At 46.3% G+C, this 72089-nt stretch overlaps 1 protein-coding gene across 1 annotated transcript; it reads right to left on the bottom strand.

Moving 5' to 3' along the window:
- Positions 1 to 24628: 24628 nt before the first annotated feature.
- ppargc1a (peroxisome proliferator-activated receptor gamma, coactivator 1 alpha) lies at positions 24629 to 61871 on the bottom strand. Its single transcript, XM_071515965.1, has 13 exons — positions 61824 to 61871; positions 58411 to 58590; positions 43318 to 43512; positions 42085 to 42210; positions 39436 to 40771; positions 38475 to 38520; positions 38180 to 38253; positions 33172 to 34432; positions 31144 to 31236; positions 29940 to 30060; positions 27918 to 28039; positions 27346 to 27497; positions 24629 to 24793 (listed from the first exon to the last, which is right to left on the bottom strand). Exons 1-13 carry the CDS (start codon positions 61869 to 61871, stop codon positions 24690 to 24692), a joined length of 3858 nt encoding a protein of 1285 aa, XP_071372066.1. The 3' UTR covers positions 24629 to 24689.
- Positions 61872 to 72089: the final 10218 nt, after the last annotated feature.

Raw genomic sequence — 72089 nt, 5'->3', positions numbered from 1 at the left:
GCTGCGCTACTTGGCGGCAGGCACACAAACAGGCGGCTCCCATTCATTAGGCCTTTTTATATCAGAGACACTCTCTCCTTCTGGGGGCCCGAAGCATCTGCCTCCACATCAGTAAGAGTGAGAGGAGGGAGGAAGAGATAGAGACAGACTGAGTGGAAAAAGAGAGGGAGTACGCTGGGAAACGGAGAAAAGAGGGAAGATTGACAAATCTGGGAGGGAGATAAGAGGCGCAGAGGAGTAAGGAGAAGCAGAAGAAACTCAAATATAGAAGAACAGCAAACTGGGAGAGTGAGTGAAAGAGCGTTGGAGAGAGGGGCTACTCTGATGCAGTGATCCTGATTATTTGGCTGTCCCCCCTCTTCATCTGTCCCTCCTCATCCTCCCATCACAGAAACATCTGGCTCTAAAGATGGCTAATAAAAGTGTTCTTGGCTGGGCATTCACCGATCTGACAGACACACACACACACACACACACACACACACACCTCAACGAGTCAGCCTGGAACACCCATGGGAGACCAGTGCACACAGCGATGCACAGCTGTAACGCTTATTGTTGTGTCCATAACTGTTTTTACTGATTTTGTATCAGTACTACTGTGTTTTACAGATGAACACATGAACACATTAAAACATTTGTAAGTATCTTCCAGTTCAGTACTCCTTACCAATCACTGTTTGAGTCTGGTCCAAATCTGATCAGATATGGAATTCTGGGAACGATGCAACTGGCTCAGTCAAACTAAACATGATGAAAAGTTGCATGCCGTGAATTGTGGTAGCACTGACAGATACCGTAGCCTTTGGTTCTTTATCTTACAGTGATGAATGAGACACGCCACATCCCAAAACCAAGATATCCCACAGGCCCCACCACTGCTATAATGAAGCACTTCAAAATAATGTGCCCAACCCCAATAGAGGTTGTGCTAAATTTCATCTCATTGAATTTCATTAAACTATATGCCGGCAGGTGCAAGGACAATGGCTGTCATCTTTTTTTTTTTTTTTTACGTCGAAATCATGGCACACAGAGGGTCCCTGCGGGTTTTCCCAGAGGGCATAAATAAATAAAACATCACCTAGATCTTCACACAAATCCAATTTGATGAGAAGTGACAGGGAAATGTGTGGTAGAAACGGCTGAACGTGTCAGCTAACATTGTGTTGGTCCCCCTCAGCACTTGCAATTATGACAGGACGTGGCAAGGTGGGAGTTTGATCTATGGTTTGTCTAGGCAGCGAAAAAGAAAAAAAGGAAGAGGATATTTAAAATGCATGATTGCCAATTGGAGGAATGCTAGACAGCCCATTGACCTGCTATAATGACCTAAATAGCTATTTTCGCTCAATTTTCTCAATCACAAGGTTGCCAGTTAAAACAATATACAGACTTGACTGTATCCATTTTGTGCAACAGTATGCACTCTGAGCATTGGAGAATTCATCAGGCTGCCAATGTGCGTGCCAACCACTGTCAACAGTGTTTTGAAGGAAAGATAGTGGGACATTATGGAACCTGGATGGCAAATCAGCTTCATTATATCCGCAATCTGTGTAAATTAACATCCACAATTAACCTTTATTTATTGCGGACAATGCACCTCTGGCCGGGTCAGACAACCCATTTGCATGACATTTAAGACAAAGCATCCCTGAATGCAGAGCGGGGACCTGTTATATGTTATAAACACCGCCTCAAATCTAAATGGAAATCCTGCAGGCTATGGGCCCAAGAGGAGGAAAATAACCTTGCTTTGTTGAACCGGGCCCAAAGAATACAGATACATGAAAGAGAAGGGAGGCTGTGGATACAGCAAACAAAATGATTACACATTTTAGAGCAATTTCTGGGTCCTGCGGTCGTAATCACTTTGTCGATAGCCTTCCAGTGTGCAGGTGCGCTGATACAGATGGTTTTATGAAGATCCATTAAAAATAATTTCACTCGTCGCCAGGCCCAGGAGGGGCCCAACCCGGCAACTGGGAGACAAGCCCAGATGCCTACTTAAGCTACAGCTCTCCCCCACCCCACACTCCTGATGTGGGCCACCCTGTCACCATGGGAACGCACTGCTCGAATAAAACCTGTGGAGGTAAGAAGCGTGAGTGTGTTTGTCGACACATGCACACGTATGCACACACACACACACACACACACACGCACACACACACACACACACACACTCACAAAAATGTAAACACACATCTTTGAGAGAGAGGATACTGGAGAGGGCAAAAAGCAGTAGTTTGTAGCAACTTATGTCACATTTCTCTTGGTTGAGGTTGAGCGCTACATCAACAGAATGGCAGTAATAAGAAAAGCATTTGTAGAAATGCAAATGCTAAAAAAATAGAGGTACACACTACTGTGTTGCAACACAAGACCGCTGCTCGTGTGTTGCACTGAAGCGCTGCTGCAAAACAAGGCAGGCTGTGAGAGAGGAATTTCTTTTGACGTGGGCGTCCTCGGTGGCGAACATTTGATGTGTTTTGATTAGACTCCGGTGGGGGGGATTATCAAAAGCTAAGAGAAATCAATGTTCTTTTAATAAAGAGGACTTGGGTGGGAGGGAGACAGACAGTTCTGTTCATGACAGGGCCTGTCTCTGCCTTATCTCCTGCTTCTCAGATCCCCCAGACAGGCAAATATTTTAACTGTAAACACCCGTGGCTCGACAGCCTGCGTGGGCCTCCTGTCAGGCTTTTCCACTCGCTACTTACTCACCTACTCTCTCATATGACCAAATCGTGTTTGTGTTGATACAGAAACACACACACAAAACCCACAGGCTCACACACACGCACGCACACGCACACACTGCACTGCATGTATAGCACCTGCTACAATTATCGCACAAATGAACACGCACACGCAATCTAGGAGCGGATGTGTTCAGAACGGTGCTGCGTATACTAAGTGATACCTGCATCCTCCAGCCGGCATCCAAATCCACTGTCATCCAGATTAGCCTGGACAACACCAGATGCCTTGGAGACGCCAGGAGAGGAGAGGCACGGCGCGGTGCACTGAATTCCAGTAATTAATCCCAGATTACATCCTGCGCCTCTCCATCATGCCAGTTAGCTCTGCAGAGTGCCTTGCTAGGTTGTGAGGAACACAGCGATACAAGGGAAATATAGGCATGCTTGAGTGCTCTTGGGATGAAGGCAGAGTTTGAAATGCAGAGGTGTATTGTGCATCGCTATAAATTATTTGCTAGAGCTGTGCTGCCGTCCAGCAAAAAATAAAGTTTTTTAAGCCATACTGGAGTAGCTGCAATGGAAGGAAAGTTATACACTTAACTTAATCACTTAAGTTTTTTCAAGTCAACTTTTTGAAGGCACGTGCATGACCTGGACCCCTTTTTTGTGAGCCAACGAATCACCGCAAAGAACAGGTGGAGTTTCTGGGTACATGGGCAGCTGACAGTTTACACCAACAAGCAGAATGAAAGCAGAGAAAGCAGCGATAGAAAAGTTGGCAGTGGTTGTTACTTTGATGGAGCACATTGGCTGTTTTGCCAGAGTTTCTGCAAAGTGTTTGTGAGCTTGACATAAGTACTGTTTGCAGATATAGTGGCAGCCGGTTGTTATGGAAACAAAGTGCATGTGGCACGACCTATTTTGTCAAATTATCAACACAAAATGCGGTCGAGGCAGTGCTTTATCTGCAAAAAAACGGAATAGTGTGAGCACACAGGTAGGAGCTGCCCAGTGTTACCATGGTCTTGAACTGCTGACCACTGACCACTTCACTTTGTGCCTTTGTCAGCCGCACTTCAATGGTGAGAGAGGTGAACACACTTCTTGTTCACTCCCTCTAATGGCGAACCGGGATTTACAGTCTTACTTTTTACCCTCAGGCACAGTGAAAATGGAGTAATTATGAAGAATAGAATCAACATGCATCAGATATCATGCAAATTTCACTACATGCAACCTGGCTCTACGTAGCAGGTAAGTGTTGCAGACTGACAGTAAGAGAATGCTTTACATGTGTTGATGGGCTGTGCATGGCACATATAAGGCACATGTAGTGCCTCGGCTGCAAGGAGACAGATAAAAGCATCCCTTTAATAGTATGCTGTATCCCCCGCATACTGAACAGCAACCCCCACCCCCTTATCCTTAAAGTGAGGTTTTTACTCTATCATCAATAAAACTTTGAGGCAATTTGCAGCTGCCCAAAAAGTTCACGCCACATTTTCAAAGTCTGTGAAGGTAGATTTGTTTGAAAAACTAATAGAGCTGGTGTGCTGTGGAATGCTTATATTTCGTCTGACCTTTCCAGCTCAATTCCTCTTCCATGGCTATCGAATCTAAATTAAATAAATGAACTACATTATACATTAAAAGGCATTTCAATTAAAAATGGTGATCCCTTTGATGCTGCGGCTTGGTTGGCTGATGTGCTTGAGAAGCCGCGACGCCCCCCATTTGGCTGTGAGGCCTTGAGAGCCTGTTTACTTCAGATTAGGCCCACAGTCATTTCTCACTGGGGAGGGAAAATGAAGCTCGCTTTCTCTGTCAATCTTTGTAATGCACCGGACTTGTTTTGCAAACTAACTATGAAAGACTCCATCTGACAAAGAAAAATATGTGGCCTTTTCATTTTGCCGGTGGAAAAACGTGTACATGCAACTGTTGCAATAAAGTGGCGTTCAAACTCAAATCTCTCTCTCTCTCTCTCGCTGTCTCTGTTTTCTTCCTCTGATATCTGATATGGAAAGGCATCTGCAAGTCATCTGCAAGCAGAATCCCGTGCCCCCGCCCTCCCCGAAGACAAGCCAAGAGCCCTTGAATTAAGTCAATCATTTAGTCGTAACAAATTAATTAAAAGAATAATTAAATCATTAACACATTAAATACGGCAATTAGAAATCTTGTCCTACATGAGTGAATTTGAGTGAATTTAATGGGGGAAGCAAATGGAGCAATGGGGTGTGCCAAAACATAATTTTTATTTAATACTTTTTTCTCTCTATAACATGCTCTTTAGGGTAACCCTCCACTAAAGAAATGGTTGAGTGGTGCTGTCATCTACAAACAATAATCGAAAAATATATATAAAAAAAGTGAATTTACAACATTAACACTTCAGGAGGAGCAGTGTAGGTATTAGCTATGTAGAACGGACTTGGACTCAAGCGTATTTGTATCATGTCTAAAGCTTCCTTAAGTCTCAATCATGACCATTCTATAATAAGTGGACACCCTACCCCCACATACACACACACACACACCCCTCCTGTTGCCTAGTAACAGCAGCATAGCCTTGGGGAGGCAAAGCGGGGTGGGGGGTGGGGGGTCAGGAGGAGGGTGGGGGGTCAAGGGATAAAAAAGCCCAAACTGCCTGTTGGCTTATACAGCCCCGCGGGATCGATGGCCCGGCCACAGCGTCGCCCCCCCTGATAGCTAGCTAAGTCGTAAGCAATGCTGCAGCGATGGTTAATTCCAGGCTGTAATACCCTCCGTATCCCCTGTCAACAGCCGTGATCTTTCAGTTCCCAACCTGCTGACGAGAGCACATTTAAGTAACATCGCATTGTGCCGGGCAGAGCTCGGCCAAATCCGGTTTGGGGGACACGGGTGATGGGATGGAGTTATTGCTAAATCCACTGTTGTGAAAAGCTAAGACTAAGACTTCTGGGGTCATTAGCCGCAGTACAGTGGGACGACTTGGTTACCGCGTAATTGGAAACAAAGATAAAGCCTTAGACCTAGAAGGGCAAAACCGGCCGCGGCGCTCGCACCTCATCTCAGTGGCGAGGCGACTGAGGAGGCTTAACACCTCACAGCCACTCCTGGTCCAATTTCATAGATCAATAATCAAAAGCATCCTCACATCCTCCGTCATAGTCTGATATAGCTCCACTTCCTCCTGTTTCAAGGACAAGCTCTAATGCTAAACAGGTGATTGGCTGTCAGTTGCCCTCCATTACGGTTTACTGCTCATGGCCACACCTTGCTGGGGTAAAATTGACCAATTAGTTGTCTGTTTATCATCGCGGGAAGATGAACGGAAGCCAATTTGCATGTCAGCACACACATTCACACAGACACACTGCTTTTCATGGTTATTTAATACACCGTTGATAGCATAATGAGTCCTGAGGGAATGCTGGTGTGAGAGTGGATATGTTACACAGGTAGTGACTGTGCACTGGTGTGTGTATGTGTGTGTGTGTGACAAAAAGTGAGAGAGCGAGAGAGCAGACAGCCAGATACAAAGATAGAGATAGAGAGAGCAGGGCTTGCCATCATCTTATTAAGTCCATTAAGCAACACTTAACTTTTCTCAAGGGTTGGAAACAGCAGCAGCAGCAGTGCCAACAGATCCTTCTCTAACGGTATCAGTGGAAATCAGGTCATTCGCTGTGCTGTGCTGCGCTAGCAACAGACAACAGTTGACACTTCCAGACTGCTTTTACATCCCTGTGTGCAGCATTAGTCAGATAGCGATCAAATGGCTTTACAAGAAAGTCTAATGCAAACGACTTGACAACGGCTGGGTTCCAAAACTTTGGCACGAGATCGCAGATAGAAAAGTAGTCCTCTGTTGAAACTTTTGGCATCGGAAAATCTCCCAACATAATCGCATTCCAAAGGCTGGTGTCTCTGACGGGGCACACGCTGCCTCTCACAGGCATTATTCTAAGCCTGAGGTTTTATTCTCTGTGAGACAAGCTCAACCTCGCATTATGAGATGTAAAAAGCTCTGGGTGCACCGGGGGAAGAGGAGCCAGCTATAGTAGGCGTGTGGCCGCGCTCCGACCTCACCTCGACAGCAAGGCAACATAACCATAGACCCCTAAGGGCACTCAATACCATCAATGGGCTATTTGTGTATACATACCGCAGGAGAATGAGGATGATCTCTCACATCGATCCCCCCTGGTCTAAATATTTTTAGAAAGCCATCGATTCTATCGGCCAGTGTGTTCCGGGAAGCATTAACAGACAAATGTTGACTGTGTGTGTGTGTGTGTGTTTGTGTGTGAGTGTGAGTTTGAGAGAGAGAATGTACAGTAAGTGCCAGTGTGTCTACAGTGTGTATTGAGGAGTGCGAGACAGGGGCTTTGATTTCAGACATATGGGTGAATAGATGAGTTCTTGCCCTGTCAAATGCTCCAAACAAAACAAAACAAAATACATCGTGCACCACAGTGACCCTATTTTTATCTGCCCTCTGTGTACGCACTCCATCAAATCGTTCAAAATACACCCCTACCCCTGTGAAGATGTATAGTTTGCAAGGTAATATCTAGTCTCTCCCAAACACACCAGTTCCTTGTGTCGGCAGTGCAGTGGTGCTCAGTGTTATCTCCTAACTGCTGCTTGTTTCGATGGAGGAGGCCCGCTGGCCCTATAGGCAGTGGCACAGCGGCAAGCCAAATCAAAAAGCAAGCACACACTGCGCCCATATTTCTACACACCGCAAGGGCTGTCTAATACTGCGGGCATACACAGACAGAGCAGGTTTGACCAATCTCTCTCTCCCTCTCACATCCGCACACAAAAGCACACACACACGTGTGTATTCACACACACACTGCAGTTTTCACAAGAACAACATTTGTCTTCTCAGACGCCCTCGCCAGTGCTGCTAAATGGTGCAAATGGATGCTTTAAGAAATTGATTTCTCTGCGCGGTTAATCTATGGTTGCCTTTTTAATGAAACTATTGCGAATTAGCACTACCCAACATTAAAATGCATAAATAATTGATTCGCATCCAGAATTTATTTAAGGAGAGGCAATACTTAGATTCTAATTGCACAGAGTTAACTTATAGCATGTGTTGTGTGTAATCTTTCTGGAAAATTGCTGGGTGCCGATTCTGCAGATATCCTGGGAGATATGCATCGACACGGCTAATCGTACTGCAGGCGAGTTTTGTACCTAAAATCAAAGTTATTCAAATTCAATGAGTTTTAAAACATCAAAGTATTTACTTTGAAGGAAAAACACAAGATACTTCTTTTCATCACAGGGCTACTGGAGCTCTTATGTAAAGCTAATGGGCCAACAGTTAATACAAAGCTGAAAACGAACAGCAGATATTTTCATTTTACACTACAGGGTGCATATATCTTACAAATTAAGCACTTAAAACTATAATTAACAGCTACAATTATGCATTTACTATAATCTAGAAACTGTAAAAAAATAGGCATATATAATGCAATGCAGAACAATGGTTCTAACGCATAAATATTACAATGATTTGTCCTGGCTCTAAACTGTTTATGGTGGCACACTGCAATTCATTGTTTGATTATGCTTCAATGACCAGAAGCCATTTGTGTGACAAAATACTATTAATATGCTTATGAAGGGCCAAAAGGGATCAACAAATTTGAATAAGACTCCCTAAAACTAATGTATTCAGCATCTTTGAAGTGCGCTAGCTATACAAAGCAGGGTTAGATAAGGATTTTCAAAAGTCAGGGACAGAGCTTTTCTAATACATCCTTCGTTGCATCTCCAACATTTGAGAAATCTTCCTCTTCTGAGCCTAGTTACTCCATCAATATTCCATTAAGACAAGGCTTTGCTTACACTTTATCTCTGTCCTAACAAAATGTTGGCATTGCTTTTAGCCAGTCTAAATTGGTCCACTCCACAGGGAGGGCAGGCTATTTAGCACCTACAGAATTGTCTTGGTTGAAAGCAAAGCCATAGCTAGCCTGCATGAGCCTATGGTGACAGATGATGCCTACATCCAGAACAGAAGATAGGAAAAAACTTAGACGGACCATGTTGATCATGAATTAAGCAATCATTCAGTCTTTCTGGCTCATCCCAAATGCTGCGTATACCAGACTCTCTTTTCTTGCTGGGTGTTTGTTTAAAAAAAGAGAGCTCTCTGGTTCCACTGGTGGGATTTTTAAATGGGTTCGGATGATGGGTATGGTGAGGGGAAGATGTAACATTTAGTGCCACACATTTATGCTAAAAACCACTCTGAATAGCATGTAAATTAAAAAGGCTAAGAGGCGAGAGTTATTTTCACTTTGTGCAAGAGCAGCTTACCGGCGACCTTAGCCGGTTAGCTTGGTACCAATTCACTGCTGTTGTAAACATTTGAACGCTCTGCTGCACCTATTCCTTGGCCGGGCAGCCCAGAGTGCGCTCTGCACAGTCAAAGAGGGTGTTCTCCAAAAACAGAAATGCAAAATGCTCTGAATTAACAAACAGTTCAGCTATGCCAGAGTGCCAATTTACAAATGCACCCAACATTTTAAGCTTTAATCCAAGGGTGGGGTATGAACAAAAAAGTGTGAAACCAGGCAGCTGAGCGGTATATGCAGACGCTACACAAGATACAGACGGAGCATATGTCTGCAAGTTTGAATTAGCTTCTCCAGCGCTGATTATGGCTGCAGAGCTCATCTTAGATCTGTGTCGGAGAAATGATTTCACCGCCTTTTCTCATGCACTTGCGTCAGTTCTCCCTCTTTGCTTCCGTGACGGACTGCCCCTTCACCATGCCAGGCACGCACACTCGTGCACATACACTTACACACACACACACACACACACACAGCAACCATCATGAAACACTCTGATGTGACATGATTAAGAAAAGGGAAGGTGCATGTCAGCGGGTGTGTTTGTGTGTGTGTGTGTGTGCCTGTGTGTGTCTGTCTATGTGAATGTAACGGAATTTTTTAGTGAGCGGTAATTTTTTCATCGCACCATCATAGCCGCTCATTGGAATGCCTGTCAGATCCCAATCCATTTGCGATGATGAACCCCATAAGCACGCACGCACGCACGCACACAGACACACACACACACACACACACACACACACACAGACACACCTCTTTCCCTATTTATCAAGCAAATCATTTGTGATGAGTATCACGTGAGAGGAAGCCTGGCAGTCTGATTCATGGCCAGATATTCATGTGGATCGTTTTAGTAGACGGCTATGGGCCTGATCCCCCCCCCCCCCACCACCCCCCCACCCAAGAGAGGCACGACGTACATCTCTGAGCAGACCATCAGCGGTTGTAAAACTGTAGAGTCGTAATGTTCCCCAGCCTTGGGGGCTTATTAGGAGGCATAAAAGCTGCATGCTACCTTCATTCATATTCTCCATAAACGCCCCGCCACATCTCGGGTTTTTTGCTGCCTTCCGACTCCGGGCAGTTGGAAAATATAAGCCTCGGCGCCACTATTTTGTGCTGCATGATTGATTTGCAAAATAGGCCTGTACTGGAAATGTATCTGAATAAGGCTAGGATTTGCCTGTGTGTATAAGTGCAAATTGCAGTGTCAGATCTGCGTGTGGATGTTGTTTGTCAGGCGTAAACTCAGCATGGCGGCAATTTTTATTCCTCTCCTTACGCCAACGTCTGTATAATCTGCAAAAATAGGAGTTGTCGTTGATTATAGTTGAGAAAAGAGAGAGAACCGGGCAACTTGACATTTCCAACTCGGAGAAGTCTGGTGAATAAAAAGCACAGTATGCCTGAGATAGTTCTCGGTTATAAGAACAGAATTATTCATTCCCCGGTACTGTGCAAAAGTTCAGTGTGGGAGAAATCCGCCACGGCTCGAGAGCAGACAATTACAGGGGCCAGTGTGCCGTCGTGGGAATCTGATTTTGGGGAGAGTGTATTATCTGGGTTTGAAAACAGGGCCGGGCCGCGGAGATCACACCTCTTATCTCCTGCGTGCGGCGTGGCGGTATATTGAAGACAGCCTGAATTACAGCTCCGGCCTCTTTCCCAATTCAAATCTAACTGTTGGTTCAATTTAGAACTAGGTCGCTCGCGTCACATGACAGGCAGAAGGGTAGGGAGGAGAGGGGGTGGGGGGGTGGGGGGTTGGAAAGTTAGTTTGGGTATGTGTGTGTGAGTGAGATGCCGAGAAAGAGACAGAGGAAAATAAAGCGAGGGAGAAAGAAACTGAGGTAGGCGCAGACACAAGGAGGATGTGAGGGAGACAGAAGTGGAGATGGGAGGGAGGAGAGAGAAAGGAGAGAACAGGGAAGATGGGGAGAGGGAATCTTTATATTGTGTGCCAGGAAATGAGCTACCCCCGATGCTACAAGTCATTTGGTTGCCCCTCCCCCTTCGCCGCTTTCCCACTCTCTCTCTCTCTCTCCCACCTCATCCTCGCATCGCAGGAACATCTGGCTTTAAAGCGGCCCAATAAAAGAGCCATTGGGAGTCGACGGGGGTGGGGGGGGAAGTGAGAGAAAAGGTGTGAGAGAATGTGTGAGGGATAGATAGGCAGCAAGAGATAGTGATACAGAGATGGCAGAAAGACAGTGTGAGCGTGTGTGTGTGTGTGTGTGTGTGTGAGAGAGAGAGTGCTCGGGGGCTGTCATAACTGCAGAACTGGGCGCCTTCAAATGACATCCTTCGCCAAATCATATTTCACACGTGGCTACAAAGGCCACACCACATTTAGAGTACTCTATCTACTCCCCTGCAGGGCTGGCAATGGCGCTCTGGGTCCTAAATCTCCTTTCTACCAAAAATGGAAACTTGCTAAGATTGTGTCTGCATTTATACTGTGTGTACTCGAAGATGCTGACACCACCCACATACAAATGCACTGTAGCTCGACAATAATTCAAAAAGTACTGGATTTGCATGTATATATATATATATATAATGGTAAAAAAGTCAATACAGCCAAGAGCAGGGATACAGTAATAAACCCACCTAAATTCAATTTTTCCACCTTTTTATTTGCAGAATAGAGTTTTTTTTTGGCTGCAAATATTTTTTTCCGATGTAAATTCATGGTATACATCTTAGTAAGTGGCGTCAAACTGAGGATGGCTATTTGAGGAGAAGGCCTTATCAAGAAAAAAATAAGTCAAATCTTTTCTGAAAACTAATTTTTGTTTATATTGGTGGTTTTGATGCCTTATTTTAATCACTGGACTTCACAGTTTACCCATCTTTTTTATTTATCAGTACAGCTCACGAGAATCCACTGCACCCGCAGCACATGTACTGCGAAATGCACTTTGTTGTGGCACTTGCCAATCAAAGTGACAAATCACGCCGAGGCAAACGTTCTCATTGCTGCGGTGCCAGACCAAGATACGACACAATGTGAGACGAGTAAAAATGGTGATGACGGCAGTGGCTAGGCCATGCAGATGACAGAATAATGACAGGTATCCTTGACAGGTACTTGTCAAGCAGATGGCATGTACAACGCTCAACTCGCAGTCTGATCACTGTCATTTGCAATGTTGAACAGGTTTACGTAAGGTGCTGTAGGTAAACCAAGCCTGCTGCTGCATAATCTTTGCATGGAAACAACCGGAGGTGTAGAAAATATCATTGAATGAATATTGAGTCTGGATAAGCTTCATCGCTGTCATTCAACTCATTTTTGATCAAGGTCCATAAAAACTGCACTGCTTGAACATCTAGCCCTGCTTTCACATGCATCATGTGCCTGGAAATCCTTGAAATCCAACAGGCAGGAAGCAACAGATTTCATATGCATTGGTGCTCTGTGCCTCAACAATCCCAGCTCCCAAAGTAGGTCAGCACGAATCGGCGCCTCCGAAAATAATAACAAAAGGTGAGCCCCCTCGCTCTCTCAGGGGTGAACGCTCCGCTTTCGTGCGACTCACATGCTTCCGCTGCAAAATGTGCCGTATCAGCACTCTCCAAATCTGTAGGCATTATACCGGGGCATATTAAGGCACAAATATCACGTTCGGTATGGGAAGGCGCTCGGGCTGCCATTGTAAAAATTTTAACAAGACAATAGCGGATACACACACACATTGTAAATATGCAGAGTTTTGTTAGAAGGCACTGGAGCTGAAATTGTAATGATGTTAGTGTGTGACGGGGCTGCCGCGAGGACCGAGTGTGCCGCTGCAGCCTCATCCTTTTTCATCAGTGTGTTTTCCCAACCCGAAAAGTGAGTTGGAAAACATGGTCTATTCCTTTGGGGGTGTGTGGCTCCGAGCAAAGTGCACTCCGTCTACAAGAGCAAGGCAGGGCGCTGTATATCACCTCAGCACAGACACACTGTCACACACATACACACACAGAGGCAAACACACACACAATTACACTATGTCCTCTCTTTCAGATTCACTCACACACAGTCACACCATGCCCTTCTTCCTCTTTCTTTCTCTCTGATTCTCTCTCTCTCTGTCACACGCACACACACACACACACACACACACACACACACACACACACACACGCATGCCCTCTGTCAGTGTTTGAACAGAGTACAGTACATGCAATGCCCAGAGACTGAGCTTCATGCACAGTTAATGTCTCTGCTGTCCAGATGATTAACGTTACCCGATTCCCATTCCCAAACGTCGCCCAAATTCCACTCTCCTCCCGCTTCACCTTCTGCGCTGCGCACACTCCTGGGCTTCAGGTAAAAATAGCTGCTCCACCCCTGTGCCTTCACTCTGTTCCTCTCTGCCTTCACTAAACCTGCCGTGCATCCATTGGGATATCAGACCGGGGAGAAATTGATTTTATAGAGAAAGAAAAAGTGTTACATGTTTAAAAAAAAATAAAAAATACAATGTACTGGAGAACTTTGAGCTTTAGAATTGGCATGACACTACTTTTCCGCAAAGTTCATAGAGCTACTTATTCACCTAAAGCATCTAGCAGTTTCATACTGCAGCATGGCTTTGTGCTCTTAACTTTGGCTTGTGTGATGCAGGACGCAGTTGTATAAGGGCTCCCAGTCGGGCGGTGACGTACCGGCTGGGCAGAGTATGCACTAATTTTAAAAATGGGCCCTCGCGGCGGCTGGCTTCTGACCCGCCTGCTCTGAATCAGTGGCAAAAAACTGGAGCCAAAACAGAAATCCACATGGTGTAGGACAAACAATCTGATGGCCAAATGTATTTTGAGGGTCTAAGAGAAGGCCAATAAGCTGGCAGTCAATATAAATTATAACTACTATTTCCTGGCATGATTTTGAAAATATAACAACACTGGTTTGTGCAGAGCGGAGGGAAGGAAAAGTCACGAAGGGACACTTATAAAGCAGAGGCATTTCAATTCTAGTTCTAGTTTCAATTCTAATTCTTCAAGTCAACACAGCCCTCAATTAACTACGGTTTTCTCAATTAAACTACATTCAGCAGTATTAATGCTTCTCACATGTTAGCCTACAGACCTATTCACATATACACAGTGATTACTGAATTCTATGCTCTCTGAGTTGATTTATTAAATGATTAAGTGTATCATTATTTTAATCACCTTATTAACAATAACAAACCTCCTTTTGAAGTGTCAGAAAAAAACAGCCGCTCCTCCTCTCACTCACTCTGTCATGTTTCGGCGGAGGTTTGTTTTGCCGCTGCTATTTATGAACTCCATCACCGCAGTACGCGCCCTTGCTGATGTCCGGTGTCACGTGACCGGGGAGGGTAGCGGGCGCCCTCAAACAAGGGTGTGTCCCTTTTGTCTTCACTATGGCTCGGAGGAGGCGAGGAAAGCAAACGAGTGAAGGAGTAGAAGTGAACAGAATCGGGATAAAAATCCAAGTTGATTACAGATGAAGCGGCCTGAACACAAACTTCCAGTCCTATAGCCAATCACAGGGCTTCATCATACCTGGCCTATTAAAAATGCAAGAGCCTACTGTTTTATTACACTATGACAATTTTTTCTGTCAGTAAACCTAGTCTGAATCTGCATCTTATAAGTAGGATTAGGTTTTCCTCCAACAATGCTGCTACTTCAGAGATAATGAAGCAGCTCATTTTTTTCATACAGTATTAGGGGCAAACATAAGTTTCCGGGTCACAAAGGAAAGAAGAAGGTAGTGAATGCAAGGAGGAAGCACTTCTAGGGTATCGGGACTTACTCCAAAAGGTACATGGACGCTGGTTGCTCATGTTAGGGCTCTCATCTTCCTCTCTTAGCTCTCCACTGATGGCACGGCACATTTGCACATTTTGCAAGTTAAATCTGAAAAACATTCACAGCTAACCAAGTTTTCTCAAGTGCTAAGTTTGCCGATAAACTTCTCCCTTGCAGAGCTGGATAGGCAGTCGTATCAGCTGTGTAGCAGGCGGGCAAGCTGCCGCTCTCCAATCAACGTTGATTGAGTCCAGGTGCGAGTTTGTCCTTCCAAGTGCTATGGAGTTGAATCGATACCAATTCACCCACCAAATTTGTTCATGCTCACAACAAAACTCTTGAATTATGTTGCGTTTTACATCCAAGCGGTGTCAGATTCACAATGCAGAGATAGCACACGCTGCTCACATCCACTGTATGTCCTGCAGTGTCCTCTTGCAATGAATGTGAGGTCCTGTTGTCCTTGTATCACGCTTGTCAGCATGTACTTATTCAATATGTTCCTGCAGTGTCACAAAGACAAATTCCTGCACATTTATTGTATTTTGTGGAATAAGTGATTCTGATTCTCTGCTGTTTCATCGTATTAGAACTAACCTACAGCAAACCTCAGTGGGCATGCAGCCGTGCATCAAAATGAAGGAGTATTTTGTTTTGAATTTGGCATGAGATCTTGCCATGGCCAATATCTTTGCACTCATTAATTAAGGCATTTTTTGTAACAAGTGTGAAATAGAATGCTTTCTTTCCAACATACACACAAGAAATATTACTCCAAACAGTATAGTGTCTAACTTCACATATTTGACTAGTCATACAATGTGTCCTTAGGCTATTCCTATATTTCTACTCACTGTACAACAATTGTTTCTCATCTAACATGACCGACCGGCTTGTCACATTTAAAAATAACCATTGATGAAATGTGAAGACTTCCCACAAACTTCCCTTTGTCCTACAACTTATTGCCCTGTCTCTTTTTAACAAGAAGCGGGCGTGCTTGAATGGAAGAACGGTTCTGTCCTTCACACTGTCTGATTTGCTTAGGAAAGGCGCTCACGTCTAATACTAATCTGAACGACAGCAGTGGAAATCTTGGCTGGGTTTCAGAGGCTAGATTGGGGCTGGCCCAATGACCTTCTCTGAGAGAACATGGAAAGTTTGCCGGCTCAATATGTCACAGCCAGCGTGAGCTTAGAAAGAGAACAAGAAAGGAGTGATTAAATGGGTTAGATCCGTGGCCGGCTTTGGTAGATGTCAGGACGAGTGCAGCTCTGGTTGTACTATGAGATTATCGAAAACTGGATCAGGCTGAAACTCTCATCACGGATGTATCCAACTTTTTTTGGAACAGTCATAAACGCAACAGAGAATATTTCTGATTTCAGATGTGATTGATCATTGTACTGCAGCAGTACACCATTTATTTTTATCACTCACCAGTTCAGTTACAGTATCAGTGCAACACGTCTAATGCATTAATGGTGATCAACACAGACAGTGCAGCTCATTAAGAAGTGCCAGTGCTATAATTTTAGAATCCGACTCAAAGAGTTCCCCCTTCAGTTATCCAGTTAGATGGGAATTTCGGTCAGTCTCTTTGATGACATCCACCGCAAACCACTGCTCCACTGACACAAACAGCTGATAGTTCTCAAATTGGACAATTCTTAAAACATAATTATAGCAACTGAAGTAAGTTTTGAGCAAATTAGCCTTGCGCAGGAAGTTGAAACAAAGTGTTAAAACGGGGTTAATTGAATTGTAAGCCTTGTCACAGAAGATTACCAAGCCCAAGAAACACCACTTTAATTGCGTTATTACCATGTGGATTAAGGCATAGGGTATTTTTACCCAGTAATTATAGCTTGACTGTCCATGCATTTTAATGCACTTTAGTCAAGATGATTTGGGTTGAAAAATTTTGACAATCCAAATAGAGGAAAGTTCCATTACAAAATGTACCGGTAATGCTTTAGGATAATGATGGCATTTCAGTTGTAATCTCGCTCACAAAACAGGGATTAAAAGGATATATGGTGTTAATGAGTAATTAATTTGACAAGACAAAGCCTTGATTTGATGCTATTTATGTATTAGAGGAGCAACACAAAAGCAACAGAACTCCCACTTTACTGTGGACATTTCTCCAGTTTCAGGTTGTATTTCAGTTATGGCTCAAAAATACCTCTCCTACATTTAGCCAGTGTCTTCTTTTAAAGCCCCTCCCAATTCATCAACAATACAAAATCTTCACACAATGCTCAGCAGCAAATCATTGCGTGGAATTGTGACTGGTGGAAATAATCATACATTATATTGAAATGGACCGTTTTTAGAGAAGCTTAGAAATGTAAATGGAGTGATGACGTCACTGAAGGTGCACATGAACTGGGGTCAGAGGTCAGCTACAGAACAGAGCCCTGCAGCTGGTAGGGATTCAGCGTCTTGCTCAATTACACTTCAGCAGGGAGGATGCTTGCTGACACGGGGGCTTGAACCCCGGTCCTCCAGTTGAAGAGAGTTCTCCCTACTCACTCCCTTCTCACATTCATGACTTCAATAGTCAGTTAACCCAGGAAGACGGTTTCTGAGGAAGCCATTGTCAGAATTACAGAATAGCATCAGTCTAATGGATGAGGGCACACAATGACAAGAATGAATGACAGCATTGCAGCATCATGATAATGTAAAATCATTTGCTGCAGACTATACATTGACATAAATAGTGCAAACAAACAATGACTGTCCGCATCCCCATTCTGATGTATCCTGATGGCCTGTCATGTGATAATGCCTGGGTTCAAGCCTGGGTCTAAGAGAGAGTGAGAGGGGGGGGGGGGGGGGGGGTATAGCTGGGAACTGGCCTTAGACACAACTCTGAGATCCGCCAGGACCACTCTGCAAAAAGACAAGGAGCAGATAAGGGAGAGAAAGAGAGAGAGAGAGAGAGAGAGAGAGAGAGAGAGATGCACTCAGCTTTTCTCTCCTTCCAAGCCGTCTTGTCAGGAATGCTTGAGTGGAGCCATGCTTTAGCCATTATAAAACCTGGATCCAACCACTATAGGACATTCTGCTGAACGTCAATAATAAAACCTATAGCTAGCTGTACATTATCTTTGGTTATAGAATGACGTCAATGGCATTTTAGAGGTCTGGTGTTTACTTCTGCGTAAAACCTACTTGAGGCTCCCCAAAGTGATCTTGTAATTCAGGCCTTGTGCTGCTTTTTATTTGTAGCGCTTGATGTTCTTCATCCAGTCTGTAACAGACTGTAAATGACCTATTTGTGTGGGGGAAATAAGCATATTTGATTTGTCAGTATTTTGACTCAAGTCATTAAGGACTTAAGTCATGCTAATTGTTATTGATGCTCCTTGATGATTGCCAAATAATTACTGATGATACGGCACTCACATCATCGCATTTACATGTCATTCTCTACGCCGGGTTGTCAGCCTCAGACATTAGCAATGGCGCTGCAATGCCGGGCCTATCCGGATCCTTCCTCACCACCTGCACACACGGAGCCAGGGGAGCGAGGGGGAATAAGGACGGGGGCATCTGCGGGGCGGCGGCGCAGCTTTGGCCCGTAGAGCAGCCCTTGCAGCCTTGTCACGTCGAGTCAATCCCGCTCTCTCTCTCTCCCTCTCCGTCTCTCTTTTTCGGTCAGGTGATGCGCACACAGAAAAAGCCCGGCCGTCTGCGTCCGGAGCCCTAACGCTCTCTGTCAGCTGGCTGTCCCTGCGGTCACGGCGGAGATTCATCTTTCTGCTGACGTCCCCGCTGTGTGGCGGAGAGTTGCCAGCCCCAGCATTCTGAAAGGCCTGCCGTGGCCCCGAGGCACGGGCGGCACAGCAGTTATGGTAAAGGTACAGAACAAGTGCGTCAAGGCAACACCGCTCTGTTAGTAACTGATCAAAGGGGCAAATTACCAAAGGATTGCCTTCTGGATCTAGTGGCTATGCTAATCCACTAGCACAATCTTTATGAACGCACACACACACACACTATTACAGACATGGGAACATTGGAATCATTTAGAAGGTTTCCCTTTTTTGTTGTTCTAATTAATACGCCACGTCTTGGGCACACTCGAGGTAATTAACATTGTTTTTCGCCAGCAACACACAGCAGATGGTGATTGAAAATAGAGGGATGAGTCGCTCAATCAACCACCATTTGTCTGTAGCCATTAATTATCTAGCGAAGAATACATTCAGTCCCCAAAGTTGATAGTTTGGGGGGAAGAAGAATACTGTCCTTCTGTTCCTCATTACTCTTTAAAGCAGAAACTGCTGAAACAAGAACGCCGAATAGGGAGATTGCGATTTTAATAGCACTGTCATTATCTTCTCCCATAAGGTGGCATACGATAGAAGGCTTGTAGGGAAAAAAGGGCGCTAACAAAGTAGTGTTTCAACAAATGGATGCTAAGCAACATCTAGTGGTTCGTTCTGTACTGATTCTTGAAGTACAGCGTTCACAGCTGATGGGGACGAAATGATCAGTTTGATTCAAGATGATGGGACCAGAAACCACGATGGAAAAAACTTGATGGGATCAAATGAGAGCCACTAGACCATTGGCATTATAGTTGTTCGCCTATGTGACCATCACAGCAGAACACTGCAGGCCATACGACTTAAGCAATCATCCCTCATTTCTTTTAAATGGAAACTGATTGGAATAACAACTTCTCGCCTCCAGCTGTGGGAATAATGATATGATGTTTCAAGATTTAGCTACTTCCTCCAGTTCTGGCAAGTCTTGTTGGTTTTCGCTTTGCTGGGGCTCTCCAGGAGCGTCAAGTTCTGCCTGGCAACAGATTAACAGTACACACTCATCTTATATAAAACTCTCTAAAAATAAAAGGAGACAGGAGGGACAGAGAGAGAAGAGTTTGGGGGATTGAGCAGAGGGAAACCTTGAAGGGACACTAGAGGCAAGAACTCAACCATCCAGGACCAAGCCTTGCCACCATTTCTTTGATGTTATTTTGTCATCGCTAACAGTTCCCTAATCCTACGTCTTGGCACGCTATAATCTTGTTTTTATTCCCCCTGTCTGCCCACCTCGTAGTCCTATCTGTGTCAACTCCCTTTAATTATCGTGATAGAATTATAGAGACGGATGATTTTGCTTAAATGCCAGTTGTACCCTATTAAGACAGCGGGGAAAATGACTCTTTCAGCAATGGAATATTTTGTCTCTTGATATATCACGTGCTAGTACAAGAAAAAAAAAAAAGAGTTCTTGATAGTAAATTACCGGTAGGATTGCTCATGTTCCACCCCACAGGCTTTAATTAACTAGTCCCAGGTAGTCTAATCTTATTATCGAAGACGGCTTTTTTTCCACACCCTGACCTGCTTACAAGATACTGAGAGAGGCAAGAGCCTAAAAGAAACATGAGAGAAATGCAGAAGATGGATGCAGTGTTAGTCGATGTCCTCTCTCAGCAAGGCCACCTGAACTGTCAGAATTATGCGCGTCTCTGAAGGCTGTCACTTGCAATTTGCTCTCCGCCTCTCGGCCACCAGATTTCATGAAATACTACCCATTTACATAGATGCTCTTGTCACTCTGCTGAAAACAAAGACGGATTAGTCAGTCCATGCCAGTTAAGTAGTCTCTCTTAACTGGTCCCATTTTCAGGGTTTCAATGGCATCAACAAAGAAGAAAGAGCAACCTCCGCCAAAAAAAAAAAAAAAAAAATTGCTACACAACTCTCAGCAGCAACATCTCAGTGTTTGTCCCAGAGAGAGCCCAACCCCATCAAACCCCATTATCTCCAAGGCTACCACTTACTTCCAACTGGAGTAGAGATAGCTGCTTATCTACTGGTTAATAATAAAAAAGACACATAACAGATAAAAACAGCCATCCTATCGTGCCGGAAAGAGAGAAGTGGGGGGGGGGGGGGAGCCGACGGGGAGCGGAGAGATTTCCAGGGACAGTTTCATTCTGTGGAAAGGGCAAGCAGAGGGAGACCTCCCGCTGGAGCGCTGCGGCCGAGCCGAAATGAAAGCCGGCCGCTCTCTTCTCCGGGGCTAAACAGCGGCCTTAATAAAAAACACAATCAGACCCCCAGCCTTAAAGTTTAATGCACATTCTTCCCATATTTCTCTTTGCGCCAGTGAAAAAAAAAAAAAAAAAGGTTATGGCGGAGGCTCCCAGTGTGAGCCCAGCTCCCAGGCTAAGAGGTGTGGGGGGCTGGGAGGGAGGGGGGGGGGGTGGGGGGGTTTATAGTCATAATGAAGCGCCATTGCATATCAAGCACACCATCGACTCGCTATAAGCTCTCCATCGCGTTAATGAATTTGTTCCCCCCAACTTTTTAATTAACTCGCAGACGCATGGTGTGGAGTCAAGTTGTGGACACAGACAAAGACTACAGTGTTCTCTCCCAGGTGATATGAATATCAAAGAGGGAAGTTGCACTGAATTAAGTTGAGTTTCTTTATTAGGGGGGAAACTTCAGAGAGAGACAGATGTGCTGAGGATGGGCTTGTGTCATTTGCACTGAGCCAGTCAGCTTTCATTCAACTCTTTGTTATGCAAGCATAGGAAGCAGTGATGTTAAATTTATTGTGAATCCACATTTACAGCATGCAGTGTTTTCATCACTCAAAAATACTTCAAATTTTCAAGGATGTCTTCTTAATTGTGATGGTAGACAGCACAGATATGCCATAATCACGGCATAGTGCTGACTGAAAGTGGTGAAACTGTACTGGATGGAGGGAGATTCAACACAACAAAGGGAAGCCAAAGAAAGAAAGGTTCCTGCTACGGTTTCTTTCAAACACATTTCCCTTTATTGGCATGGTGAGGCTGATGAGAATTGCACATAAAAAATAAAATTCACAAGAAAGTCATACAATAGGTAGAACCACAAAGGCATTGGTAAGGACTTGGCAGAAGGCAACGTGGATAGGACACAAACAGGTAACAACCCAAAGCGACCCCCCCCCCCCCCTCCCCACACACACACTTCCAAACACACACTTCCAAACACACACACACATACCTGCCTAAAAACACAAACTCACACACACAGTTGCTCACACTCACACACATATTGTCCTTCCAAAAGAAACATGATTACCCAACAAACGTTTAAGCAGTGGCAAATTCCTCAATAGGTCACATTATTAAAAAGTCCGCCACAGTTGAAATTTGAACCATAAGGTTTTATAATATATTGCTACTCTAGGCGATTTACAAAGCATTTTTTTTTTTTATTACAATGATTAAAGCCACATCTATCAAATGGGACACGACACCATTACCCAAACGCTATACAGACAGCAAAAAGTAAAACAATGTCGTAAAACACAGGTAAAGGGATTTTTTTTTATCTCCCTCAACCAATTTTTGCCTCTTTGCATCATAAAAATTAGCCGCTTTCTCGTCTCCGCAGTCAAACTCCATGAAAGGTAGCCTGTGATCAGCGAAGCTTTCATACAAAAAGGCTTCTCCTTTCCTCTGATGGAAGCTGGTTCTCTCATTACTTGGCGCGGTGCTAGAAAACGGGATATTAATTGAACCAGAAACCGCAAGGTTACCTTTTATGTCATGTCGACGGGCGCTGTGATATCTGGACTGCGAGGCGGTGAGGCGGGCGGGGGGGGGGACAGGGCCGGGTGGTGATGGGAAGTGGTGCGGCATGCGATACATTGTTGAGTAGTTTTCTCTAGGCTTATAGAATGTCATTTAAGATCTGCCATTCAGACAACTGGGAGCCAGATATCCAAAGTGGTATGCGCCGTACCGACTGTCATCCTCTAAGAGCCATGCACTACACAACAAACAGGTTTGGTGCCAAAGTCAACTCTACACATTTTACACACAGAGTGGAGTTAGAGTCCGTTACAGTTGCACACATGTCACAAGGTGATGGGGGAATTACAATTACACATAGTGACTCAAATACATATTAAAGGGAGGCATTAGAGGGTGATGTCACGGTGAGAGATGCCAAGACACTGGAATGGAGTCGTCCTAGCTAGCCAGCGACTGGGTAATGGGTCAAGTCCAAAATCACACAACAGTAGGAGCTAAAATACAACTCTGAAAAATAATTTATTGCTTTTTATATACTTTTTTCTTTCATTTATATTATTATCATTATTATTATTAATCATCTTGTAATTATTGTGAATAATATTAGTAGTATCATCATCGTGTATATATATTTTGTACATCAAATACAAGATCTTTAAAAAATTCAGGAAAGAAAATTGTAAACTTTTGTTTGGCATTCACATAATCAAGCGTGTGTGGAGCGATGACACGGGTGTTTACAGTGGTTCAACAAAAAAATTCCTGCAAAATCATTTTATTGCTTCATGTTCTACTGTGTAGAAAGAAAACCGATGACGTGCTGCAGATCTGATTTATAGCTGTGGACCACTGCTGTGGAGACAGAAATCACTAGAATGATGAGCAGCATATCTCAAGAGGGGCTGACTGCTGGAGTGATTAGCTGAATGTTTTGATTGTTTCTGAAAGGCATAGAAAGTAATATTCCCCACCAAAGCGTTTATTGTACACCCTATCCAGTGATTGTAAGTTAAATAACACAAATCAAAGAACAACATAAATAGCAAGTAAATTTCGTGAGGTACGCCATGTGAAATGGAGCCCATAAATATTTTGATTCAAATATTAAAATAAATAGATAAATACGTGGGTTTATACTGATTGAAAAGATTTGAATGCAGTATTCTTTCTCACTGAGAGGGAAATCAAAACGAGAACCATAAAAAGCAATGAAATCAAACCGAGTTATATATATATATATACTGATTGTTTCAGAAATAATTAATAAAAAAAATGGGGTTCTTTTTTACAATCATGAAAAACACGTTAAAAATGCATTTTACACTGGTTGTATAAGCAAAAAACACTGATTGAGAAACTTTATAAACAGAGAAAACTATACATGGTTGACTGTTTTTTTCCCAACAAAATAACTCTTAAAAAAGGAAGTTTTGTTCACATGCTCCCTCAAAATGAGCAATCTGACACATCTTTTTTTCTTTTTTACAATCATATCATGTCTTCTAAACATCATGTAGGTGTACAATATGTCTTACATTATTGTAATGACTACAGATCGACATTCTGAATTAAGAAATTTTCTTCCTCATTTTTAAAAAAGGCTGCGTTTTACAGTGCATAGCTGTAACAAATAAAGAACTTTGTCCGATATGTACATAAAATAAAAATATTCCTTTTTATAATATCTGTAAATACAGGGCTACATTTCTCCTCAAAATGTAGACAGCAATGTTACCTTGAGAATTTTACCTCCAAGATACAATTCCCTATACTCTTGTTCGTAATGTAACACCACATCCAAACACCAGATTAAAAAAAAAAAAAAAAGAAGAAGAAAGAAAATCAACAGCAAAAGAAAAAAGAATCTGACTGAACAAGCTGCATGTTTTCACCCCCCAAAGAATTGTGGGTGTTGTAGTGCTTGGAGGAAAAAAAAAAAAAAAACCTCATGAATGTTTTTTTTTTTTATATATCTTTCACTGACCGTTGTACAGCAGTAGAAGTGCACCGAATCTGTGCACAGGTTCTGAGGGTTCACTGGCTCTCCCAGTATACAATGTCTCTTCCCAGCTTCTTCAGCAGCTATGTTCATGTAAACTTTATTTTTGATATATTCATATATAGATATAGGTCTATAGACTTATTTTTATATACTCTACGACATAGAGTGTAAAACTTCTGGTAGTCTCGTCGTCAAAGGAGCGAGAAACAACAGTGAGGTATCAGAAGTCCCTCTGTGTGGACAGACCGCAGGTGCCACTGAACTTGTTACCTTCTCAGGCTGCGCTGGGCCTCCCTCAGCAAGCTGTCAAAATCCATGGAGTCGTACTTGCTTTTTGTGGAGGCTGGATCAAAGTCGTCCGAATGGGAGTCTGAAAGGGTAAAGTTTTCTGACGGTCAGTGTCGAGCAAAGCAGGGATTCTTTTTTTTTTTTTTTTTTCACATCAAAGAGGAAGTTCACCTTTAGTAAACTCTTGTCACATAAAATTGTATGTTTGACGGCGGAGATCGGTGGTCACAGAATGTTTCCGCCTTCCCCCCCCCCCCGTTATTGCTCGGTCATCTGTGGTCTCAGTGTTAATCTGACGGTTACTACGCCATTAAGCTTAGGAGTTTTCAGATCTGCATCTACCTGGAAGACGATCAGACAATGAAATTCTATGTTCCCTGTCAAAGTAGATTCCTTGGCTACAGTGTGTGTATTGGTGCCAATTTGCTACTTTATTGGACAGTGCTCAGTCCACAGGGACAGGAAAATGGGAAAAAGAGAGGGGATGATACGCAACCTAAATCCTGGGCCAGACTTGAATACACAACAGTGGAAATAGTTGGCAAGTGTCTTAATCCAAAACTACACGTTTAGACACCAACCTTTTAACTCAACATTCAAATATGAAGGGTAGGATATAATGTGTATTTCACAAAAAAAAGCCAAAGCTGGTAGACACATATTTTTATTGGTGGATCCGATAATAAATAAAGAGTATCTTATCTCTGGCGGCAGACAGCTTCACAAATGGGGCCCCCACAGGGGCCAGCGGCACACTCCAAGAGCTTTGAGAAATGGGAATGACCATGGCAGCCAGGAGACGCCAGTCGTGATCTAATGCTATGGCCAAGGGGTGGATTGTGTCACGCTGCGCACCTTGAGGGATGAAAAATACCCCGGTGCTCTACTTAAAACTAATGGACAGTGTCTCAGAAAACACCAAAAAAGAAGTGAGAGCCCACAAGATTGAGTAGAGGGAGGGGAGGTCTGGATGCCGCGCTATTATAATAGTCTTTCTCTCTCCTCCTCTCGCTCTCTTTATCCTGTGCTATCAGTAGAGGGACGGCCGAAATAGCCTGTTCCTGACAAAGAGGCAGTCGAACGAAGGCCTTTTCATTCCAGGAGACTGATTAGTCAATCTGGGCACAATGTCTATCCTCAAGGCTCTTGGATTAGCAAATGTTTCTGTGTGTGTCAATTTCACATCATGTCCTCTCTGGAAATGCCAATGGTTTCGAGCCTGCACTTTGGAAATGTATAGTAACCTCTTCATTTATTGAAGAAAATGCTCTCTGTCTCTCGAGTGACCTATTGACCCTCTTGTAGCGCTGCATTATACATTCCTGACCTCACATATTGCTGCTAAATAAATGCCAGTGGAAAACTGACTGGCGATAAAAGAGTCAATATCTATCTTATACTCCATCATCAAATGGAGCAGATGATCTTTTGTGGCTGTGCGGCGACTAATGTAATGGAGTGTCTCTCCCTGAAGTTTCAACATGGCTGCTCAAGTGTCTCTTCCAGCCTCAAACAGCGGAGAGGAAAAACACCATTTTCTGTTCACATGTCCAAAGTGGGGCATCACGCCAGAGGGGAAGGCTTTGATTTCATCGATAGCTTGCATTATTTATCAAATGCGTCATTCAACCCTATAGCTGCACCCATCTGAGCCTTGCGTACTGTCTGAGATGCATGTATAGAAGCTACATGTAGGCTGCATGCGCACGTTTACTCACATGAATTGATTAGTTCATATCTCTGCTTTTATGTTAAAGGCATTCAGCTATACTGCAGTCCCCCCACCTCCAAGCCCCCCTAAAAAAGGCATAAGTAGACATAGGTTTGCTCCCTCCCTCTATATAAATGACAAGCTCCTATGTGCCACATCAAGGTCCTGCCTCGTTCCGCGCCGCAACAGCTGGCAACAGATGGAGCCTCACTCTGATGGGGGGTGGGTGGGGGGGGGGGTTGCTGGGACTTAACCTTGCTCCCACCTTCCTCTTCCTTGCCTCATCTCTCTTCTTTCTTCTACCATGTCCTTCTCCTCCTAATTTCATCTCTTCCTCTCCACCCCTCCTCTTCTGTTCTCTCCACGCTCTTACAATGATCCCCCCCCCGCCCACACACACACACACACCCACACACACACATACACAACAACTAGCCCATGAAAACATACCTTGTAATGGATATCCAAACAGCCGCACACATGCTTTTAAGTGCTATCTTTCTCCCTAATGCCTTGCTTCTCATATCAACAAAGTAGAAACACGTAGCCCCTGTCCACATGAGTAATGGAAGGGGCCTCGTATTCTTGGAGATGCAGCAGCGACCTCTCTCACCAGCGGAGGGGAAAAGACGCTCTATTCCTGGCATGTTCACAGAGTGACCCCTGAACTCTATTTGCCCTTTTTGAACCACGAATACCTGCTAGATGCATTCAGAGCTGGAGGGATTGTTCGCAATGTAGAGATGCTCTCTTTTAATCTGAAAGCATCACTCAAGCCTTTTTGCTTTCTCGCCCCCCCTCCCCCTCCCCCTCCCCCTCCCCGCTTTCTCTTCCCTTTTGACGGTCTGCCCGCTGTGTGAGCCACGCAAAATACTGCGTGACTCCAGGGGGCTGATGGGGGCGAACAACAAAGCTGCACTTACCCAAGTCTGTGTAATTTGATTTGCAGAACTGCTTTTGTCCGCCAAAGCACAGCTCGAACTGAGGCTCGTTTGACCTGCGTAAGGTGTGTCCGTTCTCAAGGGCGGCGAAGGCGTCACAAGTGTAGCGGTACGTGATGAAGCCAAAATTGTCCCTGGTCAAGAATAGAAAATGAAACATCAGAGTGGCGCAGTGGGGCAACAACAACAGAACAGGGGGGCCTTGTCTTAGCTGACGTCCACACTATTTATATGCAAAAGAGAAATCAATAAAAGTGTATTTTGGGGCTCCTTAGGCCTAGAAATAGATGGATCGAGAGATGCTCTGAGAATGCAGAAGATCTATCTTACCTTAGACCTTACGTACTTGCCTTTGTTTTGACTCTTAGTTCAACAGTTAAAGCGAAAGATTTATTTCTGTATTACATGTTACCCAGAGGGGAGAAATGAAGCTACTAATAAATAGGCTTCCTATCCCCCTACCCCTGATTCACAACTACCCTACAGATGCACATACTCACACACACACACACACACACACACACACACACACAGAGAGAGTCCTGGGGCCTTACCCATCGTCCCTCAGGTTCACTGCACACTCTTCAATCTCGCCGAAGACTTCAAAGCGGCGCTTCAGCTCTGTCCGGGTGCTGTCGGACCTCAGCCGCCCCACGTACACCACCCGTCTCTCCTCCTGCTCGTTAACAGGAAAGACAGAGCAAGAGAGGGAGATTAAAAAGGGGGAGGGGGGTCTGTTTTTCCTTTTTTCCTCCCTCCTCACCAAGGCCTAATGAATTGGTCTTGATCACCCCTGTGGCTAGACCTGACTTAGGGCCCCCTTTTTGTCCCTCTTCTGTCTGTTTTGTTCCTCTATGGTTGGTTCAACTTTTCTAACTGGCTTTTCTCTTATCTGATGCAGTTGCAGTTTGGAAGTGCCTTCCATCTCCCTTGGCACCGCAATTCCTCTTTCTCCCCACAACTAATCAACCAGAGTCAGAGTGATTTTTATCAAATGATGCCATGTCTTAAGTTGGGACTGCTCCTTCTTTCGTGGAGTCTAAAAATAAAGTTGATTCAGCTTTATGTGTATGTCAGAAAAGCCTGTTTCTGAATCGATTTGAAAATTGAACTTGCAGTGCTGCCTTGAAACACAGCAAACTAGGTGAGGCTGCTAATTGAGGCCTGTTAATATTACAAAGATATTCGTATCCAGCGAGAGGGAGCATTAAGAGCAACAGCACTGAGCCACAGGGCAAAAAAACATGGTGTTCCTTGAACCTCAGAGGACATGGGGGTCATAGCAGAATAATTTAGGAACAAACTGCGCCAGGCTGCAATTATAGCTTTTGAGTAGTTTAATTGCGTCTGCTAATCATATAATACAGCACAAGCCCGGGGCTATGGTGTATCACTAGTATTATTTATTTATTCATTCATTTACTTGCCATTACTGGGGCAAGTCCATTGAGACCCGTTCAAATTTTGAATGCCTGTCTCGGGGGCGCTGGTAACTTATACATGTAAATCAGTTGCCTGGCACTAAACTCAAAGTTCACCTTCGCCCCGTTAGAAATGTGGAGAATAGCAGAGAAAAATACATATTAACTAGAATATACTGTTTTTGTGCTTTCCCCACTCTCTTTAATGCTTACATACTGTTTGAGACAAAAGTGTTTGCTGAATTAGGGGTTTAGTTGCTGACAACTGATAAATAGGCGGTCTTTTCTTGATGGCACCCTGAGGGCTGCCTGTGTGTGGGTGTGTGAGTGAGTGAGAGAGTATGAGAGAGAGAGAGGGAGAGAGAGAGGGAGAGAGAGAGAGAGAGATGCTTTCACATCCCTAGTCTCCCAAACCTCGGTTGACAGCTTGGGCTTTACTGCTCATAATTGTTTCTCTCTCCATGTCTGAAAATGTATGCATGCCAAGCCAAGTGTGCATTATTGCATTATTTGATGTGTGCATTTATCAGCGGGTGGTAGTGGCGTTGCCCTGTTGGAAACCTGAGTAATTTCACACTGAGACAAGGGGACCGGAGATGCGGGAGAAATATGATATTCGCTGCATCAGACTGAATTTTGAAAAAGATAACCAAAATGATCCGCACTCAAGAGAATACACATTTCCCTGGGCGGTCATTTCCTTTTTCCTCCTCCCCTCTTGCTCTCCCAGTTCCTGTTTTCCACTATTTTAACATTTTACCCCCGTGGTGTGATTAATAAGAGTCGACAGTGTTTCCAGACGACAGAGACGTTAAAAATACACAACCCGGAGATAAAGAGGAAGGGCCTGTCGCCTGAATCATTCAGGAACTCACTTTGTATGTATTCTTTCAGTAGAGAGACACTGCGGCACGTGGCACTGGGCTGCGGGCTGTCTCACTCTAAGCAATGCGCCCGTGTGTGTGTCTGTGTGTACATGAGTCTATCTTTGAGTGTGTGTGTGCGTGTGAGCATGCATTTGTATCTGTGAGACAGCCGTGATTGTATGTGGCCCTTCATCAACGTCAGCAGGACGGACGCAGAGTGTAGAGTAGAAAAAAACAACCAAACAGGGCCATAGAGAAAATGAGATGGCAGTTGGGTCAGTTGACTCACTATTGCTTTTTGCCTTTGCCTCTCCCTCTGCTCGGCCCTTTCGAACTCCCGCTTCTCGTAGTCCCGGCGGTACTCCTCCCTCTTCAGCCTCTCGTGCTGGTATTCCTCGTAGCTGTCATACCTGCGGAGGACAAGACACGTGTGACATCACCGTTCTCTCCTGTCGCGTCCTCTAAATTCACCCTTCCCGTTGACGTTGACAAAGAACAACCGGTCAGTATTCACCAAGGAGCAGCCCCCTATTTTCTCGGTGCTGATGGTTGAGGGGCGGGGGTGTGTGTGTGTGTGTGTGTGTGTGTGGGGGGGGGGGCGTTGCACACGGAAAGAAACGGACATGTTAATAAGACGTCTCCTCGCCACCGCCATGATTACGGATCCCGCAGGAGAGGCCCATGGGAGCGCCGGCAAGCGGCGCGGTCGGGGAGCCAGGCAGCTGCCACTGTCAGCACAACTTCACATGTCATTACTTTCTGCTTAGTTAGGGCTTCATCAAGAAGGAAAGTGCAACTTTCTCCCCCCCCTACCCCCAGACTAGCGCGAGACGCGTCCGTTAAGTTTTCGACTGATGAGCGACTCTCGGGCTTGTCGGGTGTCATTAGGCACGTGGGTGCCAAATCAGCTCGGAGCGGCGAGATGGTGTCAGTCTCTCTCTCCCTCTGCACAGTGCCAGTGCTTCTCTGCATAGGAAATGGTCCCTCTGCAGTGGCTGCGAGGGCTCATGGGAAACTACAGAGACACTAAGTTGAATAAGTGTCACCATACAGATGGGGGCATAAACTCATGAGTGAACTATGAATTTGCATCATTATGATTTGGGATTGTTCTGTCACTAGTCCAATAAAACATGATCAATTATATATATTCGCCCTGAATCTTTGTCTGGTTCCCCATGTGGATGGGACAGACTGCAGGAAGATGTCCTTTCTTGATGCGTGAAGGGATTCACAGAGATATCAAACTATTTCTGAGCGGAGACAAGGTAAACTGCCTGTTTCTGCATTGTCCTTTTGTCTTTGTCTATGTTGACTCCTCTTTTTGTTTTTTATTTCAGTCACAATCCCCTGCATACCATCAGGAGGTCTTGTGACTTTTGCCAGACTGTCGCTGTGAATAAGCATTTTGTCCTTAACCGAACCGTGCGGTTAAACAAAGGTTAATAACACATAATAAAGTAGAGGTTAAATAATAGAATTTAAATAATCACCTTGGCCTGCGGCTGAGAGGAGATCGAGACTGAGAGTGGGGGCTCTTGTGAGTCCTGGAGCGAAGAGTGCTCAAATCTGTGTTGTGACGGGACCTGAGGGGAAAACACAATACCAATCATCAATTAGCAAAACATTACTGATGGCATAGTATGAGTTCATTCAAGCGGGAAATTCATATTTTTCATCCCAATACCTAGGAGTGATGTTTTCAGACTATCAGAACAAAATGTAAAAACATTGTACTACATACCGTCGACTTAGACTTACATTGTCGATGGTGCATAGCTCCAGAGCTAAAGTCCTTTTCAGTGCTTTGTGCAAACTTGTGACACCTTGTTTGACTTGTTCTTGATTGGTTTAGTCATGGACTTGGGAACTAAATCCAATTTTACTTAATCCATATTCATAAAAGCCACTTACATGTTAGAAATAATCTTAATTCCAGATTAAAGCATTCTTTATTCTCCTAGCCTAGTCTCACCCATGGCCATTGAACCGGCTCATGATGTTTTACAGAACTTCCTATGTTTCGGCTCCATTTGAGGAAAAATGTCCTCAACTTTTTCCTCACCGGAGCTGGCATATACATGCACCTGCTATCTATGTTGTATGAGGGAGAGGTCAATAGGCCCCAGTGGCCCGACTATAGAGCTTGTACCCCTACACTCCTTTAGCTCCTGATGTTTAATTATTGAAGTGTTGCTGAAGAAGTTGGACTTGAATAATGGAGGGGGAGAAGTTTGGGTAGCTCAGTGAAGCAAAGGAATGGCAGTTAGTTTGGAGAGATGGAGGATCTGAGTTGTGAAACTTGAAACACAGAAGAGGGATTTGGAGAATTATGTTGCCGAAATTCTCCCATTGAAGCCTCTTCAGAAAACTTGCTTGAAAAGATAAGAGGCTGCCTGTCGTCTAGTGTTCTTTCACATTGCAAACACTAAAACCAATATTTTCAGAAATCTTCTGAATGCCTGCGTTAGCTTCTGTATAGATCGCCTTGAGACTATCCGTGTATAATTTGTGAGCAAGTTGGTTTTTTAACTGACTTGGTTATAGCAGAGCAAAGGAAAAGGGCCTGTGATTCTATTGGGTCTGCAGAGTAAACTGACCTTTAAGTAATCAGGCAAACAAACTGAGTCACTTCAGCAGAGTCCTCTACACTGTGCAGCACTCAATAAACAACTACTGACAAACTAAATTGACTTACTTCCCAGTCCTTCTCAGCAACTGAGGGTTTGCCTCTGCTTCCCTACCAAAAACCCAACAGAAACCCCCTTGGCTCTGATCAAAGAGAAGCATGGGAAATGTAGTTCTCACAGAGAGCTACAATGATAAGAGTCTCTTTTGAGAAAAGGGGTTCCGGGACTACATTCCCACAGCCTGGATTTGGCTTTCATCTCTGGGGATGTGAAAGAGGGGGGTTTTGCCGCTCAGTAAAAACAACAGCTGCTGCTTAAAACAATAGCCCCAGCATCAAACAGAGAAACGGGAGTATGCAAGGGAGGGAGTGAGAGGGATGAGTGTTAGGAAGAAGCTCAAATAAAACTCCCTGCCTGGGGATGAAAACTCATACTGTTCAAAAGTCCAATGCCTCCGGCACCATTCATTCTCTTGGTTTTCTCTTTTTTTTGGTGAGTGTGGGGAGATCTCACATTTCAACCAATCTCTTTTCCAGATTCTCAGTTCAGATTGTGGGTGCCACCTGGTTGAATAGGCAGAGAAGGATGAACTTGGCTAGTCAAACACATGCTGGCCATTTGGTTAGTAGTTTGTTTAAGACATGACGAATCAATCCTGTTTAGCACAGGCAAGGCATGGTGCAGCAGCTGAAGGACCCATGCTAAGGGACTCACAGGTCTATCCTCTCTGACACAGGCTCTGACGACTGAGCCGGCCTGTTTTACACCGCTAAGCTGGACCCCTGCCATGTCCTAGCCCCATTTAAACACACATAAGGGGGGAGCAGCGAAGGGTTGGCCAAAGGACGTGGGAGGTGTATGTGTGTGTGTGTGTGTGTGTGAGCAACTTACCAGGAGGAGGGGCGTCCATCGGGCGAGCTGGAGAGGGAGCGCCTCCGGTGGCGAGAGGAGGAGCTGCGGGAGCCGGAGCGGGAACGAGAACGGGAGCGGGACCCACTGCTGGGCCAACAGAAAGGCCTGCTGGGTGAGAGGAGGAGGGAGGAAGGTGGGGAGACAGAGCCTCGCGAGGGCGAGCAGCTGGATGGTGGGGAGCAGGAGGGCGAGCAGGGGGGGCAGTCAAAGAGCAGGTCCAGAGGGGTGCCCTCCCACGGGTAGAGGAAGCGACCCTCGCGGCCCTCGCCCAGCTCCAGCTCATCATGGAAGGGCAGGAACCCCGGGTGCAGGTAGCCTGAGCCAGGCAGCCTCTGGGAGTAGCAGTCATCACCCTCTCCCTGCTCAAGGGATTGAGGCGCAGCAGCCTTGTTGCCCTTGCTGCCTGCTTCCTCCACCCTCTCCTGGCCACCCTGGCTATAAATGGCTTGTGGTGGGTGGCCAAAGTGCTTGTTGAGTTCTGCTCTGATTTCCTGGTCGCGCAGGAGCTTCCGGCTGGTGGCAGACGGGTGCTGTTGGTCCCTGTCGGTAGTGGCCTGTTGTGAGGGGATCTGGGTGTTTTGGGTGAGGGTCTGCTCCCCTAACCCCTGGCCCCGGGCTGCTTCTCGATCCACAGAGGAAAAACTCTGCTGCAACTGCTTAGCCAAAGAACAGGATGAAGCTGATGATGGAGTAGAAGAAGATGATGATGATGATGAAGAGGAGAGCGGCATGGCTGAGTCCTTACATTCCACATGCCTGTCCTCCACCACGCCTGCAGCAGGCATGGGAGCAGCAATGGCACCTGGGGTGACCATGGTTGCCGCTGTTGTAGTCATGGTAACAGGGGCGTTGGCTGTGCCGCCGTCCTTCTTTGCGCCAGCTGACGCCTGGCAATAGTCGTGGTCACCATAGCCACGGGGCGCCGCCCGCTTATTGTTGCTAGTGCTGCGTTGCTCCTCAAGGCCGCCCCCCGCTGTGTGCAGGGTGACAGAGGAGGGGAGGGCGGCGGACGCTTTGCTCAGCTGGGCATATAGCTCAGTCTGTTCGGGACCCTTCCTGGTGGGGCCCCCGCCTGAGGCACCTGGGGCCAGGGCCAGAGCGCCGGGGCCTGACTCGCTCAGCCTGGCCCTTTTGCACGCCAAGGCAGAGGAGGAACATGAAGACAACTTGGTTTTGAGCGATGCTTTGAAAGGGTTCTCTTGACTGGCTTTGTGTGGGGGCGTGGTAGGTGGTGTCAGACCTGGAGAGGGAGGGAGAGACAGAGAATGGCGGGGGGGGGATCAATAAAAAGGAAATGGAATCATAATGCAAACCTCCCTAAATATCCCCCTCTCCCTCCTCCCCCTTCTCATCTATAAACTTCCAGCTCAGTTTATGGACAGTGGACACACACATGCCTGATTAAAATATTCACTTTCACTTGGCCTAATCCTGATCTCTATTTTATTGCAATCTTGACAGATTAATGTAATGCTCGGTGTAACTTAATATGGTGGTGCTGTAATACGGATGACTTGCTATCCCCTTCCTCTCTGACCTTGGATAGATCCCCTCTTTCATGAAAGAAGAAAAAAACAAACGTCACACACATCCCTGTAGAGGACAAAGGTAATCCATCCGATGTAAAAAAAAAAAATTACAGAACGTATATCGCGTCTCTGCCTGCCTCACGCAAATGTCCACACTGGACAGCAGCCAATTTATTTGAATAAAACCACCTTTCTCTCGTTCTGAAAAAACGATCACTGACATGAAGCCATGCATTTTTTTCCAGATTATCCAGCACCATCTCCCTCTTCTGCCAGACAAGGCAGGGAGATATGTCACTACTTTTTATGTAGATGTTGGCGTGCTTGGTGATGTTGCCTTCACTTGATATAGGGCTGGAACGGTGAGATGTCTCGTCTGCTGTGTAGGCACAGGAACTACTGGGGAATGGGTTGTCACTCTTCTCAGATGGCATGTCCCTACTGCTCGTGCCCAGGCCGACCCCCCCCCCACCCCCACCCCCCACCCCCCACCCCCACCGACAGATTTACAGCCAGACAGATGGCAGTTATATGGGAAGTCCTGAGATGAGCCCGCTTTATAGCATTGTTAATGCACTCACACAAACAGCCGCTGCCATTACTCTCATTCTCTCTTCCCTGCTCTCCTTTAGTCTTGTCTTCTCCCTTTCTCGCTCTTCCTGTCTGCCATCTTCCCTGGATCAATCTCTGCTTCTCCCTTTCCGTCTCTCAGCATCTTTTCCTCTTTCTGTCTCACGCAGAACAAATGTGCCCACACACACACACACACACTCGTCGCTAACAGTCTCTCGCTGGAGTCAAACTCAGGCACTTTGAAACACCTACGCTCTCCCCTCTTCTTTGCCTTTCTTATAATGCACATCATTCTTCCCTTGCTGGTGAATTGCACCAAATGACAGCTATTAGTATCAAATCCAGTGTAAGAGTACGTACCAGGGAGGCAGCTCGGCAAAGGGAGTGCAGGAGGCTGATACATAAATATGCGAGTTTCTGAAGCCATTTGCTGTGTTTGGGATGCCTGATCCAACAGCTTATCATCCCACTTATTATCTGGATGTGTCGGTAAGTAGGATTGCAAGCCCTCCCTCCCCTCTCCCCTCCTTTTCTTCCCTCCCTCTCCCAGCTCTGATAGTGACACAAGGATTGCTTCTGTGTTCCACAACGCAGAGGAAGGCACCTATATATATATCATTATGCCAATGAAATGAGCTATGAAAAGGAGGAGGGAGAAGGGGCGCCACACACTGCCTGAGGAACTTCTGTTTCACCGATGAAGCGCCATCTGTCCAAAACAATGTGCGCGTGGGGTCATAAACTAGGAGCCATTAGCGATGGGGGTGAAATAAATCAGAATTAGATAAATATGTGCCTCTCAGTCAAACCTGCTTGTGATGGATGAGCCGCAGACACAAACACCAATCATACAGCCACCAGAGAGAAAAAGATGGAGCGAGTGAGCGAGAGAGAAAGAGAGAGAAGGGTTTTCTAATCTTTTTCCGTCCAGCTGTAAATTGCGAGGAGACCTCGGAGCGAATAACAACTCCGGGCTTAAAGAGTTGATCCGGCAGTAAGCCATGCAAATAGCAACACACAGACCACCCCAGTGTCATGAGATACAGTAATTAAAGACAACACGGCAGCACAGGGTAAATCTATTAGCTCGGCAGAGATTAGGCCCTAACAGTCAAATCCCCAGGGCCGCAATGCCTGTTGTTGCTTCACTGTACCTCTCTGAGAGGTGTCAATAAGAAACACAGTCAATAGTCAAAAAGGCTGCCATTAGTTGGTGTAAAAGACCTATACAAGCTGTTCAGGTCTATGTTCCACTGATAATACACCATGGAAAATTTTATGAAACAGGAACCACTACTACTACAACTCGTCGTAAAGGCATAAAATAATATGTCACTGGCAAAAAAAATCATGGAAAGTTCCACCAGTGAACTGCTGACCTGCCTTGAAGGTGGAACCGCCCACTTGGCTAACCTCCATCTGGTTATCAATTACACCACCATAATCTCTATTGTAGTGGAATGCTACTCTGAATCTGCTAAGGACACGTAACACTGGACCATAAAGCTTTACCGAGATCCATATCCAGCTGCCTCGTACAGCACGAGACTCAAAAACTATAATCCCCAAGTAGAAAAGGGGGGGCAGTATCCGGGAGCTTTCTGCACTAATGACTTTCCTGCTAATATTCAATCCCAGATCTGCATGGGACGGGACGGTGAAGTCAGGTGAAGGGCTTTGTTTGACTGCGCTTGTAACGGGGACGCAGTGGAACAGAACGGACGCCCGGATTTGGCCACAGGTCAACAGGCTCACCCAGATGCAGTAAAACAGGAAGAAATATTAACTGCGCTTGATTGCACCAGAGCTTAAGCAGCCGTCCTCTCTCCCTCCTGCAGGTCTCCACAGGCATCCCCCTTTGACCCCCAGTGCTTATCTACACAAAAGGGTTAAACGGCACCTCGAACAAGGTCAACGAGTGGAGCACTCTTGGGCTTTGTTGTGCCACAAATTTCTGCTCTGCCCCCCCCCCCCAATAGAGCTAAGCAGAAGGTGCAGAGGGCGGGCGTGAGGTGTGCGGGTCGAGGACCATTTCCCCTGCCGGTAACAACATCGCCCATTGTGAGAGACAGCAGGGCAGCCATTTTGTTTTTATTGACTTTAGATGATTAATCGGAGGCGGGAGAGAGTGAAAGGGAGAAAGAGAGAGATAGATTGATAGATAGAGAGAGAGAGAGATGACCCCTAATGTTGCAGCTTTGGCTGACATTCTCTTCATTTTGCTCTTTTAATTACCTTTTGCCTATAGCTTCCTTCTGATGCAGTTAATTGATAACTCTATAATACAAAGGGATGACGACAATAATGATGCTTAAAATCCCTGACATTGACCCCATTTACAAAATAGCATCCTTCGCATAAATACCAAGTCTTAACATTGGAGAATGACTCCCATGTCAGTTGATCTAATTGCCTGACCGTCTAGGGACTAAAAGAAAGGAAGGCACAGATTATATAGGCAAAACTGAATTACGCAGCAAAACCAATTAAGACAATAACACTGCCATTTCAATTTGCCAGTCGTATAGGCTAAGTAAGCCGTCAGTCAGACAGCATTAGGATCTGACAGAGGAAGAGGAGTGGCAGCATATTAACTCTTCGGTAGCGGGGGAGGGGAGGTGGCGGTGGTGAGCGGGGGTTCGCTAATAAACCCTAAGGAGATTGGAAAGCCTAATCAATACTCAGGCACATAAAAATGTTCTCCTTTGCCTTCACCTTGAACTCTGAACTGTGATGGAACTATCAAGATGTTAACCCGTTATTAGCTATGAAAGGGAGCTGGGAATTTCCACTGAGTCCTCTCTTTCTAACCTGAACCAAATGTGCTTTGAAATATTTTTTTACTTGTTTATCTCTAAAAATATCGATACCAAAAGTGTGCTTACCTGGGGTTCCAGCGATCTCCACACTTAATGTGCGTTCAATGGTTTTGTTCTCAAACGGTGATCCCTTGTGGTCACTGGAAGACAAAAAAAAAAAAAAGTGCAACGTTTCACTTTTCGGGTGACAGAGGGACTTTAAAGGCTTTTTGTGATCTAAGAAATGGAAATGAGCGTTACAACAATGCCTCATCTTGGGTGCTAGTCTGTACAGTTTTCTTTTGCTTTGTCTTTTTTCTGTGTTTTTGTTGTTGTTGTTGCGTTTTGCCTAGAAGAATGTGGAAAAACTTCTCGCACTTACTTTGGAGACTCTGGGGTCAAAGGAAGTGGCAAGGTGGTTGGTTTGGCTGCAGAACACAAAGGAGCATGGGTAATTATTGACCTAGGTATGACACTCATAGCAGAAGAGAACAGGTCCACATTCTGCAAAAATCAATCTCAAATTGGATCATTAAAAGCAAGTATCACTACAAAACACCCATCCCCGGTTAGAAAGTCTCTCTACGGCTACTACTTTACAGAGCACACGTTTTTAGATTGACCCCGTTTTAACAATTTATTTTCTGAGGATAGACTGTTCACTCCGTGAGGCAGGATGAAGTGATGGCACATGTGTTTCAGGTACACAGGTGTCTGGACACAGACATACTCCGCTCAAGACAACAGACAGATCGAAATGAAATAAAGACATACAGAGACGATGCCACAAACAAGACACATGACAGTGGGTGAGCCCCCTCCCGGACAATAAAGTCATAATCGCATGCACCAACAGCAGAGGAGGAAAAAAAAGAAGGAAGAAAGGAGAGTCAAGGAAGCTTGTGCAGTTGCCCGAGGCTCTGGCCGACTTGTGCTCCAGCTAAGGGAGCGTGGCTTTAGTAATACGACGAGAGTCGCTAAAGAGCAGCACCCGGGCCCTGAGACTAAATGTACATATTCAGCACACTCAGCTCAATCAGCCAAGATAGTTCAAGGGTCGACTTTATGAATGCCAGGATGTACAGTAGCAAGACAAGGCTCGCCCCTTTTCCCACCTCCTCCTTTTAATTTCACTCTATTCCAATTTGAAAGAATGCCTCTGGGACTAGAAAAAAGCATCGGCTAGCAGGCTGTTTGTTGTCGTTTTTATGCTCTCAGAGTGACTGTTAGGCTCGAATTAGAATAGGGGTTAGTCGTGAAGTCAAACTGGGAAGTGGTTAGAGCAGGAGAGGGAGAAGAGAGAGCAGAGATAAGGGCGGTGGGGGGGATGCAGCGATGATTACCTAACAACGGGTGGCCCTGGTCGTCGGGGTACTCGCTGAGTGCCTGCCTGTGTGGGTGCCCTTGCCCTTGTATGATGCAGGGAGGGGCGGGCTCTGCAATTCTAGTATCTGGGAAGAGCGGGCTCGCTGGGCCCTGTGAGAGCACCGCTGTGGGGCTGCCCGTCACATGGTCATCATCATCATCATCAGCATCATGGTCAACATCCTCCCCAAAGCCCCCCGGGCTTGGCCATCCCAGCTCTAGTCCCAAGCCCAAGTCTAGCTCTGGATCTAGCTGGCTAACCCAGCTCTCGAGGTCTAAGGCGAGAGGCGACAACAGGGGCTTTGACTCAGGCTCTTCAGCCTGGCTTATTCCCCGGTCGCTAACATCAATGGTCCCTCTAACCTCCTCCTCCTCCTCCTCTGCAACAGCCTGGATGGGGCTCTCAGACCTCTTGCCTGTTAATTTGCTCTGGGTGTTAGGTAAAGGGGTGATCTTGGGTGGGAGCAGGTGGGCCCGGTAGTGGGCGGGCCTCTGTTTGGAGGTGAGCAGCTGGCTAAGTAAGGGGTGCCCCGGCTTCTCATCTCTTTTCTTAATGGTCACTGTGATGTGCCTACGTGGTGCGCTGGCGGCACCACTACTGTTACTACGGCCTTGCCTGCCCCGGCCCTCACTAGCCTGAGTGGCGCCCGCAGCCTCTCGGCAATGCTCACAGCTGTGACTCACCCCTCGGGGAGGGAGGGAATAAGAATGCATGTACCTAATGAACCTAGCGGCGGCCAGGCGGCCCGCGTCGCCTGGCGGCCTTCCTTCTTCACTGGACGGCCCGTGCTCCAGTATGGGGCGGGCGTGGCCGCAGGCGGAGCTCCTGCGGCCAATGGGGACGGGAGCACCCTCCGACTCCTCAACCCCGTCATCGTGAGCGCAACGCCGCCACTTCCCAGCCCCAACACCAGCCACACTACAATCGCCTGCAGCCCGGCTCTCACCTCGCTGGTGATGCTGCTGCGGCGGCTGCTGCTGCTGCTGCTGCTGCTGCTGCTGCTGAGACGGCACGGCTGACTTCTTCTTAGTGGTGGAGGAGGTAGAGGAGGAGGTGGTTGAGGAGAGGGAAGAGAACGAGGAGGTGGACGACGAGGACGGCGAGGAGGAGGAGGAAGAGGCGCCGAGACACAGGCTGCTCTTGTCCCTGCTGCCGGCAGCCCCCCAGGTGCTCTTGGCTTCGCTGGCTTTGGTGTGGAGCAGGATGTCATCGGTGGCCGTCAGGTATTTCAGCAGCTCGGTGCAGGGCCGCCTCACCGGGCGGTTCTGTTGGCTGGAGCCCCCCCTCGCTTTGCCATTCCAGGGGCTCTCCGTCTGCAAGGCACAGGGGCAGGGAAGAGAGAGGGGAAAAACAGAAGATATGTTTTTTGCTGAAATATAAACCTTAATGTTTTGCTCACAAGTGTTAGTAGACTGGAGTTGATGCAGTGCAAGTTGTGAGACTTTGTTACAGAAAGTGAAAATTTAAGTGCTTTAGCTGAAAGGTCGAAAGAGATGGAGCCAGAGAGAGAGACAGAAAGAGCGAGTCAGACAGGCTCGGCACAGCGGTTGGCCAGCTGTCTGGGAGGCGATGGTGGGAGCGCGGTCCGCCCATCAGCTTAATTGCGTGGCCCCCCGAGTGCCACCGCGCCGCTCTGTACGCGCACCATGTCCTCCGGGAGCCCTCATTCGCTGTGCTCCAGAAATGGATGACTCAAAGGCACAGTATGAAAATAGACTCTGTGAGGAAGGTTGCACTGCATGTGCAAACATAGTACACACAGCACACACACACACTGCTGTCTGTGTCGCGCACTGTTTACCAAACAATATGAGCACATACAAATGCATTTTAAATTCAGAGGGTTTTAAGCACCGAGGAAAGCATAGCAAATGCAAATTTCAGACATTTTCCCCAAACAAGAGCAAGTAAACGAGTGCTTTATTTATGCTGTTTATGTCAGTAAATAAGAGTAAACTTGTCAAGAGCATCCATCATGTTCCAACACCAAACTGCAAACAGATTACTGAAATCACATACTTCATTTAATTCACATTCCTAAGCCTATGATACTTAAACTGACTAACATTAATCTTAATCGACCCCAGCTCCCCCCAAAAAACTGTGACTCTTATGAGAGCCATCTAATGAGAACATCAAGCCTGGTATTTTGATCTTGTCGTCTCAAGGCATCAATCTCGCGGCAAGAGCGCCTGTCGCTGTTAGATTTTTTTTTTTTTCTCAACAGGCACCATACCAAGGCGAGTAAGTGCTGGAGCTAATGAGACAACGGTGCCGATGCCTCGCCTGGAAAGCCCAACAGCAATCAGCCTGTTTTCATTACGAGATGGCCCCCTGGGAGAGTAGACTAGAGCAGTAGTCTAACATCTTCTAAAGGCGGCCACCAAAACAAGAAAGTGTGAGTGGGAGGGAGAGAGAGAGAGAGAGAGAGAGAGAGAGAGAGAGAGAGAGAGAGAGAGAGAAAGAGAGAGAACAAGCAGCAAGAGAGAGCAAGAACAGAGCGAGAGAGATAAACAAACACGAAGAGGGCTGACAAAAAGTGTGTGTAGAGGAGTAAGCAGCACGATGGCGTGTGTATTTGTGTGTGTGCGCGCGTGCGCGCGTGTGTGTGTGTGCCCGTGTCTACCTTGACGACGGCAGGTGGTGGTCTGATCCGGTGGTTGCTGCTGGCTGCATGGTTCTGTGCCTTGCCACCTGTGTATTGATTATAGCTGAGCTGGGAGTTTGCGGGCGCCAGAAGGAGCTTCTTCAGCTGCAAACGGACCCAAACAGAACAAGAGAGAGGGGTGAAGGAGGGAGGAGGAGGGGGGAGTGAGTGCGGTTTATGCAAATGGTCGTTTCCTTTCAATTAGACAGTCGATGCTTTGTAAATGTGCGACTAGAGGGCCACTTTCTTGATACTGCAGTCAAAAAAAAAAAAAAGATAAGAGCCCTAACTTATTTAAAATCCCATTTACTGCAAGACTTTTTGAAACCAGTTTACAGTACTTTAAAGGACAAGTCAAGTAAGAAAAAAAAAAGCGGTCTTGCTGTAGGTGTTTTTGTGTACACAAAGCCAGGCTTCTCTACTGTGATTGAATAAACACTGCCGGGGCACGTGGATAAAGGTCATTTGGTAGGGACCGGCATGGAATAAAATGGAGTATAACTGAACATAACAGAACAACATTTTAGGTCAAAGCCTTAAAGCTAGAGAAATGCCCAGATGGTAGGGTTATGTGTAAAAATAACACCACAAAGGTAAGCCGAATTCTCATCAAGAGGCCTGTCTTTTTGCCAAAAGATGACTCGGGCACAGGGGGATTAGTCGAGGCCCACTGAGAGTAGATGAGATGAGATGGATTTCTTTTTTTCCCCTTACTTTCATTATGCCCCAGCTTGATTTCAGGGCCTGTGGCACAGTGTCACCCATAGTTGGCCCCACCACAGTGCGCATATCATTGAATTGGCGCCACAATAGTGCTGTTATGTAATTAGCACCGAGCAGCAAACACTGATCCATTCCATTTACTCCTCCTCCCTGCATCTGCATCTCTGCCTCTTCCTCGTACTCACTCTCTTCCACACACACATACAGTACACACATTGTGGCAAGTGTGGCGGTGTGGTGGATCAGGCGCTGCCAAATACAGAAGTCTAGAGGACAAACAGCCGCTTTTGGTGCCCGGCCTAGTGGAAGGGTCTTATCTGGTGTCTGCCGTGGACTGGCATGGAAGCGGTGACGGGGACGGGGGGGGGGTCGGTGCGGGGAGAAAGGGGGGCGCTGGAGGTTATGGCTCAGAAATAACATGGGTTGAATCAGGAGTGGTGGTGATGGGAGTATCACGGGAAGGCGAGGCAGCAGGGCCGGTGGTCTTACCAGGGAAGGCTCCTCCGGCTCTGGGGTGCGCGGCGAGCCGTCGGGGGAGGAGGGACAGCTCCGGTCACTGGCATTGGTCACGTCCCCATCTGCCAGGGCCTCAAACGAAGGCAATCCGTCCTCATCCACCGGGATGCTGTCCAGGGTCTCTGTAAGCACTGCCAGCAAGTTGGCCTCATTTTCTTCATCTATCTTCTTAGGAGGGGGAAAAGGGGGAAGACAGAGAGACAGAAAAAACAGAGAGAGAGGAAAAATAGGACATTTTAGTTGGGAGAAGTTGCATCTCTTTTTTTTTTCTTCCAGGGAAGTAAGGAGGGTGGGTGGTTGCATGCAAGCTTTCATTGTTAATAGAGTGGGAAGAATTTTTTTTCTTTTTTGCAGCAGAGCTGCCTCTTTTCTGGCAGCCTTTTTAAAAAACAAAATTCTCTCCCTGTGCAAGTGAGTCAAGCCTGTCACTCATATTTTAAGCACGCAGCTTACTGGACCCAAAATAATATCTCCCCCAAGAAACCCATTACCAGGGCTGACACATAGCAAGTATCTAGGGAAGAGAGGAATGGGGTGGGGGGTGGTGTGGGGGCGGTGGGGGTAAAGGAAACAATGAGTTGAAGTTGAGTCTCGTCAATCCAACTCTCTCTCTCCCCCCGCAGAAAGAGAAACGATCGGCTTGCCGACAAGATGTTTGCAAGCAATCCTCAGATAAGGCGAATTACCGCCCGCTAATGCTAAATGAATGTGATATATTTAAAATGTCGGCGCGACAGCTGACGCTCGCGAGGGGCGGGAAGTTACCATCAACATTTCATGAAAATAAAGCCTGTTCTTGCCACTCAGCTCCTCTTTGATGTACCGAGGCTGTTGTGTGTTTGCTGCAGCTGACTCCCCCATTTAATGGGTGAGATTATAACTGTGTGTGTGTGTGTGAGTGTGTGTGTGTGTGTGTGTGTGTGAGAGAGAGAAAGAGACCGACAGATAAATACAAAGAGATGGATACTGAGAGCCAGAGAAAGAGTTTGTTTGAGAGTGATATATAGAGAGAGAGAGAGATGTGAGCTGCCTAGTATCAACAAGGGAGGTGTTAGGGGGATAATAACTGCGCATGTGTGCCTGTGTGTGAGAGAGAAATAACTGTGTGTGTGTGTACGTGTGAAGAGAAAAATAGGGAGAATAGAGAGAAAAAGTATGTGTATAGATAGATATTAAGAGTGAGAGCGAAGCAGTTTGGTAGAAAAAGACAGGGTGACAGAAATAGGTGTGTGTGTGTGTTTGTGTGTGTGTGTGCGTGTGTGTGTGTGTGTGTATGTGTGCAACAGTGTGCCTTCCTGCGGTGACAAGTGACAACAGGAACTGTAAGTTCCAGGGCCATAAAAGCCCAGGGGACTTAAAGACAGCGGAAAGATAAACAGCGTCGTCACCCCGGGACGCTCTGTGGCCAGCCCAACAAGAACAAATCCCTTTATGCACACGGCAGGATTAGCATCGCTCGGCGACGGCGTGCGGCCATCATTATGCCGAGGGGGCAACCAACCCCTCAGATAGCAGCGCTCCGCCGCTCGCATTCAGGCTCCCACATGCGCGCAATTTCCCCACCCGCTCGTCTTCTGCACCCCCCTCCAATTTTGCACAATTACGCACCCACCGTGAATACCTATTCTGGACTAGCTTTGGAGCTATCCAGGAGATAGCAGCCTTTTTAATGTCCCCCCCCTCTTCCAATTTTCATTTTAAGATGACAGAGATAGCTTGGACGTTAAGTTAGCTAGCTAACGGTGAGGAAAGCGCTAATCTGATGCTCATTGAGTAGATATTCTCCTAACAACATGAGCATTCAGTCATTATTAAAAAATGATAAAGGGGACATATTTCACAGAGATAACACGATGCAGACTGGGGCCACGTCGCACTGGCAAGTAAACGCCTTGCAGGAAATTGCTCTCTATGAGGTGGCATGCTGTTTAATTACTTGCAAAGAGCTTCAAATCCACTGTGCTGGAACCCTGCGCAACCGTTCACTATTTTCCGGCATCCCAATTTATTAGCCGAGCGCTAAGCGGGTGGGTAATAACAGTTGATAAAGCCGCAGCCTTTTCTTAGCCCAAACATGCATCCTCACTTGAGAAATTGAAAGCGGGATCATTTTAGATTATCTCAAATGAGTCTTTAATGGACCAGCCATCTGTTTAGGTTCAACCTCACCAGCTATCCAAGCAAGGCTGGATTTGGGTGGGGCTTTATTTGCCTCCCAAGAGTAATTTCAAACCCATACATTCTGTAGAATTTGCAGTCACATCTATGCCACTGTCTGACACTAGTTACATTAAAAGTTGAGAAGGCTGTGCAGGCTTCATTATTCATGGTGTGGCAGGGATTGGGGAATTTCTGCGGCTGTGGCTGGGTTTCACTCAGGCCGACACGTGGCCATTTCAATCCTGTTTCAAAAACCTCCACCGATTGGCAGGCTCCCGCAGGCACACTGTATCCCCAAAGATAACCCAGAAGGGACTCTCATACTCTGAAAGGGACACTTGTAAAACTCTGAGTCGTGACGATCATGCTGCAGCCCTAGCTGCAGCTCTGGTGGAGGCACTCATAGGCCAAGTGGGGATTTCAGAAACTGGGTAAAGAGCAAACTTCAGTAAACGGTTCTACTCTAGAGAGAGCATGAGTGAACGCCCCTGTCCAGCAGGGCAAGCTTTTCCATGCCAGCTTAGGGACTACACCATGCAGCGCTGCCGGACCACAGGCAGTCTGCTACCCCGACTCCTCTGCCCCTTGTATATGTATATATAAAATCTGTGTGGGTGGAGCTATGGCACTCAAAGGGGGAGACGCCAGGATAACCTGGCAACTTGCTGACGGCCATGTCCACTTATATTGATTACTCCAGCAGCTGCTGAGAGGAAAAAAAGGGCAGGAAGGAACAAAGCGAGAAGAGAGAAAAATCGTCTCGACGGGAGCACTTTCTCGCCCATCCCGCTTAATGGACCTCACCGAATTAAAGAGATCTTAACAATCCTGGGCTAATTGTGGGATCACAATATATTAACCCCGCTCCAATTCTAAAGGGTGCCATTTTGTGGCTGTTTTATTCCAAATGCTTCAATTAGCCATAAAACATGCTGGCAAGTGCTGGCAGAGCTTCTCTCCCCCCCTCCTTCCCCCAAGCCTCCCCCCGTCAGAGAAAAGAAAGCCAACTCCAGTTCATTATTAGGTGAGGCCCTTTTGTTATCAGGCAGGCCGTCTTTGAAATTGTCCTTGCCTTTAACTCTTTTATTGAGTTCCACACCACAGCATTGTGTTCCAGGAGATACTATTCACGCCGCTGATAACGGAAGGCGAAGGTGTTGTTTTTTTCCAAACACTTACTTCTCAACACTGGGGCAAATAGCCAAATTAAATCTGCTAATTGCTTCTTGAGGATTCCAAGCTCCTGAGCAAATTTGCCAGGGATCAAATTTTAACGAGCTTTTCGGGGCAATGCATCATTTACATGTTGAAAGGAACCAAATGTGTTGTGAAGGTGCCAGAATGATAGACCTGACCACTGAATAACAGAGATGAAGTTTCAACAGACAAAACAGTTCCGCCGTTATCTTCAAATGAGAGCGAGAACATGTGACAGAGACACTCTGGATGTGGGAAGATAAAAAATCTCCTACTAAATGGGTCATCTGGTATTGAAAATACTGTTTATCCTCGCTCTCTCTCTCTCTCTCTCTGTCTCTTGCTCACTGTCTCGCTTGCTCTCTCTGCAAATAGAGGGAAAAGAAACCGGTCCGTTCAGACAGAAAACATTCTTAATAAATTGGCCCCCGAATTGCTCGGGGTTAAATCTGCGCCTTGACAATTTAATTGCACTGCTTCGTCTCGATCTTTTTTTTTTTTCTTCTGCTCTCTGCTCTGTCAGATTTCAAAAGCATTCCCTCGGACGAGGTTAAACGAGTAGCCAGACCTTCTAATCACAGCACAATCAGAAATAGGGGGGAGAAGGTGTGCATGTGTGTGTGTGTTTGTGTGTGTGTGAGTGCACCTAGCCTCTACATGCCTGACAACTTGTTATTTCTTGATCCTTGAGTTTGGCAGTATCTAGCAGTGCTGTTGAATATTTTTAGATCAGGTGACATGTTAATAACCCCGGCCCCCAGATTTCAGAGGAAATAAATCAAAGTCAGGCTTGCCGTTAAGGCGTTAGTCAGGCCTGACACCTCGGCCGGTCACACAGGCACAACATATGGCAGCAGAGAGGGAGGGAGGGAGGGAGGGAGGGAGGGGAAGGTACGGCACGATGCGTGGCGGAGAGACAAATCATGGCAGCCGCCAGAGACGTCTGGTCATTTAGCATGGGCTTACTGAGATGGAGAGAGGGTGATTATGGCCTATACGGAGCGATGAAACCATACATAACACTGTTAAGTCCCTCTGTGCGTCTGTGTCTCTCTCTGTGTCTCTCTGTGTGTGTGTGTGTGTGTGTGTGTGTGTGCGGTGGCAGCGGCATAGTCTGACGATGTTCCAAATCATAAAACTAAATGTTAAGCTGCCGTTGTGGTCAAGGCTGTGACTGGGCCTGTAACAGATATCAGCATGCTGAAGGCCCTTGTCGTTTTCCATCTGACGACCGGAGTCAACAGAGCGCTTCGTTATTCAGAAACAATTTCCCAAGCAAATGATCCTATGGACCGGATGTTGAGGGCCTGCCTGCTTTGGACACAAAAATCACAGTACCCACTGACTCCAACAACTCTCTCTCTCTCTCTGTCTCTCTCTCTCTCTCTCTCTATTCTGGTCTATCACGATGCTTCAAGCTGTAAGTGTCTAAATCCTGCGCCCCTCTAAATACACTTAAGATTGTCCGGTCCAAGCATCAGGGGAGATCCAGATCCGGGCAGCTGATTTTAGGCTTTCACATCCCACTTAGCTATAATACCACAACTGGCCTTGTCATAATCCCCTCCTCCCAGCAGGACTTCACTAGTTTTTTTTCCTCCATTGGAGTTGTTTGAACCAAAATGGCAGCTCTCACCCACAGCCACCATTTGGGGCTGCTTTGAATCAACATGTGCGGTCACGGCAGCGTGTTGCCAGTTTACATGTCAGATGTCTGTCTCCGTTGAGAAAGCTGTGTGACTTATAAAACAGTGGGGAAGTGCTTCAACCCATCAATGAGAACTGGGAAGTGTGTGTGTATGTGTGTGTGTGTGTGTGTGTGCAGAGATGATGTGCCTCCTGGGAACCATTTGAGACTGTTAGAGCACTATCAGATGAGCTGATGGGGAAAGAGAAAGGAAAGAGAGAGACAGAGAGAGAGGAAGAGATAGAGTGTGTGTGTGTGTGTGTGTGTGTGTGTGAAAGACATAGAGAGAGAAAGAGCTGTTGCTACAAAACCTGACACAGGCCAAATCTGATTGAGACACCTACCCAAGGGATGCTGCAGAACCATGTGCAAATGGTGTTCTTTCTGGTTTTCTCTGGAAAAGCCCTTTGACCGGTAACCCCGGCGCTCCGGTTGGGAAAACTAACCACCTGAACTCTGTCACAGATCTGCTGAGCTCGGCTGAGGCTGTCATACGACTGCAGACAGGCAGGCCCTTTCTTTCTAACTTGGGGGCGAAAATCGCGGAGTCAGAGAGGTTTACAGTTTGCAACTGAGGCCATTATGAAGACATAGTCTGACTCTTGTTCAGTTGTGTACTTTACCACACGCACGCACACACACACACACACAAAGCTCCCTAGTGTACCCCAGAAATGAAACATTAGTTGGAAAGAGAAGAGAAGTTATTCCAGAGGGTATTTCATATGCATATGACAGAGACACCATACCAATCCCATGTGGTATGGTACAATGATCACCCAATCACTTCCTTCCAAACACACACATGCATGCATAAAAACACACAAACACACACTGATCCAGCTAACTTGGCTAACGACAACTGTAAGGCTCTTAGTGACTGCTGAAGCTACTTTGGAGAGTGGATGCTTCATCATGAGCCCAGAAGAGCATGGGTGCACATGCATGTACTGTATGCATGCACACTTGCATGTGGATACGCACACACACATATGCAGGCAGGCACACAGCTATCCAAACAGCTGATAGGACAACAGGGGGGTTGAGTGCGTCCTGGTGGAGTATCCCCATCTACGGTTCTGCCCTGAGCTGCTGTTGTTTTCCTACTCCACCCGTCCAACAGATGGTCCAAGCCCGCGTTTCCTAACACCGCACAATCACACACCATCGCAACGATTGGACGCTCAATCTTTTGTTTGGCAACTACTTCCCAATCGACTTGGCACGAGAAAACACTGATTGCTGTGATTGCCCCGACTCCGGTCGCAGCAGGAGGGGGAGAAAAACAAAGATTTGGAACCTCGGATCAGGAATATTCAGCTAGATGCAGAGATGGAGTGAGGAATGCTGCTTCCCTCTGCTTTTTCGCCTAATGGCATGCAAATAGCTATTTGCTTAAGTCGGCAGCTCTGAATGTGCAGCACTAAGCAAGGGGCCTTTGAACATGCCGTTACGCTGTTGATAATGGGCTGGTGGAGGAGAGGGAGAGAGGTGCTGAGAGAGAGAGACAGAAGGGGAGGGTGGATGTTGTTTTCAATGTCCATCTAAAAAGCTAAATGGACACTGCCACATTTCCTGGCCGGAGCAAGTCAGTAACTGCCATCAGCAGTCATGCGTAGATATACATAAAAACAATTACTAACACACACACACACACACAGAAAGCCGGTTGCTTTTGGTTGTGACATTTGCATAGATTTGCGAATGGAGCAGAATGGACCGTGAGTTCTTGTTTTGCACACAGAAGACTCAATGTTATTATCCACTGCTGACACAACCGACACACACACACACACACACACACACACACACACACACACACACACAGCTCCTGACCTTTCAGGCCCTGCCAAGCCCATCGAGGGTTTGTGCCTTTTCATTTGTCACAGTAATATCTGCCTAGGAGAGATGCCAACGCGAGGAGAGCCGGGGTCGACAAGATACAGTGGCCTACAGTGTTTTATACAAACAATAGTGTGCATGTGTCTCTGTGTCATTGTATTATTCTACATTTCTGCGTACACATGTGCACGTGTTTGTGCATGCGGCGTGGGACCCAATATCACAAATTTATGGTAATTGAAATGGCAGAATCTTTTGGGGGAAATGCAGTCAATTTGATTCTGTGGCAAAAAAGGTCACCCTATTCAATTTGCACTCAATGCCGTGCGCGGTGCGACAGGGAAACACCTGAAAGCAAATGATCTTATCAAGGCCTCACAGGCTTCACCACTTACCCACTGCATAAAAGCTATTTGCTGATTACTAAATAAACGCATTATCTTTTACCTTGACTTGTGCGTGCGTGAGTGCGAGTGCCTTGTTGCTCCTGGATCCAGGTAGGGGGTTGCCACCGCAGTGCGTCTGCCTCTTATCCATGTCGTGACTTTGTGAGCGTGTTATCTGAGCGTTTTTTTTGGGTTTTTTTCCTGTGCGCTTTTCTAGTGGCGTTTGTGTACGGGCCGCACATGACAGCGGCCGGACATGGAGGACTTCACAAGACTTCACAAGCCTTCGCGTGTTGTGCGAGAGGGAACGATGTGGGGATGTGCCTATTTTTACGAGTAAAGAAATGAGCACATCAAAGGAAGCGCTCACACAGGCACACAGGCTTGAGTCGATGCAATCCCACCTCATCGACATGAGGCAGGGATACTATGGGAAGGGATTGGGGGGGGGGGGGGGGGCATGAAAGCTCTCAGAGTCTTTCTTTGTAGCATCAACATGGACTCCTAAAGTGTATTTCATCTAAATCCCACATCTATTCTCAGTGGAATACTAATCATGCTCCCTTTAGTTGGGATAGGCTTACCTTTCACTGCTTACAGCATTACTCGCCATACCTGCATACAGTACTAGACTGTGCAATAACTGCCAGATGCAGAATGATCAATGGCCACTTGATGACAAGTGTCCAACGCTCAAAATCCTTCCTCAATCTGTCCATCCAGTTATTACACAACACAGTCACACCCATCTGAAAAGAGGTTTTGCTGGCCGCAGTCTAGTCTGAAAATGTTCTTCTCCTGGTAAGAGCTGATTAAAACAACCAGGGAATTTTCCCTGGTTGTCCCACAGGTCCCACAGGTCAACACAGGTCCCACAGGTCAACAGCCCTATCATGGCAGATTTATACAGCATTTATCCAGGATGTGCCACTTCATGATTCCATAACAAAGAAATGTTCACAGTCCAGTTGATGATACACCAAGCTTGCCGTTAGTACTGCGGCTATGCTAAACATCATGTTTACATGTTTAGCATCATGGTAGGAGTAGGATTTGCCTTGTCAATTCTTTATTAACTATTTGCAAGGGCTAATTGATTCATATATAAAGGTAAAGAATGAATCTCTTCATGATCATGTCACTGACTTGAGACTGACTTTTCTTCATCTGCAATTCTGTATCTTCACACATACAAGCTTTTGTTTCACAAAGATGAGAGAGGAGGGAATATTTTCCATCTGCAGTGGCCAAATGTCTGTGAAAAAGCCGAGCTTCTGCTTTCAGTTTGGACTCAGAAGCCACTGATTGGACAGCAAGTGTGAGTCATCCAAGCATCCAGTCACTCACGCATCAGTAGAGCCTCGGAGAGCCTCTTGAACTATTTGAGGCCTGTGCAGACCTAAACGCTTCAGGTGGGGGGAATGAGCTAGAGCTATAAGCATGCAGTGCACATCATATAGCTTAGTGAGAATTGAGAGATTTTTTTTTTCTGCATGGATGACAAAGCTCTTAAAACTAAACTCTCAACCGAGGAAAACTAGTCCTTTGCATGCCTGATTCCGGTGCACACAACCAGAGATGTGTTGAAATAAGATGGCCTATATTATCCAACATCGCAGAATCAAATACAGAACTTGTTTCCTTAAGAATCCAATCCAAGTGATGTAAAAATGATGCCATCATAATTCTTCATTCTTTGGACAAAATAGCCTTCTCTTTTCCTGACTTGGCAAGAAGGGCAGAGCAGGCACCGGTGCAGAAATGCTAGCTGTAGCATTCAGTCATTAACTTGGTTTCTGCTACAAGGACTAACAGGGCTAGCCGGGGCCTAACTTAATTTCTGTCACTCAATTCCTCCATAAACTTCATTACTGTGTTGTATTTAATCTTATTGCTAGAAGAGATGATTTGTCAACCGAGTTATAGTTTCCAGGAGACCAAGTCCTTGGGTTGCCATGTTAAAAATACACAGAGTGGGACAGGATGTGGTAAACTATTGGAGCATAAGGGCCGGGCTAGGCTGCTGCCACTGCTAGGCATGCTGGGACTGCACACACACACACACACACACACACACACACACACACACACAGTACACAGAGACACACACCTGGGATCGATCGGCCTTTCCTGGAGAGGGGAAGCGGCCCATCACCCAAGACTGATAGCGCTTCACATTGAATCATGGTGCTCACTCACTGAAGGCCTCTCTCTCTCTCTACCCCCCACCCCCGCCCCTCCCTCCTCCCCCTCTCCATCCTCCTCCCTCTCTCTTTCGAGGTTTCCCCTTTCGCTGTCCTGCTGTCTGTTATTCATACCGTTCTCTCGCTGTCGGGTATCGCTTTCGCTCACTTTCTCTTGTACCTCACTCTGTCGTTCTTTGATCAATTCATTTCATCTCCACGCACACCGCTTTGTGTTCTGCCTCCCTCCCTCCCTCCCTCCCTCCCTTCCTCTCTCTCACTTCCTCTTTCTCTCTCTCTTCATTGCATAAGGGGAAAGAGTATAAAAAGCATTCTAGGAATCCACTGTTTATGCCTTCCTCCCACTCCAAAGTATACACCATTAAATAATACAGGAAGGCTCGGCTTATCGTGTTGGGTCTCCCGATGCTGCATGTTGGTGTGTGTGTGTGTGTGTGTGTGTGTGTGTCTGTGTGTGTCTGTGTGTGTGTGTGTGTTTTGAGGGGGGTGGCTTATTGGCTTAGTGTTTCTGGCCAGGTTAAAGTGAAACGGCCCTGAAAGGCTCTTAGTGGAGATTACCCCTGATACTAAAAATAGCCACTCCCACCCCTCACCCCTACCACCGCCCACCACACACACACACACACACACACACTAGAAAGCTATGAAAGTGTTGTGTCTAGCCAGAAAAAGACCAAAACTTTTTTACAGGGTGTCTCAATTACACAAAGACAGACACACACACACATGCAAACACACACACACACATCATCGGCTCCGGTGTGATGAGAGAGATGGGTATCCACTGGGGGCAGGGGATCAGCTGGGGCAGGAGCACCAAACCCTGCCTCAATCAGCAGCCGTGGCCTATTGGGAATGTCAGTTGTGTGTGTGTGTGTGTGTGAGTGAGAGAGAGAGAGAGAGAGAGAGAGAGAGAGAGAGAGAGAGAGAGAGACAGACACAGCTACCCAGGCAGCCAAGCAGCCACCACCAGACCAGAAGATGTTCCCTTGCTCTTTTTCCAAACATTCCCCCGAGGGGCCGATTTCTCTGGCCAAATGTTTCTCTCTTCTCCCCCTCCCTCTATTTGCCTTGCTCTCTATCCTTTCCTTTTTATTCTCCCTCGCTCCTTTCCTCCTCCCAGCCTTTCTTTCAAGGAAGGAGGCTGTTGGAGGCCTGAATATGTTTGTTTAGCCCACCGCAGCTCGCAACTCTCCATCGGCGTTGTTTTGGGGAAGGGATGCTCTCGCCTCGGGAGCGAGAGACGGCGGGAGGAAGGGAGCGAGGGAGCGAGGGAGCGAAGGAGGGAGAGGGACGGGAGACAGCAGAGCCCCACAGTGTTTGCGGGGCGGGCGGATTGAGAGCTCTTGTTGCGGAGTGGATCTGACAGACGCTGCAAGATAACAGCGGCTCGGACAGCCCCGAGTCTGCATCTCTATACGTCCGCGCCCGCTCGCATACGCTCGCTCTCATTTGTGTGTGTCGAAACAAACGCCGCCGCCGGTCTGAAGGAGCGCTCGCCTTCAGCTCGACAGTGATGGAGGACATCTTCCATCAGACAAATACTGTGTCTGACGTGCTAAAATAGAGGGGGGGGGGACTCAAGATGAGGAAAGTATGGTGTATTCTAATAAGATTCACTTGAGAAAATCATATTATACAGTGGAATATGATAATTCATACACCCTTTGCTGGAGCGGTGAACCGGTGCGGGCGGTGTACTCTCAAATGTCAGCATAAATTTGCAAAATAAACGCAACCGGCATTCAGCAGGGAGTAGGAACAGGGACAATGAGGGTCTCTGCTGTCTGTGTGCGAGAGTGTGTTTGTGTGTGTGTGTGTGTGTGTGTGTGTGGGGGGGGGGGTGACAGTTCCTCTCAGTCGGTCCGCGGCTCTTATTTCGGCTCATACGACTGCCTTTCGCCAACAAGTGTGTGAGGTAATCTGTGCTTACCGGTGTTTGGAGAGGAGGAGGAGGGGGGGAGAGGGGGAGAGGGGGAGAGGGGGGAGGCACTGAGCAAAACGTTTCTATCACAACATGTTCGGCATCTTCTCCCAAAGCCTACTAAAGATGACCCAATCAATCTAATCTGCCTTGACTTAGGAGTAAGCGCCGGAGCATCTGTCCGCAAACGGCACAGACAAGCCAGACAAACTATTGCGACCGCGCCGTCCGCCGCCGCAGGGAGCAACGAAGAAGAGGCATACAAGCATGTGCGCTCACACACTCGCGGCATTTCCCTATACATTATCTCAGTAATGCCTTAAGCCCCGCCGTCTTTCTGTTTTTACGATCTGAAAAGCCCCGAGCCTTCTATTCAGAATCCCCGGGCTTTGATTTTTGCCTGGCACCGGGCCAAGCTTCTGTCTGTCTGCCTATATGTTTCTCCTGATGGTCTCGTCTCGCTGCCCGTCTGTCCGTCTCGTCGCGTGTCTGCCTTTCTCCGCCTGTCTCTCTTTGTCTATCTGTCCTTGTCCCTTTCCCCCATCGGTCCGTCTATCGTCAGCGTATCTCTCAGCTAGACAGGTACGACACAGATAACGTGTCAGCAGGCAAAGTTAGTCCCGATTGTCTTGCATACTCACGCAGGGTGACTGACACCCTACAACAAGTGTTAATGCCTTGATCTGTGCATGTGATGTTGCCATGCCGCGTCAGGCTGCCACCAAAACGTCCACACAGGAATCCAAATAACCCCACCCAGATGAGACGCGCTTCCACCGGCCAAACGGTTAAAAGCTTGATATGAAATCTGACCGGAGATCTGCGGCCGAGGAGACACTGGGTCATGCTTACATGCTGTTATCTTTGGCAGTACATTGGGAACTCATTGGAGAGGCCACCCCTTAACAACTGCAGCCCAAAATAGAGTGTGGACATTCACGGTCAGTCCGTTTTGAAGAGGTGTCAAACGCGCCGTGCCAGGAGTGATAGCTGTTATGAATGTGTGTGTGCGTGTGTGTTACAGGGAGGCGTGGTGTATCGCTTTCCTCATTTCGTGTCGGGGACAGTTGGGACAGTGGCAGGGGACAGAGCAAAAGGCCAGCCAGGGGACAGCTTGTGGTCTAAGACCGTATGCTGCTTACGGAACAGTCAACCCCCCCCCCACCACCACCACCACCACCACCACACACACACACACACAAGCACACACACACACACACACACACACACGTGCAAAGACACGCTTACAGGGCTCGTGCAGGATGTAAACAGTTTCCATCGTCCCGTTAATGATCAAATGAGACTTACATGTGGGACGGCAGCTTGTGAGATGTGACAGCTACAGTTCCTGTCCCAACTGTATAACCAAGTCACCGCCTGTTTACTCATTTGCCGCCGCCTGTCATGCGGCTCCCCGGTCTGGATGAAGCACCGACGCAAGGAAAACAGTAGGTGTTGTTCTTTCTGACTGAGCTGCACATCATCTGAAGGAGTTTCTTTGTTTCGTTCTTTGATTCATTGTTTCTCTTTCTTTCCTTCCTTCTTTGTGTCGTTCTTTCTCTCTGTGTCTGTTAAAGTTGTTAAAGGGGGATGGGTCGCTCCCAGCCTCTGTGTGAGCGCGGGGCCGTGGGTGACAGCTGCATCCAGCTGTGACACGGAGCCGCCTTGATCCTCCCCTACCTGCTCCCTCTTGCTATTATTCACACACGTGCATGCTCATGCACATGCACACACAAAACACACACCGTTTTGTTAAAATGGCATGGCTGTATGTGCGTACGTCCGTGAGAAGACGGAGCGTGAAAAAAGCAAGAAAAACATTAAAAAAAACCAGCGGCTTTAAATCTGGCCATTTATTAACATGCTCTATAATCTTCAACTTTTGATTGGATGCCTCTCTGCCCCGCGTACAGGCCAATCAGAGGAGGGCAGGAAGTACAGCTGCAGCCCTAGCCTTCTGATCCTTGCCGAGCGGCAAACTTTCCCCTGTCAGATTAAGTAGGATTAGCTGAGTCCTGCCGTATGATGAACTGAGCACTTCATATGGTGACTTGAAACTTTCCAAAGATGGAAGAAAAAAAAATCCCCGGTCAGGGAAATGTATTACTGTTCTGAGGCTTTGAAACCCACTTTTCACTGCTTGATTAGAAGGCTCTCCATGTTCTGGGCATAATACAATAGCTGCTGGCTTGTTGAGTGTGTGGAAACGTCCCCTGCTGCTGCGATGTACAGTATTCATCTGTATGCAGACACGTGCACAAGCACATACACACACATACACACACACACACACAGTCAAACTCTCACACACACACGGCTTCTTTTTCAGAGCCGGTTCCCTCCACCAGATCCTCAGCGGGTGCTAAGTTCCATTGTGTTTTAAAATCATACACACATGCTCACACACACACACACACACACACACACACACACACAGACACACACACACACACACATACACTCTTGCTGGTATTTTTATCCATCCCCAGAGCCACTCATCGGCTGCAGGCCATATCACTCTCAGACGACAGAGGAGCCATGGTCACACCAGCTAGCACTCAAGACCCCCCTGCCTGTGTGTGTGTGTGTGTGTGTGTGTGTGTGTGTGTGTGTGTCGGGGTGGTCAACAGAGGTAGTGTGTGGTGATATAAAGAGACTTTGGAGGTGGTGGTGGTGGGGAGGTCAAATGTGGAAAGAATTCAGGCTGTTATCAACTGTTGCCTGCAAGACCACCGAGGACACACACACACTCACACACACACACACACACACACACACAGCCCCTGAAAACGTGACTACATGACAGGCCATGGGCACACACACAGTGCCTTCACAGACAGGGCTTTTCCTCCTGAGGCGAGGCTAAAGCGCCCAATCTCAGTCTTTCTTGTCTATCTCTGGCACTGATAAAGGCCTATAATGAACCGGGGGCTGCAGCTCAGTCCCAAGACCAGCGGCTTTATGGCCCCGGCCAGCTCCCCACTCTCTGTGGACTTTGTTTCTCACTGCGCGAGAAGCAGGAAGAGAGAGTGAGACAGAAAGAGAGAAGGACAGGGGGAGAGAGAGAGAGAGAGAGAGAGAGGCCGAGCAAAGATTAAAGTACTACTCTCCACCTTTGGAAAGGAGTTTTGCAATATGGCCGCCAAGTCCAGAGTTTACAAGTGGCACATTCTGCCTTCTTTCTGATGTGTGCCGCACAACTGGGTCTGTGCTGAAATAAATGGCTGCAAGTTTTGATAAGGGAGCCTACTGTCACGGCCAGGATCCAAACAAGGGGACAAAGGTCTGCCTGGGCTTATCGTGCCCCACGTTATCTCCCCCTTTGTACTCCTGGGCAATGTGAAGGCATGTTTGTAAACTGGTAACTGTTGTACATTTTGTTTGGATGGCGTTCAAGAACGCGATAGTGCGTAGTGTTTGCAGGGACATGTTTTTATTACAGCTCACTCCTGACCCCTATGAGTTAATTTCAATATACAATGAAGTCACTGTGTCTCTGATACAAATTGATCCAAAGATGTTCCAGGCAACCATCATGCTCATAAACAGCTATCCACCATGTCATAAACAATGCTCAAACACAATGACAAAAACCCTTTCACCTGGATGAAAAAATAAAAAAAATAATATGCTGTGATAAAAAAATGTAACGCAACCTTTACTTACCTCAAAGAGATTGGATGCCTCGTTGCCATACTGAGTGGAAATGATCTCTGATTGGTCGCTGTACCATTTGAGGCCACCCAGGAAACTGTCTGCGTCCAAGTCGCTGACATCCAGCTCTGAGAGGTCAAGTTCAGGGAGGTCTGGGCAGAGGGGCTGGTCTTCACCAACCAAGGCAGCACACTGCAGGAGGGAAACAACCAGGACGGTCAAAGGCAAATCAAAATCCTTGCACATGCAAATCATACGTCAAATTCTTAGTATGTGCCAAGTTGGCAAATAAGGGGGTAATTGAGATTTGGAGAGGAATCAACAGCCTGTCTTACAAACCTGCTGTCGAATTCCTAGACAAAGGAAACCCAGATTATGTTTATCATGCAACGATTTAAATCACTCAACAGGGATGCCTCTCTTCTCAGTGACAGTCAAAGTGATAAATTCCCTTTATTGATCATTTTGAATACGAAAACAAACTTTCTATAAACTTTCTATGTTTAACTTAAAGGCTATAATTAAGTAATACTCTTATTGTAATAATCTGGTTATTATTTTCTATGCCAACTTTTCTTTCCACCTGCAAGCCTTGTCCTCCCACCATCACACCCCAAGCATTGTGACTGGTGCTTCTCCTCTGTGCTATTAAATGCTGCCTGTTGACATTTCATTATTCACCAATTGCTTTTATGTAAACTAGCCTATGTGTATATAGCAGCTGTTCCTCCGTCCTGCACACACAAATCATCAGCTCCACAGTGGCTGCAGAGGGGTTTTGGCGATGTGAACAGAGGCGGCAACAAGTTGATATGGCTCTGGATCCTGATTTTGCAGGATCATTATGAACAAGTTGGAGGGACGACCTATAGTTACCGTCTTATCCACATGCCTTGACGTTACATAATATTAATTGCATTGGTCCTGCAAGGTTACACTTATCATTTTTGGATAATGTACTAATTTCAACATGTAATCCCCAGACAGGCAACCAATGAGAGGTCAACAGCTGAACTGAGGCACACTCAGGTAGACTGTAGCTTAGTAGTAAATACAAAGAGGGCTAAACTATGAGCTCCAGTCAGTGATCATCATAAGGCAAAAACACACCAATTAAACCAAAAACAGCTATATTTTCAGGAAAGCATTCATTTAGGTTTTTTCCTTAAATATCCCTCGAACTTGCATCAGTTTGATAATACTTGTATACACTGTGTAAGTGCTAATGTATCCTGTGAATTATTTATGTCATAAAGATTAAAAAAGATGTCAGTCTGAAAAGCTGGGCAAACACTGTTCCACAAATAAAACGGTGGGTAAATTGAGTTGAGGCGCGTTTACCCTCTACTACATCTCATTCAAATCCCAGCCTCGTTATTATGAGGGAAAAAACAGCTTTTCGGCTGTTGTCTAATAGCCTACAAACTCCTAATTTTGTTGGCAACACATCAGCCAATGCACGAGCGGCACACGAGAGGCTTACGGCAGATATAAGATAGATATCCTCGGGCAAAGCCGGGAGATATTTGGCCCAAAGGCTGAGGAGGGATGAGACTCGGGTTCGGCTCAGGGCAACGCTGGGAGACGGATGCTGTGCCAAGTAGGAAAAAACGCCCAGACACAAGTGTCACAGTTCATCTGTCCTCGGAACTGCACCAACACGATGACTTAGGCTATGAGACAAATCCCGTTTCCTTGCAACCGCTGCAGGAATGGGGACAAATTCACTGCGCGTCTTAGGCTCTAACCTGGGGATGATCCACTTTGACAAGGCATGGGATGCAAAAAAAAAGCAAATAAATAAAGATCTCATAATAGTAAAAATATTCAGAAGGCGGATTTCCTACCCCCAATCATCTTATGGACTTCTTGGTGAACTAATGAAATAGCGCCGCCAGACAGACAATCAGGGCGCACCACAGCGCTCCAGTGATTTACGCACGCAGAGCACATAAAAGCACCTGCTATGGGAAGATTATTAGGAGAAGGACTATGGTCTTGGGAGGCAATTCCCGTAGTGTAAAGCAAGGCTTTATGAGCATGATTTACGCTCAAGTCTGAATGCATAGAGAATATAGCGTCAATGAGTCGAAAAAGAGGGACAAGCTTCAAGAACATGCATACATTTGTTTCACCGAGACTGCCCGGTAACTAAACAGATCACAGTCACACTATCACAGTCCAGACGCAGCACTCAAGTACAGCCAAACAGAAAATAAGACACTGTCCTGGAGCCCACCTGGCTCAGACCACAAAGTATGAGTCTATCTCAATAAACTGCAAGGCAGTGCGTCTGACTTAAAGCATTCACTTGGATCGGTCGTAAAGAATGCATGTATACTTTTTGAATACATGTTTCCTCCAATCGAGTCTTCATCAAATAAAACAGCCTAGATAGCCAGTAAAATGCAGACAGACTGCAGTCACATCATGTAGTTTTTCTTAATATTGAGAAAAGCTTTCTGATGCATCAATAAGCTGCTGTGTGCAGACAATTAAGTACAGCTACGCAGACCTAAACGTCCATAACAAACTGGACAATTGGGGAGGAGGAGACGAATAAGTATCCCTTTGATGTGCGCTATTATTTGCATGCACTGCGCTCATTCAATCGAAATCGCTGTAAACAGACAATATTCCTCTCTGAGGTTGCCAAAAATAGCGACGGGAGCGAGATGTCCAGTAACTGCACAGATAAAGACTTTGGAAAAGGTAAAATCAAATTCACATATACTCAAAACTATCCATTCGGCTGGATGCGAATGCGCTACAGCCCATGCAACGGTCCTCCAACGGGGATGTTGGCACACAGACGCGCCCGGTACCGTTATTATCATGATGCTCCTGCGCAATGCCAAATAGCGGTCCCTCCGTGTGGACAACCTTTGCTCTTGCCTGTGAAAATAACACGCTCGGTCCCGATACAGCACATCAAAGGGATTATTATCGCCAGTGGATTTTTTATGCGTCAGTAAAATACCTGACTTCGAGACATTTACGGACGCTTCTCGGCACCAGAGCGCGTACAGTCCGTGGCTGGAAATATATCCGCCAGCTTGCAAGCACTCTCTCCGACTGAACCGAGATCCTATGGGGAGGAAAGCAAGCGTCCTGCGCCTACGCACGCTTTACAACAACTAAAACAGCATTACTCGAGGTCAAAAAGGGAGATTCTGCATATTCCCTCCACTTGTCATATATTCCCGTGCTTGTATATCCCCCGCATCCTCTCCTGTGTCCAGACGCGCTCTACACCAGCATGCCACGGCCAGCGCCAGCAAAAGGGAGAGGAGAGCGTAGACTTTAGACTAAAGGAAATCACCGTCTTGGATATTCAGTGTGGTCCATCGTCCCCGGGAAGAAAAAAAAGACGGTCCAGAGGGCTACACGGATGACAAACTAGTCGGATATTTAGATGCGCTCACCTCTAATTCTCTCCACACCGAGTCCTGGTTACACCTGTCCCACGCCATCCAGCCACTGAATGACGGTCCGAAAAATTAAAAAAAAAAAAGAAATTAAGCAAAAAAAAAAAAGAAATCCACACACGCTTCCCACTCGCTCTCACACAGGCAACTGCTGCCCCTCGCCGAGAATGAACCGAGGGCACCTGTCTTACAACTGCTTTCCATCACATGACAAAGCTATTAAAAGTAGGCAGGGGAGTGACTCCGCGTCCACACTACTCGCCAATGACGCGCAGTGAGCAGGCGGGGTCTGGCTGCGCACATAGTAAAACCTTTTCCATGCACTGCAAAAAATGTCTATCTTAACAAGTCATGTGTCTATGAATAATGTAGTATGGGATTCTTAATCTGAATAAAAAAATCAGACAGTGGTGGATGAGATAATTTTGCTTATTTCCAGTGAGGTTTTCAGCTACTTTTGAGTGACAAAACAACAATCTTGAAAAAATAAGGGAGATGGCCTGATTCAAGACAATTCTTGAAACAAGCTGATTTACATTGGAAACAGTTGGAATTATTTTACCCCACTAGTAAAAGAAAATATTAGGACTCAATAAAAGACTTATGAAGTCGGGCAGTTTTTGCACTGTGGGCTCAAGTATGACAAGGTATGGGCACTCGCCAAAACTTTAGTCAAAATAGATGCAAATTTGATCTTGTGTTCAAGCTAATATCAAAGACACCAAATTTTGTTCAAAAATAATCAGAAAAAAAATCTGCTAATGGGCAAAGATAATTCCACTTCTTACAATGCAGTTTCACTAATAGTGTGATGAAGGAATAGCTGGCTATGGCTGATTCTCTCCTATCTGACTTTTGCTGGGTTGGAAGGCTAGCTCACTGCAGGTGATAGGTTAGAATCACTCAGATGTTGTCTCACTTCAAAACTTTATTAATCCACCACCACAACCATACTTTGTTGGTACATCACAATTGGCTTGGTATCAATGGTTCTATAGGTAGAAGGTAATGAATACAGAACAAGTAAGTAACTTGAATAAACAATATACAACATTCAAGTTCAATAACTTTATTTGTCCCCGGTGGGGCAATTGGTTATGCAGCAGTGGGATGCATACATTTAGCACACATAAAACACAGGGCACATAAATACAACACTAGACCAAAAGACATAAATACACAGTAAAAATACTCAGTCAATTATGCAAATAACTAGGCAGAGGGTATAAAGGAGTGTTTGTATCTGTTGTTTTTAGCTAGTGGAAGTTGATTGATTGATTGATTTTATTTGACAGTTTCATTTTAAAAAACACCGGCTCTGCCAAGGCATTGAGTGCCATTAAGTTGGAGAGGCATTAAGTTGGTAACTAACTAATAGCATTAAAATGCACAGAGGTAAAGAACTTGATTGCAAATAAACATGCATAATTTAAAGATATGCAATACAATCAAATAAGCCAACAGGAAGGGTGATTCAGGTCTAATGTTGACATTATCTCCCAACAGACAGTAACTTGCCTGGGTCCAGACCTTTGAATCCGCCCACTCCACCGAGTTGACTGATTCTGGTCTGGCATCGTGACATGAAACAGCGGTTTCTTGGTTGAAAAATGATTGGTCCAATGAGCGTCTGGGGGGACTAACGATTAGCCAATCAGCACCACGGGCGGGACTAACGCCGTTGTCAAGCTGTTGTCAAGCGTTGTCAAGTTGTGCGCCAGAACCAAGGAGGAGTAATAACAACAATGGCAACCGCTATAGACAAGATAGACGCTGCTATCGAGGCTGCTCTAAATTGATTAAAAGTACCAATTATATACTTTGAAATCCGAACAGCACTCTGCTTTGAAGGCATTTATTCAAAGGGGAGATGTTTTTTTCGCATCAGTGTTAAAATGACGTTAGCATCCCGGGTTCAAATCTGGACCTTTGCTGCATGTCCTCCCCTCTCTCTCTCCCATACCTTCCTGTCTCTATCAATAAAACCTAAAATAAATCTTAAAAAAAAAAAAACATGACGTTAGATTCAGGCAGATACGTTAGTCTCTAGTGATTGGTTAGGGAAAATCGAATCCCCCTCCCCCATGGAAATCGGTTAGAGCGGAGGCAACGTCAGACTGAAGATGGAAATGGAATGTAATGAGTTGACAATTCTGTCTGATATCACGCAAGACAGTAATAGCAGATCATTATGCAGTGATGTGATGATGCACTCCCTGCCCTCTAGTGGCCAATAAATATGTGTGCAGGACCTTGCTCTGTGAAGTCCGTGAATTAACACTAGAGTGCATACGCGGGCCAGGATGATTGATGGGCATTGCGAGACTTATGTAGTCCTACCAGGCCGCGGGACAGTATACAAAGTGGCGAGGAATTAATTATTATTGCATTCGGGCAAACACGAGGGTAATGTAATCAGCAACAATTCGAGGAACACAAATGTACACAGATGCAACTACCAATTGCTGTGAATAGGAGTGAACTAGCATGTGATTATGGGTGAGCTAACAATGCTAGTACGAAGTAATAAACTAGTTAACTAACATTCACTGTGACTGGAGTTATTCCCCACATTCCAACTATTCTATACTCACTTTCCACTGGACGCACTGCACACCAGGTGACAATTGGTTGTATTTACACTTATTAATGAAGTCGGATGTTAGCCAACGAGTGTCCTTCTACACAACTTTCAACCTTCGGTCTGACGGAGGAAGATTAGATGAATCCGCAATCTGTGCTGTGATAGGCTCAAAGTCCGGGTGGAGAGCGGTATAGTCCAATTGAGGGGAGAGAGAGAGAGAGAGAGTAGGGGGAATAAAGGGGAAAATGGCAAGAATAGCCTCAAGAGGGGGCCTTTTTCACAGCCGCCCCCAGATATCTGGCAGAAATCTGAATCATAGCAAAAGGCCCATCGTGGCTGATGAGGTACTGCATCTTCAGGGGCCTTTCCAGCTAATAGTCTGGCAGTGGCAATCAACTATACTGTCTAATCTGGCAGGGCATGGAGCAGGATAGCACGTGCCACCGGGCGTGTGTAGGTGCGGTCACCTATCTTTACCTCGATAGTCCTCACTTTGCCATCAAGTCTGGGGAGGTTTTCGTGACCCTTCCCACAGGCCATAGTGGTCGAGGTGACTGGGGGTTCATCATTGTGACCGTATTGCCGATTTCGAGGGCTGGTTTCTCTGAGTGCCATTTCTGACGGGCCTGGAGGCTGGGAAGGTAGGATTTGATAAAGCTCCTCCAGAAATGGTGACTGGGCTCCTAGCGTGACCTGCAGTGCTTGCTTTATGGAGCGGATCTCTTGCTCCCAGCAGCCACCAAAGTGGGGTGCATTTGGTGGGTTGAATCTCAGGTAAATTTGCTGGGGAGCAAGCTGGGATTGGAGGTCTGGCTGAAGAGCGGCGAAAGATTCTTGTAATTCGCGTTCGCCTTTAAAATTTGTCCCCTGATCCAAGAGCAGTTCGAATGGCTTGCCGCATCTGTGTCTACACTGGAAAGAAGGTCGATGTGCACTGCTTGAGTAGTCATGCACTTGGATAGTATTCCCCATCGTTTTTCATTCCTCCGCCCTACTTTGATGAGGTAGAGTCCAAAGCAATCAACTCCGGTGGAATAAAAGGCTGGCTTGTGTAGACGTAGTCTCGCGGGGGGCAGGTCAGCCATCTTGGGGATCTCAGGTCAACTGCGCCACCTCCAGCACTGTGCAACCTCGTTGATGCTGTCGGATGGCATCCCGCCCCCGCAGAATCCAGTATCTCCATCGGATCTCAGAAAACACCCTCTCAGTGCCAGGATGGTGTAACTGCTCATCGAAATCTCTGATAATCAGCTGCATTATAGGGTGTTTTGAGTCTAGCACAACTGGGTGGATGACGTTTGGATCAAGCTCTTTGCTGTGGTGAAGGCGGACTCCTACGCGAATTAGGCTGGTACTATTGTCAAACTCTGGGGCCAGAGTAAGGAGGCGTTGCTGCTGGGCACTGGTTTCCCTGTCCTCAGCTGGGCGAGGTCTGTAGAGAAACAGTCTTGCTGCACCTGCTGCAGGAGGATGTTCTCTGCGTTTCTGTAATCATCAGCCGTGAGGGTAGCATTGGCCACCCCGTACAGAGACTGTGGAGTGGCTTCAGTGAGGTCACATAGTGTGGTGAATTGACTGACGTCAGGTATGGATGGCCTAGGTGGTGCTGAGGTAAGGCCACAGAAGGTTGGTTTTCTTAGTTCTTCACTGTCAGCCAAAGCAGGTTGAAGCTGTGGTGTGTCTGGCCACTGGTCTGGACCTCCATGCAGGAAGGGTGGACCGTGACTCCAGCGGCTGTTGGTTGTCAGCGCAGAAAGTGGTTTTCCTCTCGTGATATCATCCGCAGGGTTGTTGGCAGAGTCTACGTACTGCCATGTATCACCATCGGTGAGGTCCTGTATTTCTGCTACTTGAGTGCCCACAAACACCTTAAATCTGCATGAGTCCGACTGAAGCCAGGTGAGCACGGTGGTAGAATCAGTCCACAGTACAACCTGGTGGATGGGGAGTGTTAGCTCTGTCTTGAGCACCTTTGCTAACCATCAGAACTGCACATAGCTCTAGGCGAGGGATGGACTGCTGCTTCTTTGGGGCTACTCGTGACCTTGCTGTGAGGAATGCCTCTTCGACCTCACCGCTAGGACTCTCTGTTCGAAGATAAGCCACAGAGCCATATGCCTGCTCTGAGGCATCGCAGAACACATGCACATCTCGTTTGCTGGTGGGAGAGTCAAGTTCGGGGCTGGTGTAGCATCTTGGCAAGGTGATGTGTTGCATATCTGAGAGCTCATTCTCCCACTTTTTCCAGGCATGTAGCAGGTCCTCCGGTAAGGCTGGGTCATCCCAGTCCCCTTTTTTTTAATCCCATAGCTGCTGGACCATGACTTTGGCTCTAATGGTGTAGGGCACAAGAAATCCAAGGGGGTCGTATTGGCTTGCAAGTACTCGATAAATAGAGCGCATAGTAACCTCCTCGGACTGGACAGCGCGGGACTTGTAGGACAGGGTGTCTTTCTGGCAGTGCCACTTGAGGCCTAGCGCTAATTCCTGGGCATCCAACTGGCCTTGAGCAATCCATAGTTCAGCGCTGTCAGACCTTGCTTCAGGTGGGAGGTGACGGATGATAACGGGTTGGTTGCTTGCCCACTGCCGCAGCTCGAAGCCACCTTGTGCCAGGAGAATTTGTAGCTGATCTACCAGGGCTCTGGCATCCTCTTCAGTTGCCAAACTTTGTAGACAGTTGTCTTTGTAGAAGTGGTTCAGGACTGAATCTCTGACTGCATCACCAGGCTGGCTGTGGTCCAGGACATGCCGTTGGAGGGCGTATGTGGCACAGCATGGGCTGCTAGTGGTGCCAAAGGGGAGCACCCTCCATTCACAGACTGTGGGATGCTCTTCACGTTTGAACTCTCTCCAGAGAAAGCGGAGGAGTGGCTGGTCTGCTGGGAGGAGCCTCACTTGATGGAACATGCCACGTATATCACTACTCATGGCGATGACATGCTCTTTGAAATGTAAGAGAACGGCAAGGAGAGAGGGTCCCAGGGTTGGCCCCGGGAGCAGGAGCTTGTTCAGGTTGTTACCCTGAAACTGGAAGGAACAATTGAAGACGACACGGTTCTTACCATTGTGTTCCACCATGTGGTGTGGGATGTACCAGCTAGTAGGCGTGTCTTCAGTTCCGGGTTCCAGCTTAACTACATATCCTGCTTGTTCTAACCTCTGCATTTCAGCTACGTAGGCCGTGGCTTTCTCAGGGGCTTTGGCGAGCCTCCTCTCTGTGCTCCTGAGCTGCGGCAGCACTGCCTCTTTAGGTGCACACAGTTGAGGCATGTTCTGGACCCGTAGGAGAGGTGCAGTGTAGCAATGAACTCCATCTATCTCCACTCGTCGGGTCTTTGCCTCAAGGAGATCAAGGGCTCCCCGGTCCTGTCGTGATCTCATACTGTCTATCTCATTATGCCAAGGGAGCACATCCATTTGCCACAACTTCTCCACATGCTGGTAAAAGTCGGCTGGTGAGGACAGAGAAGATGTGAAACAGCGCTGCTCAGAGAAGTAGTGTTTAAGCCCCTGGGCTGGGCCCTGTAGAGTCCATCCGAGGCAGGTTCTGATGACTACTGGAGTCCCTGGTGGCCCCAGATGAACTGGTTCAACTGGTGTGACCAGGTGGGGATGGTCGGAGCCAATGAGCAAGACCAGGTGAATGCTCTCAAAGTGTTGTAAGGGCAGGTCCCTCAGGTGCCTATACCTCTTCTGAAGTGCCTTGACTGGATGCGTATGCTCTCCTAGGTCTGAGTTTTGGTGTGGTGAAGGCCTCTTTTATATGAAACACTCGTTTCGGGGTGCATGCAGGTGAGACAGTGAAAGACACCGCCGCCCCATGCAGTGTCCGGAGCTCCTGTCTCACTGTCCGGAGGGGTAGGTCCTTAGGCTGCTGAGCTGCTGAATGGAGCAGGATGGTGCGTTCTGAGCCGTCGTCTAAGATGGCATATGTCTCTAAAGTTTTGTCTCCATTCCTGATCACCACTTTACTGACCTTGAGCAGGACCCAGTGGCCCTAGGCGGTCTCCCAATATACAGAACCTCCTCCCCTTCGTTCAGGAGGAATGACTTGGCTGGTTCTGATTTCATTGGCTCTGTGTTCTTATCGCCTTTATCCAGCTTCTCTGTGGCCCTCTCATTGACCTTGTGTAGAACAAGGAGGTGTCTGTTATTGCAGGTTTTGCAGCCCATTTTCAGATTGCATTCTGCAGCCCTATGGCCTCGACCGCAGCGCTCAAGGCTCAAAGTCCGGGTGGAGAGAGGTATAGTCCAAGTGAGGGGAGAGAGAGAGAGAGAGATTGTAGGGGGAATAAAGAGGAAAATGGTAAGAATAGCCTCAACAGGGGGCCTTTTTCACAAATAGGCTATGGCAAATAACTCTACTAGTATCAATATAATTTCAAGAAAGAGTTGGCTTGAGTTGGAAATAAGCAAATCATATCATCCCCATTGTAAGATTGCTTTACTTGTTTTAACAATAATAAGGTTTTGGGACATTTTTTTGCAGTGTGGGCGTCAATTGGTTACGGAAAAGTATAGACACTCGCCATTCCCTTGCCTACATGAGTAAATGAGTGCAAAATTGATATTTAGCTTCTTAATCATTATACTGGAGAGCAAAGATCAAGCAAAAGTCACCAGAAATGTATTTGGAAAGTATATATCAGTGGAGTAATGTTCCTGCCAAGCTGTGCGCAAGACATTTTGGCAATCTCCATCTAATAAGTTATCACATTGACCAAATAATGATAATGTCTCGTCCACCATCAACCATTGCACCACTTATCCCTGGAAATTTAGCCAATGTAAGCGGGTTTGGGTGTTCTGGTGGGACATGAGGAACCTTGGGGTTTAGTGAATTAACATCCCTGATCTATCCCAACTCTAAAATTGCTCAATTCATGACACTGCAAAAATAAAAAAAGAAATAAAATAAAAAGATATTTCAAAATCTGTCCATGTAAAACTGTCAGTGCACTTACTGGGACTCCTCTGCCAGACTGCACATTGCAATAATGATCAGACATTCAAATCATTGTGCGCACAAACAGACCATACAATGTATGAAATGATGCTGTAATCTCCTTTAATCAATCAAGGCTCTCATCACACTAAGAGCTATAGCTTTTGGGAAAAAAAGGAAATTAATGCCACCAGCAACATCGTGAATATACAAAGCAATAGCAACCTATACCACAAGCAATCACCTTTTTCCTCCAAAGAGATTAAGTGATTAGGGAATAATGAAAATACACTCTAATGGGGTAAGAGTTTACAAGAGTGGGATTGTGGTGGATTTCGTTCACATTTCTTAACGTTTCAACCACATAATTACAGGTTTTCTCCACACTGAAATTGGTGTTGCTGGCCTCCTGAAAGCTTTATGGCTTATGCTACAGTGCAGTTCAACAGATAAACTATCCGGCCAAGGCTTATTATCATGTTGTAACTATAAAAACCTTTTCTTGGAATGTGTAGTTTTCTCCCCTAGCCGCTGGAATAAAAACTATTTTGCATGTTTTGATGTTATTCCCTTCCTATGCCCTTAAAGCATGTAAAAAGTCCAGACAGTATTGTAATTTAAATTGGATGTTTTTGTATCTAGGGTATCAAAAGCAGTAATTCAGTCAGTTTGAGAGTGTTTCTTTCTACATTCAGAGGGAATAAAAGGGCAGATCGCAGTATCAACCATGTATACAGTGTCAACAGGACGTGTATAGGCAACACCACCTCAGTAAAATAAAAACAAAAGCAATGTGGACATTTCAAACAAAGTGGTTGGGCTGTTGGTTAGAGTGAGGAGTGATAAACCTATTGTAGGAGAGATTCTGTTGCTACATATCAGGTACATTATTGCCTTCCTCTGATCACATTTTAAGTGTAAAATTCATTCCATATATGTATGAACATGAGTTAGCCACATAGCACACATTCTTAGCAGTTTAATGAATTGAGTTACACTAAACATGTCCTGTTGCATGGCTTTATTGTATCAAATAACACTTGTGAATAGGATATCAACAGCTTTGCTCCTGAAGTAAATATATATTTTTCTGTTTAGATACTACTTTCAGAACAGAACCAAGTTAGCCTCCAACAATGCATTTCCGTAATAAGAAACTCACTCCATGGAATAGGCCAACCCCAGTTCAATTTTTGTTCTTGTAAGCCTATTAAGTCCACCTGAGCATGCAAGGAGCAATTGTCTCCCTAAATTAGTGAGCCACATACAATAAGTCTCATTAAACACAAAATTGCACAGAAACCTGTAAAAAGGTTCTAGGACCGGAAATCTGAATCGTACACATTGTGTGTGTGCATGCGTGTGCATGCCCTGTGTGTGTGTGTATGCATACATTGTGAGCGTGCATGCGTGCGTGCTTACAGCCATCTGAGGGCATTTGTACCAGTAAATCTATACATCTGCCCCTCCACGCGTGCCCAGAGATACTACCCAGAAGCCACAGCGACACCCGATCGGAGCAGGTGGCGTGTGCAGTGACCTCACAGAGCCCAGATGGACCAGTACCACACAGGCTATATTATAGGGGCAACATGGGAGTGACACGGAGCCCGATGCTAGCTGGCTTTGGGACTGCGGCGGAAATAAAACGCTCAGACAACAGGGATGTAATGCTGTGGGTAGGAAAATATGTTATTAACACAAATACCGACACCGCAGTCGCTTTAGGTGTTTGTTTAGGTGTTTGTGTATGTGTCAAACAGATGTATTGCATATATGCCATAAACCATGCTATGAAGCAGCATTGCATTGGGTCAAAGTTGAGAAAGATATTTTAAGGATGAACCCAGGTGACACATAAACCAACACTATATGTAGCAGCTATTGGCTCAGAAGATTCCTCACAGTTCTAAACGTGGTTCAGTAATAGCACCGTAATGAACACAGACTTAAAAAAAAAAAACAGCAGGGCATCCTTTTTTTTCGGCATGAGGCATGCTGGTAAATGATATTTCTCTCTCTCCTGAAGCGGCATGTGACTCACTCTCAAAAGGCTTATCTGATTGTACTCTCCATGCCAATTAAGACAACGGCAGCTAAATATAGCAATACTGTTACGATTTTCTTTCCTGAATGGCCTTTGATTTTTTTTTTTTTTCTTTTTTCTCCTCCAAATTCATTCTTGCTAGGGGCCGGATATTTATGTACGCAGCGGTAGAGATTTGTAGATTTAGGAATCGTTTCAAAAAGGAAAAAAGGGATTCTACAATCCTACTGAAGTACAGGTAATCTTTGAAATGCTACAGCTCGTGTTTCAGTTACAAATAGCCGATAATGAAGGGGGGCAAGTATGGGGAGCTTGTCAAGGACTGTTGCAGGATGGGAAAGTGGAAATGTTTATTAGTCCACATCAGAGAGGGTATTTGGGCCAAAGCGCTGACAGCGATGGTGCCGTCATCCCCGCATATACGAAATGGCCTCAGGTCTTGCTTTCACACTGCCCTTGCATTAAGCCGCTCTTATAGATATCATGTCTCAAGGGGATTGAATCTATAGGATGGAGTGTGAAAAGTTGTTCACACCCATTTGCTGCACAGCATGTTGTCATGTGATGGACCTGACTTCTATAAAGGCTCTGGATATAGCAAATAACTGACCCATAACCTTGCAGACACATACACTTCTAAAGGATTCATTTAAACCCCAATTAATTGAAAGTGACTGTTGGTTA

Source organism: Centroberyx affinis, unplaced genomic scaffold (assembly GCF_046629955.1).
Source record: "Centroberyx affinis isolate AG114_WGS23_722 - 3 ecotype Tasmania unplaced genomic scaffold, CSIRO-AGI_Caff_v1 ptg000385l_1, whole genome shotgun sequence".
Lineage (NCBI taxonomy): Eukaryota > Metazoa > Chordata > Actinopteri > Beryciformes > Berycidae > Centroberyx > Centroberyx affinis.
Note: the sequence above shows the minus strand (reverse complement) of the source record. Positions and strands in the feature narration are given on the sequence as shown.

Excerpts from the sequence above, each read along its gene's own strand:
- ppargc1a (XM_071515965.1), bottom strand. The coding sequence starts at position 61,871 with ATGGCGTGGGACAGGTGTAACCAGGACTCGGTGTGGAGAGAATTAGAG. Across the intron at positions 34,433-38,179 it reads GGAGATCGCTGGAACCCCAG|GTCTGACACCACCTACCACG; the intron begins GTAAGCACACTT and ends CTCCCTCTCCAG. Across the intron at positions 30,061-31,143 it reads CCTCTCAGCCGCAGGCCAAG|GTATGACAGCTACGAGGAAT; the intron begins GTGATTATTTAA and ends TGTCCTCCGCAG.